General features: G+C 42.5%; 3 non-coding genes across 3 annotated transcripts; 1 reads left to right on the forward strand and 2 right to left on the reverse strand.

Moving 5' to 3' along the window:
- The first annotated feature begins 11,388 nt into the window (after positions 1 to 11,388).
- Positions 11,389 to 11,461, forward strand: trnar-ccu (transfer RNA arginine (anticodon CCU)). Its single transcript has one exon. It is a non-coding gene; the product is annotated as a tRNA-Arg (tRNA).
- A 9,431-nt stretch (positions 11,462 to 20,892) lies between these two features.
- Positions 20,893 to 20,964, reverse strand: trnam-cau (transfer RNA methionine (anticodon CAU)). Its single transcript has one exon. It is a non-coding gene; the product is annotated as a tRNA-Met (tRNA).
- A 6-nt stretch (positions 20,965 to 20,970) lies between these two features.
- On the reverse strand, positions 20,971 to 21,043 carry trnar-ccu (transfer RNA arginine (anticodon CCU)). Its single transcript has one exon. It is a non-coding gene; the product is annotated as a tRNA-Arg (tRNA).
- Positions 21,044 to 72,089: the final 51,046 nt, after the last annotated feature.

Below are 72,089 nucleotides of genomic sequence, written 5' to 3' on the forward strand. Positions count from 1 at the left end.
AGTCCCGTAACCGTTGTTGCTGTGGTATTTAATGAAGTGTACCAAACATTAATGGACATTCTGACTAGCTCCGGAGTAGTAAAATGAAAATCATAGGAGGAGAGAACAAGAATGAAGATGGCAAGCAGTTAACAGTTATTGTGTCCTCGTGCATTGTTATATAACTGTAAAATGGCAAAAGTAAAAAGAAAAAAATGGAGCAAACTGTAGCTGATATACTGACCTGCTTCAGTGGAGTAATATGTGCTATAAGGCGACATGCTTGTCCTTCCAGCACCTTGAAAAAAATTCTCTGTCGTACTTACTTGGATGGAGAATCAAAAACACAACCAAAAAGTAACCCATGAAAGTAAAAATGTGGCACGTCTTTGAGAAAGGTTTTCTTTTTTTGCATGCAAAGCTTTACTTTTACAATTGACCTCTTTCAAAGCGCACACAGTGGACTTTATTCAGAAACCGTTGTCTCCCAGAAAACAGCTGTAAGTTGTCAATATGACTTACAATTTGGATTTAAGTTAGGCAACTTTTGCAATAGCATGCAAAATGTGCACGGCTGTCAGCGCCTCTATGGTTAACTTTGTAGTGTCTCTGCTTAAATCTAGCACACCAGTGAGTTAGCAAACTTAAAAGTGGTCCCAGACAACCCTCACACTCAATCTTTTTTTGTTGAGTTTTGGGTCAGGTTGCTCAACTTCCATTCTCCTTCTTCATAACATAGACTTTGTCTCTCCCTTTGTAGATGGAAATGCTCCTGCTAATCTATCTTGAGGACCTGACCTATCCAGAAGGTAAAGAAGCCATAGCTTAGCTTTACTTGGGTAGGCTAAGTACTTCACCCCCCATATCTTACTATTTGCTTCTTTATTTGAATACATTTTTGTTCTTTTTACTACCAGAATAGCACACTTCCTGCTAACTTTAACAAGCAGTTTATTTTACTAAAGAGCAGGGCCATGTTTTAGCTTGATTTAAGCTAATTCAACTATTAAATTTGCTATGTAGCTAAAGCTATAATAAAAGTTAATACTTGATATTTAAAACTAAAATTAGAGCCACCGTTTTTATTGCTGGCCATTACTTAATTCAAAAGACTAATACTGAGCAATTTTGTGAAGAAATACTAATATTTGAGGGGGTTTTGGGGTCCATTTTTATAACAAAAGTGTTATTTCTTGCTAATGTGATGCACAGCATACACTAAACAAACTGTGAGACATTAGCATCCTGTTTTTGCTGGATTGTCACTAGTTAACTAGCTAATGCACTTACGTGGAAGCTGAGACACACTCCAGGTGTCATACATTAATAGTATAGGGCTTGCTTTTGTTAGTCATGATGATCATTACTTAAAGATCAATTAAAACACAAGTAGGGCCTATTCAGATTCAACTTTTCTGAAAAAAATGAATATTCATTTTTGTGGCTACTGTTTAGATATCTAAACAAACAAAAAAAGACAGTGAGAGGCCACTCACTTCATATGCATCCTTAAGTTACTTATCTAGAAAGAAAATGAATATCTCAGCCAGATGTTTCAAGTTTAGACTTTACACATTGCTGTGATGTTTCATGAACACACAAGACGAGACGGTGTAGGAGAGACGCAAAACCAAAAGAGACCGTTAACGGAAAGGAAAACAATGAAAGGGAATCTATGTTTAAGGCCAAAGAATCAAAGCTCTTTTATTTGCATAACCTGCATGCAAGCATTTACCATACACACACACACCCCACACACATACATCCCATCACTGTAGTATCTCATCACGTCTATCTCCGCCTCTTTCCAATCTTCCTCGCCTTCTTTACATCAACTCTTTTTCTCATCCTTTTCTTGTATTTCTCCTCTCTCCCCTTGCTCTCTGCCTATGCAAGTTGTCATTCTCTCACCATAATAGCGCTTCTGCGCCTTCATGTTGCTGGTTGTTTGCTTGAAACGTAATCTGTAGATGTAACAGAGGAAGAAATTGAGTCTAACAAATGGCTTGAAAGGCTCACGCGGCATATCAAGCCCAAACCAACAAAGGCAGACAAAACGCCCGTCTTTTTTCCTCCCCTCAACATCTGAAGTTGATATTTTCAACAGAATAGCGCGCGGCTGACGTTCCCTGAATAAAGAACGCTGCGTTCGCTGCTGTTGTGTTGTGTTACGCTGTCATTCTGACTTGAATGGGAAAGTTGAGGCCCGTTTGTTTGGTTTAGCTGTTGAGGAGAAATGGGTTTGTTTGATTAACATTTTGCTTGCACATGTCAGTTTCAACTGCATCATTTCTTTGGGGAAATGAAAAGAATTGAGACTGAGGCAGAGTAAAATGTAGAATCTATCTATCTATCTATCTATCTATCTATCTATCTATCTATCTATCTATCTATCTATCTATCTATCTATCTGCAGCCTGCAAAAACATCTCTTCCACATTTCTTCTGACAGACAGAATACGGTGATTTTCAAAGAACTATTATCTGACAACATAAATAATTTGAGTAAACTGGACAAGTGATGGACAAAAGAAGTATCTGTCAAGAAGCCATTCATAAGGAAGGGAAACAGGGAGAAAAGGCTCAGGTATGGAAATTACACAAGAACTAGACATAAAGCAAGTCATATGAAATAATAATAATATTATATATTATTATAATATAATATAATAATAATAACTTTGTTCAAATCACTGTCAGTGTATACAGAGGAGGTCAAGAGAGAGAGGTACAACAGTGAGCATTTACAGCCATCTATAAAACACGGTGGAGGCTCTGTCATGGTTTGAGCTGACTTTCAGTCAGTGGTGTTTGAGATCTTGTGAAAATAGATGAATTATACAGAAAAGTACCATCAGATTTTGATCCACCACCTGCAAAGGTTTTGATAAACAACAGCTTCATCTTTCATCATGACAACGATCCCAAACACGCTGCCAATGCCAGAAAATCATACCTGGATAGAAAAACACAGTGGAGCACTATCAGTCATGGATTGGCCTCCCCAGAGCCCGGACCTCAACATTACTGAAGCAGTGTGGGGTCATGTTGACAGAGAACAGAGCAAAAGGCAGAAACATCCAAAGAAGAGCTTTGAATGTCCTTCAAGAAGCCTGGAGAACTATTCCTGAAGACGACTTAAAGACATGACAAGAAAGCTGCCTAAGAGAGTTCAGACTGTGCTGAAGAATAAAGGTGGTCACACCAAATATTTACTTTCAAATTATACAAACTCTGTTTTTTCCCTGCGTGTTTGCATGTTTCAGTAAATCATTGGAAATATTTCCTTTCTTCCCAGCAAAATGTAAAGAAATTACAATGATTCAAAACTTTTGCACAGTATTGGATATATAAAATGAAATTGCTCATGGGCTTCAACAGGCTCATGTGAAACGAGCTTAACTGTAACTGTGATTATGGCTATTACTGCACACCATGACCCACACATTACTACACATTACCTCAATATGTGTGTGCCTTTACGTGTGTGTCTAAACTAGACCGTCAGCTCTGCCGCAGCAGGTGTAATCTCTTGGTTTCACTAATGCGCAGTGATGACATTGTTTTTGAAATCTCAAAATTGCCTCCCAGTTCACAAAAATCACATTACCCATCCACGGAGTAATGTCCCATTTGGAGAGCAATGCTTCTAGCTTACAGATCAGGCAGGTGCTGCCTCAAATCTCCTATAATGCACTGTGATGTAGAACGCCATAAAAGGGCTGTTTTGCTGCACACAAAACAAAATGCTCACTGTTGAAGAATGAACCTCCTACGACTGCATAAAAGCAGAGTGTAAATGGTAAAATGAAACCAGTTTTCTTTCTTTTGTTAAAAATATTCTTCTTTCCTTACATTACAGCTTGCTTCTCACTGTCACTTCCATAGATTAAATGCCAGCTGTTGCTTTTACGGAGCCAAAATACCACTTATTTCTTCTTCACACAAGCTTTTTAACTGCCATTATCTATACATAAACCCAGTCCCTCGTCTGTCACATCTCTAATGGCAAATTCACGCACACCTCTTCCCTTCTTTCTTACACCCGTTTAATTAGCTGTTAATCACGGGCAAACTCACATGCTGTATTCTGTGTTGTGAGCAATCTGGCACTTTGGTGGGTTTTCTGGGTGTTGATAACAAGTTGGTTTTAGTATTTGTTGGTTTATTATTTTAAATTCCTTTAAAATGGATTTTTGGGGTCTGAAAATGTTGATGATAAAGACAAACAACTAAACCTGTATCTTCAATCCAAGGCAAAGTGGTGGGAAACTTCTTAGACAATTCATCTCATTAAGTCTCCCTTAGGGGAACTACAAAACAGACATCCAATACAGTACAGGTGATATCCCTAATTTCAAATGTATATTCTTCGTCTTTGAATTGGGATGATTTTTTTTTACATTATCATGAAAACAGAGATTGCACAGGCAGGTAAATACTGAGTTAAGATGTCAGTGTGTTCTTGTGTCAACAATATACATAAGGTGCTAATTGTTATGATAAATGATAAATGGCAAAACAGAGAAAATTGCTCCACAAAGGTAAGAGCAGGAATGAACAAGTTAAAGTACTAATATTACAAGTAATCCATTATATTAAAGAATAGCCTTAATAAAAGTAGTTCTAATATTTAGATTTCTTGATATATTATCCAAAATTGAAATATAAAACATAAAAAACTTTAGTTTAAGTGCCCCTCTTATCATGCAGACAATTAGCTTTCTCTGTAAAGGTTGTGTAGATATTAGGGTGTGCAGCCTTTGCAGTGTGTGATTCCCTGTGTTGTTCATTTGTGCATTTGGATATTCTCAGTCTCCCGTGAAAGGTAGGTGAAAGGCATTGCCCAACATCGTCCTTATCTTCGACAACATTCGTCTTTGCTCTCATTGGTATTTACTGAGGTTGAGGAAAGTTCAGCATTTGAACGGCACAGTTGACATTGTCCCCAATTATGTTATCTGTCCCTTCTTGAACTCGTTTTCCACTGACTTTCTGCACTCTCTCGTCACCACATGGCTGCACATTACTTCCTTAACTCTTCAAGTTTCACTGTTAGCCATTTGTCTTTGGGTTACTTCCTGTTTTAGTTATTTTGCCTCGTTTTTCATGTTCTGCCCAGCCATTTCTACTGTCACAAGGGTTGATGGTTCCCCCTGTGTCTTTGTACATTCATGCTCCGTTCCAGATACCTCAGGAGTCAGGAGTAATTACGTCAGTCCCTTGTTGAAATCTGAAATCCTTGAAGTCTGAATTGAGGAGGAATTTTAGATGAAAATTCTAACTGGGAATTCGGAAATTCTGGTTTTTGAATGAGTCTAGAATGCACTATCAAACCTGTTTGTTTAAATAGTCTTGTCTTTCCCTTTATTCTTGAAAATGATCACACATTTTCTTGGTGGGTAAAAGGTTACTGGTTCAATTCCAGCCAGGGATATAAATCTCCTTTGGGGTTGCATCTGGAAGGGGATCTGGTGTAACAAAAAAAACCTCTGAACTAAAATACCAAAAGTAGTACTCATTAGTCACCATGCAGCATGATCCAAATGGTCCATGTAATTACATATTGTATACTGTATTACAAGTTGAAATTAATGAGCCTCGGTGTGAAAACATCCCTTTTGTGTTGTTACAGCTAATAAAGTGGCAGTCTCAGAGGTTTCCATTAAAATATGCATTGCCATATGAGTACTTTGGAGTATTATGAAAGTATGGCAGTATTTATATATTTACATTCCCAGATTAAAATGATTTATTTCCATTAATCAGAAACAGTGACAGCCAAGCCATTTAGTTAGGCTTAGGCAGCAGAACTAGTCAGGTAATATTATGCACTTGCCTGATGGTACCTACCCGAAATAGCGATTGACACTGTGATCGGTGTGTCCCTCCGAGATGTCACCAGCTTAGTGTAGATGACACTTCGGTGCTAAAAACACTGAACAGGAAAAGGCGGATACAGTGAACTGTTAGAAGCGCCCCAGGTGAGAGACTTCTCTGAGAACTTTCACTTTCACATTGCTTTTTGCAGACCCATGGCTCACTTATTTCTTAAATCTAACTTCACAGACAGAGTTAAATCTGATATTTTTTTTATACTACAGCTCCATGGTGTAAATAAGCCTTTATACGTGTAGTGCTTCGTATCTGCTTTAAGCTATTTCAGATTTTTCCACCTAACATAATGCATCATCATATAATTTTCCTGATTATATTTTGTATTAGTGATCAGAATCCATAAGGCGTGTGTGCTAACTATAATAGCAGTACTGATATAATAAATTTAGTAGAAGGAGGAAGCCAGTTGTTTTTAACAATCGTCCTGCGGTGATGTTATTATGACATCATGTTGTGTATGATTGCATTTTTGGACTGTGATTTTACATCTTTGTAACCACATTAGAAGAAAGAAATGTGTGTCTGACCAGCCATTAGCCAAGACCCAAGAATTTGAAGAGACAGCAGGGTGAAGCCATTAATGACTCTTCTCCCTCACTCATTTCTACGTCGAGTAGGTGGGAGGCATACCTTGCATCTGGTCATTAACTGACTCACCTCTGTCATTTCTTTCTTGAAATGATGCACTAAAAAAGAAGGAAAAGCTTTGCGTATGTTGCATATAAATGACAAGGATGGATGATAGTGAAACAATTTGATAAACTGATGCTAGCCTCATATCCATACAGCCTCCTGTGAGTTTACATGTTAGGTACAGTGCAGCTGGAACAGATTTTTTCCCCACAAAGAAGCTTTATTCTAAGCTGTGACGCTCGTATTTTTTTTTTTTTTTAAATGAACAGAGTGAAGCCAAACATCACAAAAAGCTCCGGCTTTTAGAAACTGACCGGTGTGCAATATTTTTAGAGACTCAAAGAAACAAAAAAAGAGAGAAAAGTCCAATGAGATGTGAGAGGATTGCTGCAGCTTTTAAAGAAAAAACAAGTGACTAATATTTGCTCTTGAAGAGCATTCACCATGAATCACCCTGCAAAATGTATTGTAAGCTATTACAAATAATTGCTTTTCCGCTGTCTTCACTTGCACTCATTTCCCTCAATATCTAATTCTTCTGTAATATTTGTGAAACCGTATTAGAATCACAGTGAATGTAATGCAATGTGTTATCAACCCATTACCTCCCTACAGGAATCAATAATTCAATCATACAGCGATTTAGATGGAGTTTACACTCTCGCCGCGGCCCACACAGTGCACTGTACATTGCGTCCTTTCCAAGGGGACGCTCTTCTCGTGCCCCCAAGACCCCTTGACCACCCCCACCCCGCCTGTGACTCAGACTGCACGGTGGGGATCAACCGTGGCCCTCCTCTCCTCATTAACCTCATCTAATTAGATGGCAGGGAAGTCCATTGTTCGCCCTAATGAAGCCTCAATGGAAAGACAGGGCCTCGGCTGGCTCTTCTGACACTGCTGTGAAATTACAATCCCTGATCCTCGTCCTCCCTCCCACCTTCCTACCCCTGGCCTCTTTCAGTCTGCGTTGGGGTTTCTTGGAGAGCTTCACCAACGTTGGTTGTCTAGCAGATAGATTGAGAGACAGATGCAGCAAGCTGTCTTTTTTCTCATTCCTCTACTGCTAATTTTGCTCCAGCAGCAAAGCCCAGGGTGGCATTAGCTCTGCTTAACCCTCCAGTATGGATCCCATCCACTAATTACTTAGCTGCAGTGGTTCGCTGAGATTTAAGTACCACCTCAATCCCATTATCTTCCATCCTTACAGCTAGCCCCTGTTGCCCGGGCTCTTTGTAGTGCAGGAGCGGAGGCTGCGGGGTTATTGATATGGGCCTCCCTCGCAGATAAGATCCACGGCGGTGCGAAGGAGGAGGAGAATGGCGGCCTTGGATGGAGAAACAACACAAAAGGGGAAGGGGGGCCTGCACCTATGTAGGTAAACCGAAGGTGGCAACAGGAACACCAGGTTGTGACTCGGGGAGGGGGGTTAAAATTGGATGGGGTGTTTGGAAAGATTATTTGCCCTCCAGTGTTTTCACTCTCTCTCTCTCTTTTTTTTTTAAAGAGGTGGGGGTTTCGCTCTCTGCTCACCCCAGAGCAACTAATTACAATTCACATGTCACACACTCCACACATAATAAGAGTTAGGAAACAGAATTAAAATATTCCAAAGGCCTGCAGGGGGTGTCATCTCGGGAGAACGAGGGGAAAGTGTGCCTCTTTTTTTTTTTTACGATGGGGCGGGGAACTGCGCATGTGTTTGTGAGCCAGTGCATGCGGCATGTGCGTGCGTTTGTCAGGGAGAGGTGGGTGGATCGGGGGTGGTGTCGGGGGGGGATTGGCGGGAGCGCGAAAAATCTACAGCACTCCCCGCTCTGTGCGTTCCCGCCTGCTGCTGTCCCGTCGGTGGGCCCGCCGCTCCACATTCTCTTAACACGTCGCCTGCTTGGCACGCCGGCACGGCTGCCTGTTAGGGTGGCGGCAGCTCCTGGTGGTGGTGGTGGTGGTGGTGGAGTTTTCGAGGGGGTGAGGTGGAGGGCAATTGAGTGACATCTGCTCTGCTGAGACGAGGGGGCAGGCGGGCTCCTGGCATCAGCGGCTGTGGTGTCAGAGGCGTTGGCACGAGGCTGGCTGGGTACAGCAGGGGTGGTGGCGCCGGCAGCAGGCGGTGGATGGCCTTAACGGAGAACCGTTTGCTCAAACAGCATGACATCTCCTGGAATGAGAGCACACACGCACAAACACCCACTTTTTTGGCAAAGCTTGTGCGCTTCCATGCACACAAACTGGCTCTCCATCCTTCTCCTCGTTCTGTCACGTCCCCCTCTACTCGCCTGTCTTCCACCTCACACTTCAGGTTTCCTCAAAGCCTTCCCATGTCCAGCGCACACTCGTCGCTCAGTGTCTGTTTTCTTTTTTTTAACCCATGTTTTCATCTGAAGTCTGCAAACGTGGACGGCGTCGGCGGCGTGTTTCATTTACGTCGCCAATTACTTTCTAACTCTCTTCCATCTCTGTCTGCCTTTTATCCTCCATCTCTTCAGGTCCCCCCCAAACCAAACACCCTTAATGAACCGTGAAGCTGACACCTGCGAGAAAGCAACAACTACATTAAAAATGAGCGGCAACGTCCCCCAAAACCTCCACCTCGTCACCTGCCACCTCCTGAACGGGACAGGGAAGTGAAAGCACCACGAAGGATTGGGTAGTTGATGCTTTGGTTGCTATTAAAGTTTTGAGTTATTAGCAAATAGTAATTTTGAGTAGAGGACAAAGCATTCATGTAACCTAGAACGTGGTAGTGGTGGGGTGATAGAGGAGAAAAAAGACAAAGAAGAAGAAGATGAGTGACGTTTATTAGGTTGTATCTAAACGAATCCACCACTCTCCTCTGTCTCTCTCTTAGAAGTTGTTTCCCTCCACTCTCACATCACCGCTGTTGTCGAGGCAACTGTGACGCTGATGCGCTGTAAATTGATTTCCCCGAAAGATGTGATGGATGAATAGAGAATGAACATCTTCATCGCTGACCCCGGCGCCGATTGCTTCTCCACCCTGCCTGCGCCAAAGATGATTGACAAGGCTGCTAACGAGTGCCGTCGCCGGTCGTGTTATAATTTTTTCTTCTTCTTTTTTTTTTTGCTGCGTTGAAAACAGCCGAGATCTCGCTCGGTCCCGAGGTAATGAGCTTCTGGAGGAAGGAGAGGGAGGAAGAGGAAGGGGAGAGGCTCACCCTGGGAGAGGTGAAATAAAAGAGTGGGAGTAAATAAAAAAGAGGAAAAAAAGGGGAGACAAAGCACATGAAAGTAGATTAGAAAGAAGTTGAGGTTATCATCGACTTGAGAGGGGCCATTTCATTGTTTATCTGCTGTCTTGATGGATGTCTTTCAAGCTGGGGCTTTCTTAGCTGCGGTGCATTTGTTTCCCAATCGCTGAGAGGCAAGAATTTTCAAAAGGCCCCCATAAAATGTGGTATTTGCATTAAAAGTATTTGATGTAAAACAACAACAAAAAAAAGTGCAGCGCGCTGCAGATTGCATATCAGGACGCGCACGCGTGCGCACGCTCGGCCCCGTGTGCCTGTGTGTGGGCAATGCATGCATTTATTGTGTTTGCATATGCATGTAGGCATGTGTAAGGCTCTGGCATGTGTGTGTTTGCGTGTAATTTATTCCTCCACGTGGGGGCTGAGGGCAGGTCTCCCTCTTTCCCTCTCTCTCTGTTTATTTGGATGATTAGGAGGTGACAATATGTTGCTGATGATCAGGTTTATAATCAGCTACCATCACAGATTATTCTAACCTTGATTAAAGACCTGCGGTCTCCCTATCATCTCCCAGCTCAGCCTAACAAGATAGGACGACGCTCTGATTAATGCCAGAGAGCGACTAGTCATGACACAAAAGGACAGGCCTGCATCACCGCGGGAGGACTGTCACGCACCACACTTTGTCTTTCTGATTTGTCTGCTTGATGCAGGACCTTTGTCTTAATTATTTGCCTTTAACAAATGAATCCGTGTGAGACTGATTCACTTTTCATTACCGCAGTAATAAGGATGGCGTTGTTGACGCCTGCCATGATTACATGGCTCCAGAATCTCGCCGCAGCACATCCACAAGCCCCCCCCTTTTACAGAATAAGTCATGAACTCGTCATCAAACTTTTCTTTTGTCTTCGCTGACAATCATTACTGCGGCATGTGCACGTGTCTGTGTGTGTGTGTGTTTATGCGGGGGTTTGTGTTTTCCTGGCAGAGAGTTTGATTCATTATGCTGCGAGGTGTTGTTGAGGTCCCGGAGGTGTGTAGGAGAGGATTGAATGAATGAGTCGCTCTCACAGGTTGTCAGATGATGGAGGCGCTGATCCAGCGTCTCTGGCAATCAACCGGACGGAGGCAAACACAGAAGCCGCTGGCCTTTGATTCACTTCAGCCACTCTCTCCCTCTTCCTGTGGGAGTGGGATCATCACATACGGATACTGCTGGCGAAAACAAACCTCTAGTTTAACGGCGGTGTCACACCAAAGAGGAGGCTCGGTGATCCACCATTAGGCACAATTTGTTTCCTGTTTTCTTTCCTGAATCACAGTAAAAGTCAGATCTCGCATCTGTGCGTTTGACACTGGATACGTGTAACCTTGGCAACTCCACATTAAGATGGTAAATGGTAGCCTGCCTGATGATCTTATGAGAACACGATTATTTTTACTAAGAGGCTAAAGCTACTCACTGGCTCCAAAAACCTTCATTGACCACCTATTTACTTCAGTGTGATTTTTCTTTTTACAGCCAGTGTTAGCTTCAAAGTCCCAAACAACCAACAAGATCCTTCGTCTAAGGCAGGCGTTGGTAAAATTTTTGTTCGGACGGCCAGCCTCACTTTGGTATGATAAGCAAAGGGCAGTAACCACATAGAGGTGTGACACACAAGGTGGCCCCAGTGGCCTAATGGATAAGGCACTGGCCTCCTAAGCCAGGGATTGTGGGTTCAAGTCCCATCTGGGGTGATTTCCAGCAGAGTGGCGCAGTGAAACTATTGCGGGTCGTTAACCCAGGGGTCGATGGATTGAGGCCTTTTCTGCTTGAACTTTTAGACAGCGAGCTTTCTGTCATTAAGGTCACTGTTTAACGTGTCCATTAATGGACACTGTTTATATATGCACTTACTGGCCAAGTCATTCCTAGTATCTGTTTGGACCCTGCCTTAGCTCTTAATGGCACAGGGTGCTGGAACCATTCATCATAGATTTTGGTCCATGTTGACATGATGTGAATCTCCCGTTCCACCACATCCTAAAGATGCTCTATTGTTAGTTATTTGATTTAAAACACGCTGTGATAGTCTAAAGTAAAAACGTCCACAAACTTATGGACCTGATTGTATCTAACAGTATAGATGACCTTCTCACTTATTTACAGCCCTGTCATATGTAAATTATCAGTCCCATTGCCAAGTTTAACTTGGGTCACCAAGGGTTATTTAGCCTGTCGTTGCTAGTCTTTGAATTTCAGTCTTCAGTCTGATTAAATATACAACAACTGTGGGATACAAAGCTAAGGTCAACAAAACAGGATTAATCATTACTGCAGCCTACAAATGTATTCTTTTACCTTTTTATTATTCATATTGAACTGTAAAATTACTTTTGTAAACATCAGCATTATAACATCAAGTACATAAAAAAACACATTAAAACATACAAACCTAAATTTTTTTTATGGGCAGTTCAAGTATTTAGGTTTTCTCTGTTAAAATATACATTTCATATTCAAACCACATCTTTATTTTTCATCATAAAACACAATGCAGTTTGTAATCCCAATTTCATCAAACAAAGGTCAACCAATTACCAAAATTCAAAGCGCAAAAACAAACTCATTAATTTTATCTAATGAAGTTAATATTAAAAACGAATTTTCAATTATTACACGTCGAGAAACTAAAATGTTTATTCTCTGTGTGCAGATTAAACAAACTTTTCTTGTGCCTTTCGGTGACCGTAGCAACGCCATAGTTCCCCAGATGGGCAAAAATAAATAAAATTAAAAAAAAATCAGCATTTCAGCTTGTTTACTCGAGGACAGAAACCGAGTGCGCTCTATTCGCCCGAATTGTTCTCGCGTCCAGGTGCTCTTTGGACAAGGTGCCTTGCATGGAGCCACGCTGTGCTGTGGGACGGTCTAAATGGAGGAGGTCCAGCCACTGATTGTCCCTCTCCTCTTTGATATTAAAAGCATTCTAGTGAGAATAATTTGTGTTTAGTGCCCCGCTGCGGATCGAGCCGTCCTGTTTGACCAACCGAGCTGACCTAATTCATCCTCTCCAAGAGCGCACAAGTGTTTGTGTGCTAAATGCAGAATAGCTGTTGTGACTAGCCGGGCGCACACAGAGCCTTGTTGTTGTTGCCGGGCGAGCCTGTGTGTGCGTTTGAGGGCCACTGAGTACGTGACCTCTCATCCAGCATCTCCAAAGCGCCGGCTCAGCAGGCGGGTAATTCATGCCAAAGCTTTGGCCGCCCCGCTGCTCGGAGCACACGCCCTCCCCTTCCCCCCGCCCCGAGCAGCCCCTCCCACCGAATGCCCCCTGACCCATGTCTCCGTGGCGATGGGGTGTCCCGTCACAGTGAGCACCTGGCACCTGGCCACCCCGTCTTCTTCGTCTTCTCCTCTTTCTTTTCTCTGTTTTCCCTCCCTCACAGGCCTCATCGGGGGGTTCTATAATGAAGTTTCACATCTTCATTCAGGGAGCGACAGGAAGTGGTCCAAGCCTGGAGCGCTGTCAACATGTTGAAGGATGTTTCAATTCTTGGGAAAATGCTTTTCGTCTTCCTGCAGGACTGTTCTGTTTTTGTGCCCTTCAAACTTCACGGACACAAACGCGGGTCTGTCTTCACATCTACCTTTGCGGAATTTCTTGGAGCTAGCATGACTATAACAACACCAAACTGTAAACACTGAAGCAAAGCTTTAGCCCAGAGATGTCGAACTCTTTTTACATCGAGGGTCGCATACATGCAGCCTACTTTGGGCAACTTAGTTTTTCTGTCTGATAAAGAAACATTGCTAAATAAATCTGTCAGCAGGACTCTTTAGATTTCAATTGTAAGAAACCCTCGGCTCACATGGTGCTTGTGCTGCCTGGGTGGGTCCAGGATGAGTTGTCCGGCCTCTGCAGGGCTCTGGTGGAGGCCTTCTTACATGTTTTCTGCTTTTATGTTCTGGTGTGCACGCTGGCTGAATCTTGATCTTCGCTCTGGGCTTCTGTCAAAATTTAGTTGTTTTTAATCAGGTCAGTCCAAAGACCAACATTGACGTTGTCTCTGTTTAACCTTTGACCTCTGCTCTAACCTTTCCTACTGTAGCGGCAAGAAATCTGTAACCCTGCACAGATTAGCCCTGATCGTTCCCTTCTACTTCTTTTATTCTTCTCTCTTTCCTGCTTTACCTTCCGCCTCCAGACATGACATCACGTGGCCGCTGTCTCGACGAATCGCTGGGCTCCTGTCTCATCTCTCTCCTTATTACATGCCGATTAGCCCTACAAAGTGGTATAAAAAGGTGTCTAATGCAATTACCCTAGTTAGGACATTTTAATAGTGTGCTGTGCCTCAGAGATGTATGTGCCGTCCAGGCGCTGACATTAAATCAATAATCAGCCTGTCACGCCTGCTTGTTAATTCACAGCTTTGCATTTTATACACCAACATGGTGAGATTGATTATTGGTAGCGGGGGTTTTGAAGTGGGGCAAAGGGGTTTATAATGATATGTGTAATGGAGTATGGGCCACGTTGCTTTAATTTGCATGGTAGATACTAACTGAGATTTCATCTGTGGGATGCTCGCAGCCTCTAATTTGTTCGGATAAATTGCGATATGGAAGAACAGTAGTTTTATTGAGTGTGCAAATGACTCTTTGTACATGAATGTGTGTGTGTGCTGGAGGAAGGGAATGACTGAGTGAGAGCACTTCCTTTGTTTCTGTGTCCCCACCACAATCATAACGTCATTACTCAGCACTCATTTCTAAATTATCTTACTTATTAGTGGATAAATGCGAGTATTCATAGCTCATTATATCACTGTCACATTTCCTCCCCTCAAACTGGCCACTGCAACTTCTTTAATTTAAAAAAAAATGGAAGATAGGACCAGTGTTGGCCAAGTTACTTGAAAAAAGTAATCAGTAACTAATTACTAATTACGTCCCCAAAAAAGTAATCCCGTTACTTTACTGATGACTTATTTTCAAAAGTAATTAATTACTTAGTTACAACCTGAATAGGTGATAAAGCGATAGATCTTTCAGCCCAATTCTTCTACATAATCCATCATACAAAATGTAATCAAATGGAAAAGTCCCTTTTTAAAACTTGTTTTATTAGTTTCAATCTTTTAACTTTATGCATCAAGCAAAAATTTAATTATATGCAACATTCTCTGACTGGAAGAAATTTGTTTAACATTTAAACCTATTTTCTGCACATTCCAGCACATAAAATATTTTTTGTGTTTCCACTCAGTCTTTCAAATAGATGCCAGTAAGTCAAAGACTAGCAGTCCTTTTGCTCTATTTTCACCTGTAAAGCAGGAGTAGGGTAGGCGGAGGTTTGCCCTGGTGCAGGTGTGCCGCAGCGGTCAGTGGAAGAATCCGCGAGTTTCTCTGTGAATTTCCCATTACGTCGTTGCGCACTCGGTGCTTGCTTGGAAGTTTAGGGGTTTTTTTCGCTGTAAAAAGAAGTTTTCTTCCCACGCACAACGGACACTAATGTTTTTGTCACTTTTTATGGAATCAAACTCAAAGTAAGGTCAGTACTTCCACGCTTTAAATGCTGCACGCTCATACTCTCTCCCGCATTCGATATATTATCCACTGTTGATCTGCACACAGCTGTTGTCACGAACGTCGCACTCGCTTACGTCACTGTCATGATACATTCTCACAAAAAAATCACGGTTTTAGTAACGCAGTAACGCAGCGTTCCTACCGGAAAGTAACGGTAATCTAATTACCGTTTTTGCGATAGTAATCCCTTACTTTACTCGTTACTTTAAAAAGTAATCAGATTACAGTAACGCGTTATTTGTAACGCGTTACTGCCCATCTCTGGATGGGACAGAAGAAATGTGACAGGAGTGGGTGTGACGGGGATCATAACAGCAGAAATCAGCTTACAGGCAAGTCGAAGGTTTAAAGAGATTAATAGAGTACAAACTCAATAGAATGTGTGTGATCTACATTTTTTCCCCATTTTGATTTGTGCTGTGATAGTATTTTATACTATATTATTCAATATTTTATACTGTGCACTATACTTTTCTAGTAAAGGGTCAGACCCCCTTTTTCCTTCAGAGCTGTCTTTGTTCTTTGTGGTATAAATTCTGAAAGATCCTTTAAAGACTCTTTAAAGACTCAATGTTTAATGTAACCAGAGCCAGTGATCCAGATCTTAGTTACTCTCTGGTCCTCGTCTGGTTTCATGAATCTCCACGAACAACAGAAACACCACCCAAACAAAGTGGAGCCCAGAGCAAAGCTCAGGAGCTGAATAGACATTTTCCTCATTTCACTGCAGGTCACAATGGATCAGCTGTAGACTGAATAATATGCAGCACATTAAGTGCAGCCCCAGTGGCCTAATGGATAAGGCACTAGCCTCCTAACCCAGGGATTCTGGGTTCGAGTCCCATCCGGCGTGAATTTTTGCAGCGTGGCGCATCAGAAGTGTGCTGAGCCATCTCCTGTTAGCACTTTTAGACAGTCAGCTTTCTGTTATTATTGCAAAGGAAACTGTTTATAAATGCACTCACTGCTAGAACATGGCTGTATCCTGATGAGACAGAGTGTCTTCCCTGTCCTCATGCTCTGTTTAAACTTCAGCAGGCTCTCTTCATCATGCTTAAATGCACCGAGTTGCTGCAAGATGATAGGCTGATTGGATATCTGTGTTAACCAGAACCTGGACATTCGTAAACTTATAAAGTGAACAGTTAGTGATTGCTACCTAAATCTGTAAAGATGTCCATCAAATCACAGAGCTGGATATATGCACAGTCAAAGATTGAACACAGTCTTAGTGGAATGTTTCTCCTTTTCATTTTGTTTTTATTTTTCACATTTTTATCAAAAAACAACAAAATCATCCGAGTTCCCCAGTGAGCTGCACTCAGTTGAACTTTATTCACAGTGTTGATATTCTGCTTTCTACCAAATATGTGCAATCTGATCCTCGCTCACTTTGCTACTGAATAAATGTTTCAACAGCGGCCCAGTGAGAGGAAGACTAAATCAACAATGCACCTTTAAAGCCATCCAACGAGTAATGAGGACTATTTATCAAATTCATTTTACATCGTGGGCCACAAATAACTCGCTCTAGTGAAAGTTCCCCTTCCTCTCAATAAAGAGAAATAAAACTGAACATTTAATCCCAGAGGGATTTTTAACAATGCAATCTCAACAGCGTGTCTCAGTTTTTCCACATGATAAAGACACGTTGGTGTAGTAGATTAGCATGACTGTTTGGGCTTAAACTGTAAGAAATAAACGTGTAAAATTACAGAAAAAGTTATAAAACATAAAGAAAATGAACTTTTTTTTTGTTCAGACTCACTGTAAAAAAAAAACCCAATAAAAAAAGCCGTCTGACCCACCGTGCTCCTTCACATTTTCCAGTCATCCAGTCGGCTGGATAGGAATCGTTGTCAGGCAGATTCTGGGCTCCAGGCCTTATGTATGTTTTCCCAGAACAACATAAAGAAATGCAGGATGGCTCAACACTTTTGCACAGCACCATGCATCTTACTACTCAGCAACAAGCAAGAATTGGTGACAGGTAAATATCTTCCTCACTGGGCTTCTGTGATATGGCACAACACTTTCACGCTGTGTACAAGTGTACCCCGAAGAAAGCCAAGTAACACCCACAGGAGGTGTGAGTGTCACGGCTCCCCGAGCAGACCTCCATCATCGTCTTCTATTAGTCTTAATTAGACCTTCATCGAGGAGAGTCACTCACTATGCCAGCGCGTATTAGCGGCCCCTGAGAAAACACGATCCCGTGACTTCACGTTGGAAATGACCAGCTCCTGCTCTTCCTGCCACCTCGAGCTCTGCAAACTCCATTTGGGCTCCATTCATGCAAAAGCACACCTCAGCACTCCCCAAAGGGAGAAAGAAAGCCTCTCTCTAACGTTTAAAATCTACAGCATTTGTTTCTCGGTGCGTCCCGACGTCTTAGCAGATGAAAGGTATGAGAAATGTGCGCTAATTTATCATTTATCATTTTAGAACTTGGAACAGGAAGGAGGTGGGGGGAGGGGGACGACAACAACCTGCTCAACCTTGGAGGAGCGGCATGGAAATCAAGATGAGGCTTTCATGAATGTGACAAAGTCTCAACACTTTCCTCCTCCCTGATGCATAAAGTATGTTTCGCCCTTGCAATTCAAGGTTGTGAATAATGTGTTTTTCTCTAAACATTTTAATTAAAAAACATCCATATACGGCAATTCAAAGAACTATGATGCAGCTACCCCTCTGCCCCACCACCACCACACCTCCCTTCTAAGCCGAAGTAATTCTGCAGCGACGCAATGACGCCTCAGTTTCCTTCAAGGAGATCGCTGAAAGCCGTATTAATCATTGTCTGGTGCTGGCCCACCTTCCCCGGGTGTTTTGCATCCCGCGACATCACTTTCAAAGTCTACCTCCTAAACTCGGGAGAGTGACAAAGTGGTTCTAAAAGACTAACGGCGTTGAGCATATGGCAGAGGGTGGTGGTGGTGGTGGTGGAGTGTGGGGGGGCAGCCAGGCTCCCTAACCAATCCAAAGAAGATGAAGGAAGGTGTTGGGGGAAGGAGGGAAGAGAAAGGATGCAGAAATGACGATTCTCATATAGAGCAAGCACCTCATGTTTCCGACTCTACTTTCTACCCTTTGCTTAACTCCATGCTAAGCTGCGTCTGTGTGGATGAAAATGTCCCTCCTCAGAGCGGGAGGCGATATTTTCCAGGGAGCAACCTGTACACATGCATTAATAAACACAGATTCTTAGTATCTTGGCGAGTGTTTGCCTCACAAACAAATGAATGCCTCTCCATGTTCCTATTTCCTGGCGGCCTCTGATTGGTTCTGACAGATATTCGGGGTTTTTGGTGAAGTAATTAGTGAGCCTCCGGGCGTGAGCTGAGGAGAGGCCTTCAGCGCTGGGTTACTTCACAGTCTTTCCTCTCTCCTTCTCAGGTAATTGCTAGCAGCTGCACAGCCTGGGAACTGAGTTTAAAAGGAGCTTTCCATCGATTCCCTTTATACCCCCTCCTTTCCCACTTTCCTTCTCCCGTTTCCTCATCCGTGCCAGCACAGCCTCCCCAGTGATGCCTCAGATCCTGCAGACCGCTCAGATGTACCCGATGCTGCAACAAGCTGGAGCCACTGCCGACACAAGTACCCGGGTGACTGCAGCCGAGTAAATATTACAAATTTTGTTTACCTACGGTATCCTAAAGGGGCAAAACAGAGAGCAGTTTTATGTTTTTGTATGAAAGAAAAATGCACTCCAACCTCTTTCCCTCCAGAGGAAAACAAACAGAGTGTGTCTAAGTAATTGTTCATCACCACCTACAGGTTTGCACAGGCCTGCGGAGCCCTGGACCGCTTAGGATGCACTTATGATTCTCTTCTTTCTGCATCCGTCTTGTTGCACAAGTACAAGTACACAGTGGGAGGACACCCATGAGCGATCCGAGCAGCAAAAGTTTGGAAAACGAAATGTGGTCAAGGTTAGACCAGAACTTTGGCTGAGATTTGGCAAGTCTGTTATTCAGAGAATTGAAATATTTTCAGTAAAAATTAAAAATTAACTCAAAGACTTTCCCCCCCGCTCACACAATCAACCGAGGTCGCTGCATTGGATGATCCCTCCGCCCTTTCCACTCTTTCCAACTCCCACACCTCGCTTTCCTCCACAGCTGAGATGTCAAACTCATTTTACATTGTGGCGCACACCAGTAAAACTTCCCTTTTTGTCAGTGTAAATAACTTTAAATACCCTTTTAATTCATGAAATATTTCAATATAAGAAAAAGAAGAGAAATGCAAGTCAGTTTTTACTGTAAAGCCACCATTAAAAAGAAACAACATACATTTTTTATGGAAACAGTATAAAAAAAAGGGAACTTTCTGTAATTTAATTGTTTATCTGTTTATTAAATGTGGTTTGTCGCTTGTGGGGATAGGTTAATTGATTAATCCAAATTGCCACTAGGTGTGAATGTGAGTGCACAGGGACAGACAACAATGTGAGTTGTCTGTCCCTGTGTGTTGGCCCTGCGACAGACTGGCGACCTGTCCAGGGTGTACCCTGCCTCTCGCCCTACGACAGCTGGGATTGGCTCCAGCGCCCCCCGCGCCCCTGAAAAGGATAAGCGGAAGCGAATGGATGGATGGATGTTTATTAAATGTATGAAAATATGGTTAAATGTCCCATAGTCATCACCTCATCCACAATTTTATAAGATTTCTAGTTTGTTTATTTTATGGCGACTGTTTCAGGGGTTGTTGAGGCTGAAACAAGCTGCTCGTTTTCTTACAGCGAGTTAGAGAGACAGCCAGCAGACTGGGCACTGAAAGGAAGAAAGGTTAGAGTTCAGACTAATTACTTATGAACACACTGTTAATATTTTGCTCGCCGTATAAGTGAACAACTGCTTCCGTGCGCGCTAAAACGAATGGCACCAATCATTTGCTATATAAATTGGCCTAGTTCTGCTGTCAGAGTATGAGCTCCTTTCTGTTTCTTGTCATTTCAAGCCATCATTGTATTTGCATCGCTGACATATCAAAGAATCCATACAGTCTTTGTACTGCGAGACAAAACCGCAATAATAAAGCGCCACAAAGGGAACAGAGTGAAAAGTTGTGACAATATGAAACGCCACAGAAATGTGAATCCAAAGTCACCAAGAGTGACTGATGGAAACTTAATCCTCAAGAAAAAAGAACAACAAAAAAACAAGTTGTCTTGTGGAGGTTGAGATGTTTCATCTGAAAAGTGAAAATCTTTTAAATGATAGAGGAAAAATGTTGTTAATCACAATATCGGCATCTAATCAGAATTATTAATCACTGTGATTCTTCCGGTGGGGCCAGTCCACCTAATTGATAAAAAAAATTTCATTGATGTTAAAGGTGTAAAAGTGCCTACATCTATCAAACAGGTAAGGGGCGGAGAATAAGCATGGTCAGCTAGAGAGATGCACACTTTATTAGGTACAACTGTTCAGGTACTCGGTTAAAACAGTGGACATTTAAACAGATTGGCTACAACAGGAGGTGGCATAGAAAGCATGAATCCATTGTGCTGTTTATGTTGGTGTGATGATTTTCTCGGCACACTTGAGGCCCATTACTCAGGGTTCAACCAGCTGTCTAAAAGTGTTAGCAGAGGATGGTTTCGATCCATCGACCTCTGGGTTATGGGCCCAGCACGCTTCCGCTGCGCCACTCTGCTGGACAGCACCCCAGATGGGACTCGAACCCACAATCCCTGGCTTAGGAGGCCAGTGCCTTATCCATTAGGCCACTGGGGCGGCACGCACTGAACCCAAAAATACTGCATATTGTTCAGTTGGTTCAGCTCCTGAGCTGTGCTCTGAGCTCCACTTTGTTTGAATGTTCCTGTTGTTTGTGGACAGGAAACCACCCAAAGGCCTACAGAGTAACTAAGATCTGGATCACTGGCTCTATTACATATTAAACATTAAGCCTTTAAAGAGTCTTTGGAGCATCTTGCTGATTTCATGTGACGATTAATTAAAACAGCTCTGATTGTAAAAGGGATTCTTAGCACACTTTGGGCCGCTTAGTACCAACGGAGCATTAGTTAAACACCAATGAACAGTGTTGTTGCTGACGATGTCCATTCCTATATGACCACAGTGTACCATCTTCTGATAACACGCTGTGTCACAAAGCTAAGATCATCTCAAACTAATTTCTTAAACGTGACAATGAGAATGACTTCACAGTCACCAGATCTCAATCCAATACAACACCATTGGTATGTGGTGGAATGAGAGATTTACATGATGGATCTGCAGCTGTTGTTTCTAAGAATTGCAACCTGGCTATCTATAGTCGGCTTTGATCCTCATAACCGGAGGTTGCATTGGGGTCGCTGGGCAGTCTGTGAAGGATACCTTAGATATTCTTCACTATGTCAAGGCAGTTCATAACTTTAGTTATTTTTCTCAAATGTTTTTTGCAGCAACAAAAATCCAGGACTCGAGACGCCTTTTATGTGCTTTTGTGTGAATTCAGTGTAGCTTTACACTATTTCATTTGGACCAAAGTGGTAGTCCTCTTGACCTAAATTGTCTCCCTGCTGCCATTCTAAGAAAGTCATATATGCCTGCAGCAGATTGTTGTAACAGTTAAATGTGCAGCCTGGTCTTTAAATGTATCGTAGCAATCTTGTGGGAGTCATAAGCCCAGTAATTCCTCCACATGGTGAAATAATAAGGAGTAAGAGGCCATTTCCTTAGGTACACCCCGTGGTGCAAGAGCTTTTCATTCATGAAATTTTCATATTTCAAAATAATGCCCCCACTCACGCTGGCAAGTGGACTCATGAACAGCATGAGCGAGTGAAATACCTTTCATGTCCCTCTGAATCACCACATCTGAACATTACCGAGCCTGCGGAAACAGATTTCCACCCCCTGGAAGCTTTCCCAAAAAAGGTCGAACAATGCCAAGAAGTTCGAGACTTGATGACTTGATGTGTTTATGGGCTGATGAGCTTTTCGGTGTATTTTTTGTACCTCCACACGTCTCAAAGAGAGGAATCTGATGAAAGTAGCGTACAGAAGTCGTCTTAATGCATTCATCCTGCCTCTGACAACAAGATAGAAACTGACAGAATGCACGCCTGACATCCACCAGCATCCGAACGCTTGATTGGCTTATAGTATTTACATGCTCAGTGATACAGTACATCAAAAATATAAATTTTCTTGACATGAAATAAAACAAACCCTAAGGGCCTTTATATTTAAAAAACAAAAGATCCCTCTTCATCTCCTTCAAAAAAGATGACAAGCAAAGACAAAGCTGAATTGGATAACGGAGACCTAAATGACAAGAAAACATAGAGCGGTGTGATATACAGTACCAATAACAAAATGCTTAAGTGACAAGCAAAGGAAATAAAATGAAACACAGCGTTAACGCTTCACCTCACATAAACACGTCACTGCGTGAGCCTGAATCCTTGCAGAGATGGCAGGAGAGTGACATTTCATTGTACAGCTTGCTGGGTTTAATGTAAACCTCTTACAGGGTTGGTATAGATCACATTTCTCTTTAACACAAAAGGTTATTGTTCAGGGATCGGTAAAACGCTGCTGAATGGACTCATTCTCCTCTTTTAATTAACATCACGGGCACATCATAATGTCACCACTTTCTCCTTTTGTCTCCCAACTGGCACTTCTTCTTCTGTTTTCTATAAAAAATACAAAAATATTCGCTCATGGACCCGTGGCAGGAGGAGGAGGGGGGAGTGTGTGAAAGGCAGAGAGGCAGGGGATTGCCAGGAAGGAAATATTGTAGCGGAACAACAGCCGAGGCAGGTGTTTTTGTTTGAGCGGTCCTCTTTGGCATTTCTCGGCTGCTGAAGAACATCACTGCAATTATAGGCGACAATAGCTGCACACGCACGGTGTAGGTTCATTACCTATAACAACCTCGGGCTTTTTAATCTGGATCCTATCAGTTCTTTCTGTTTACTCACGCTTTTTCCTTTTCATGTCCCGCTAACAAAACACAGGGATAAAAATCTACTGCAAATGCTATAGATGCGCTCCCATAAATTCACTTGCTAACTCCTGTGCAGCCAGATGTTCACATCTGCTAAGCGACTATAAATCCAGAAGAGACAGGAAGTCATTTCCAGTGGCAGGAAGACACCGCTGACATGTGGCAACAAGTTGAAACTGAGTGAAGACGTCGGGAAACATTTATCTTTATGCCGTGTGCCGTGATGCATGGACGCACCGGCTCATGGGAGCAATCGCATCGTATTTGCTTACCTACTGTTGTGTGTCAGGGCTCAGAAACATCAGTGACGACAAATCTGGAGCTTCTTTCTACAGTCCTGTGAAAAAACGTTTTTCCAGTCCTTTGGAAGCTAAAAGCAGCTTGTATAAACACTTTTAGGAGCAATAACTTGAAATAATCTTTTTCTGTGTGACTTTATCGGTTTCTTGTTTTGTTGTGGAGGAATTTTGGCCCATTCTGATTTATAAATCTGCTTCAGTTCAGTGAGGTTTGTGAGAATTTGTTCATGCACAGCTCTCTTACCGTGCCACATCTGGACTTTGACTGGACCATAATAACACTTTGATTCTTTTCTTTTTTTTTGTTCTTCTGTTGTAGATTTGCTGTTGTGCTTGGGATCATTGTCCTGTTGCATGACCCAGTTTGGTGAAAGCTTTATCTGTTGGACAGATGTCTCACATTTGACTCTAGAGTAATTTGGCACACAGATGGCTGACTCAGTGACTGCAAGGTGCCGAAATAATCACCCCTCCACCACCGTGCTCGTGCTGACAGCTAGTATGAGGTGTTTGCGCTGATATGCCCCATCTAAAGTCTCAGTGCAGATTTTATATGCACTTATTCACATGAAGCTAAAGTTGGTTCCACTTTAAATCATCATAACTACCGCAGTAAAAAGAAAAAGAACCACAAACGTTAAGACAGGGAAAAAATGGTATGAATTTCTCCTCTTGCTGGATCAGAGCCAGTGTTGCCAACTGTTTCCAAGGTGGGTAGAGTTAACCAAGAATAATCTACAGCCACTCTAGCAAGCATGTGGGGCTGTACTGCTCATCGCTGAGACAAGCAGACTGTTACATTTTATGGGAAAATCTGTTTTTTGTTTTTTTGTTAGAAGAAAAGAATAAAAATAGGGCAGCACTTCCTTTCAGCTAGGAAAAATATCATTTTGGTGACCACTGTTAGCCTTTTGCCAAATGCTGTAATGTACTTGTTACTTAAGTAACAATTGTCTGACTGCAATTACTCAGACATATTGGTGAAGGTTAAATAATTACCGCCTCATTTATAAATGGAAGCAGAATTCATGTCTTTGCAGTTGATTGGCAGCTGCTTGCCAGTTGGTTGTATTCTTGCTATAAATATTAAAGCAAGGTTGCTGAGCACCTATGTCATTTTAAATCATCGACCTGCAGCAAACACGTCACTGATTTTGGATGAAATCCTGTTAGACCTACAAGATTCTGACTGGACGTTGAATCTAAGTCATTAATGTGAATTTCTGTGTATGTAGATTTGCAAAGATGGCATCAGATTTGTAATTTTTGCCTATTTTTCACAGTCAATGTCTGTATTATCACAAACAGACAGCATGCGATTGCCAGCTTGACCCAAACTGATTGCAGACGGACTTCATCTTATTGACTTTTTATTAACACTTGATGCGCAAAAGCCAAAGTTGTAGATGGCAGCTAACTGCGAGTGGTTGCACACCCGCTCCTTGTGTTCAAAGCGACCATTTCAAAGGCAACAAGATTGCAAGTTTGTTGCATCTGGTCAACTATAGTCTCAAATCACTGTTTTTCCAAGTGTAATTGCAAAAAAAAAAAAAAATGTGGTCACTTTAATGTAAGTATGCATGATAATCATGTTGTGAAGTGCACTGGTCAAACTGATTCCAGTTTCCAAGAGACTCTGACACAAATGTACTTTTAATTTTGGCGTGCCCTCATTATGAATAAAATCCTGGGTTAGAGCCTTTAAATGTATCTCAAGTGACCTCTGAGCAGTCTTTGTGATGCTGAAAACCGACGAGCTGCAGACCATAAGCAGTCACCAGATAGCTGTTATCACATCCAACCTCACTTCTCGTTGCCTCCTGGCTACCCAGGGGCACGCTGAAAGGTTAAACGAGTTACGACAAAATTAATTTCCTCTCCTGGATTTCTTTAACCTAAACACCAGAGGGTGACTTTCATAGTCTGGGAAAGTGGGGTCGTCACATTGTGATCCACAGAGAGGGTGCGAGTGGACAAAGCTTTGTTCAGGCCTCCCCCCTTGTCCCTCTCATTGAGCCGTTCACTCCATCACTCCCTTACACCGAATAGGAAATCTCAGTCTTATCCATGGAGATGTCAGATGAGAAACGCTTTCTCCGGAGAGCAGGAGCATCCGACAGTACAGAGAACAGCTGATTCTATTCTGAGAACAAGTTTTTCTCTTTATCTCTGCTTGTTGACAGGCTGACAGACAGCTGGTTTGATTGGCAGATGCACAGGCAGGTTGATAAACTGTAACACCCCCCCTCCCACATTAACATGGCTCTATATATGTCTGAACTCCAGCAGCTCATACCATCTTACAAGTGTGTTATTGTACATTATTTTGTTGCTATATTTGGTGAAAATTTGGTGGCGGAGGAGGAAAGTGGTGTAGATTTCTGAAAATAAGAAATGAGAGTACTTACGCTGCTGCAGCTCTTTAGTACTTGGATTTTGTCGGTGCTATTTGTTTGTACTTTTCATTTGTTCTCACCCACTTACTTATATTTCATTTAGCATCAGACACATTGAACTGTGAAATATATTCCCCCATATTTGTTTTCATGTGTTTAAACATTTTTTTTATGTTCTTCTACTTTTTATTTCCTTTTCCTTTCACTGCAGCAATAATCGCCAGAAAAACTGAGCCGTAAACAATTTCTTCTTTGGCTACATGTTAAAAGTACAGCAGTGAAAACTAGAAAAAGGACACATCCCCCTAAATTCTACTCTTACCGTGTGTCAGCTTGGCTATAGATGAAGTTACTATCCTTTTAGCAACTAATAGGTTGTTGCTGACTAATTTAGGGTTGTGGTTAATATAACATCCACCTGTCTATATGGCTCTGACACGTTGACCACAAAACAAGCTGCCTAATAAACAGCTGGCCAAAATGGGCGGCAGTCTTCTAGTTTCTGGGAATGTATTTGACCTGAACCCCAATTATGTTGCAAGTAACTGGTGGATGTCAGGAGGTTAAATAGGATCTGTTTGTTTATGTTTGGAGAAAGAAGGAAGATGCGTATGACCCAAAGATCCTGGTATTTTTTCTTTAAGTTTTTGTGAAATTATTTTATTTCTGTGCGCAAAGTAAAATAATGAAAGCATCCAAAATAAAGCTAGGATAGTAAATAGGCTATAGGGTGGGTCAATAAATAACTATCTATTTGTAAATAGTGGTGCAGTCTTCTGTCGCTGTGTACAGTATAAAATACTATCAAAAGTGTATGTAATACAAAATACCGAATATAATATATATGACAGCAATATACCTGTAGAGGTTCTCAGTTATTCAAGCTGCTTGAGTTGAAGACTGCTTAACTTCTTTTTGCAGGTTCTTGAAGATTGTCACCTCTCATTAAAAAGGCTTCTTCAGCAAATGGGGAGTCCCAGATATTTAATAAATACCGAACTCTCACTGAAGCGAAGCAGTGACACCAACTATCAGTCAGCTGTGACAGTCAAAAGTCATTCACACCTTGGCCCACGCGACCTTCAGTAGACTGGTATTCATATATATTTCAATTTTCTTACTAAAAGACTCAGTTACACAATATTTTCTATGCCTGAACACTTTTAACCACAAACTCACAAACTCACACTCCAGCGGATACGTCGAGGGGTAACTTGGGGTTTAATATCTTGCTTAAGGATACTTTGACATGCAGGCTGGAGTGGATCAAACCACTGACCTTCCAGTTACTAGACCCTTAATAACTCACATGATGACAAGGTGGGCCAGCAACCCTCAGGAACACCTCCAAGATGGCATCCATCCATCTTCTTGCTGCATATCCAGGTCCAAGTTGTGAGTCGCTTTCCCCGCCCACCTCCTCTAGCTCTTCCGGACACTAAAACATTCCCAAGCCAACCAAGAGACATGATCACTCTAATGTGTCTTTGTCCTCCCAGCTGGACAAAACACCTCACCTAGGAGGTGTCCAGGAGTTATCCTGGTCAACTCCCCAAAAAAATACCTAAACTGACTACTGAGAGCTCTGACACCCTTTAGAGGAAGCTCATTTTAGCCACACGAAACCGCAATCACTTCCTTTCTCACCTCACTTAGGAAGTAACAACAATTTTTAAAAGTAAACAAGCCATTTGGATGAGAAGAGAAATGCCTTCAGAAGGAACCCCCCCAAAAAGAGGTCCGGTTGCATTCATTGTCTTATGGCACATAAATTTATCCTTCACAATAGCTAGATATTTAATTTGCTGCTGCGACTGCGAGACACTTTGCAACCCACTGCAACCCACACTCCCTGACAGCTGCTCTCTTCCACACAGCAGTCTGCTGCTGCTGAACACAAACACCAGATATAAGCTATGTCAAATATAAACTTGGTTAAATGGCTTTTTGATTTTTTTTAAAATTATTTCTATTGTTTTATTTAAACCTAAAGTGGTCCTGACCAAAATTTTGTAACAAAAATTGACGAAAAACAAAAAACTGCATGGAAACAAACGACAACACATCAGTAAGCTGGTCATCAGTCAGATACGTAGACACAGAGACAGACCATTAGGTTCACAGACAGGCTGTCTTCTGTCTCTGTTTACCCTTTGAAAAGCAACAAGACAATTGGAAGGTCAGAGGTCAAAAGGTTGTCTGGGCAGCAGCATTAATTTTAACGCTGTGTGGTGGCTTAAGAGAAAAATGATATCTGCTGAGAGTGTTAAACTGCCCCTGGGGCCTTTTGGGCATTTGTGTGACAGGTAATTATTTTGAAGTTAACTGAAAAATCTGAGCCAGACCATCTGCAGAAAAGCCGAGCAGCCGACACGTCTCTGCAAGACAATCAGCCACCGCAGAGAGTCGTACTCTTAAATGTGCATAATAATTTGCAGTTAAATCTTGTATTTATACCACAGCTGTAAATTATACTTTTGTATCCAAGCTATAGCATAATGATTGCGATCATTTCCTCCACCCTCCATCTTCGAAAACCTCTGACAATGTGCACAATAGCATATTGTAATTATGGACATGGAAATGTTCTTCATCTCTTTTCTCCCCCACTTCCCTCCTGCTGTGATGATAGCAGCGTTATGTTACCATGATAGATTAGGGAGATTTACTCGGAAACAACAAATTATGGACAACATCCTAGTCTTTGATCTGCTTAGATTTCAATTTTACTTTATACCTTTTGGCAAAGGTTAAAATCCTCCCAGCTATCGTTTGATCACCCATCTTTACAGCAATTTAAAAGCTCCAGAAACAAGTTTTATTGGAGAAAATTAGAGTGAAAGCACAAGACTTAGTGCCCTGATGGTGTTCCTGTGACCCTGAAATGATCATGTATGTAATAAGGGAGGGTCTACACGTGTGAAACGTGTGAACTTGACAAGTACAGTAGTAGGTGAGCCATCAGAGCTCAGACCTGGAGATCATGAGGTCAGTGAGGGTGCCAAGGAGCCAGCTGGTGGTTGTCAGAGGGGGCGTACATCTCCAGGACACTGGTAACCTTACTGTAGCTCCTTTAGTTTAGTTTTTTTTTTCATTCAAAGCTGCTCTGAACAGTAAGTTCAGTAACGTTTGCAATTTTTATTCAACTGTGTCCTCTTTTCCTTTCTTGTCCAGTTGTGCTAATTGAATCTATAATTTCTGGCTTTATGCAGCACAAAAGCCAGTGAATGCTGAAATTAAGCTTAAAAACCTACATCTGCCGGAAGGTGAATTTGTCTTTAAAGCCTCCATCAGATGTCGATTTTCGAAGTGTATGACCTGTAAAGAAAGACCCCGTGGGCGAGTACACTGGAAAGAAAAACAAAATTATCCATCAATAGGTCAAATAGAAAGCTGAGAGTCATGTTTTCTGAAGCAGTGGTCAGTAATGCTGATGACTGGTGGGAAAATGGTGAGTTTAACTTGGAAGTTTCAAAGTGGTACGGCATTTTTCTACTGTCAGTAAAAATGCACCCGTCAAAGATCAAGTGGTGGAAACCTTGGAGAAAATGTTAGCGTGTGTTTTAACCCTCAGATCTTTACCACAACAGTCAAACAGGAAACAAAGTGAAGCTTAGATGCATCACCACCACGATGAAGACAGCAAGCGTGGATCTGATTGAAAATCTAAGGAGAAACCGATTAACAGTCTAAACAATCTAACCCCTGACTATGACAGTCAGGGGTAAGTGTGGCTCTGTGTTTTTATTCAATTATTAATTTTTTTTGCCACAACACTGGAAGGATTGCTGGTGTCTGTAAGTTGTGTTGGCGGTACTTTAGCATCTAGCTAGCCCCACTGAAGAGGAGCAAGCATAAAAGGAGGAACATGTTCTGGCAGGTAATTTCAACATTTTAATCAGCTCAACAAACATCAGCAAACACACAAACTGTTTGTGTGAAGTTTGTCTTACGGTGTGTTACTAGCTTAAGGTCCGGCTGCTGTTTTTCACAGGGAGAGAAAAGAAAGAGCTAACGCCACTTAGAGATGAAGAAAGATAAAGACAGGAGAGGAAGAGGAGAGGTTAGACTTAAAGGTAAGGACTGCTTATTTAAAGCTTACATGTAAGTCCTCATTTTTAAAATCAGATATTGGGTCTGTACATGTGACATTATGTTTTTTTATTTTATGAAACATGCTGCAAAAGAAACTGAGGTAGAATAACTGTGTTATTTAAAGGTTGCATGAAAATCCTCTGCAGGTTAATGCAGGATAAACAGGTTAGATTGCTGTACTGTGATGGGTATGAAGTAAAGAACAGTGTGTGACTGGTGCAAGGTGGCTGTGGTTTCATGAGTTCAAGTGTAGCAGAAATTCATTTTAATTTTAGCTGATGATGCTGAGATCTATTCCACCTTCATACTAACTGTATAGTGTCTGATATATAGACAGCATAAACAGTGTACTTTCAGTGTAGGGCAGCGATCTCCAACCTTTTTTGTGGCACGGACCGATTTATGTCTAACAATATTTTCATGGACAGGTCTTTAAGGTGTCACAGAAAAATACAACAAAATAAAACCAGTACCGGTAGCAAAAAAAAAAAAGATTTATCCATAACACATGGGGAAAGACCCGGGGAAGCCGAGTTAACGAGAAAAACGATTAAAAGAAAATAACGATAAAAAACGATAAAAATCCTGAAAACCATAAATTTCACACCCGTGCCTCAGCTCTCGCAGCCCAGTACCAAACGACTCCCGGGCGGGCCAGGGGACTGCTGGTGTAGGGGATGGAAATCAGCCATGACCACTCACAAAACATCTGGTTCAATTAAGTTGTGTACATCCACAAAGAGCAGCAGGTCAGCTCACAGCCTGTACACTGTGAAAATGTACTTCAGCTTTCAATAGAAATGATCGATTTGGCGCTTGGAGTACAACGGCTTGTGCCCTTCCTCCCCTGTAGCTGGGTCACAAACTGGAGAATTTTCTTTTTGGTTCATTACTTACCAGACAGTAGATTTTTGGCATTTTCCTTGCTGATGGAATTAACAACACAATACCAATTCAACTGAGAGCTTAGCCAGGTGTTGCAGGCTCATCTTTGCAGATGTTGCAGATCTTTTGACTTCATTAGGTGGCGACCTCCAGCTTTCACTGGACCAGTTCTCAGTTGGACAAGGGTGTTGTGCCCACTCTGAGTCTGGGACGAGTTCCTGCCTCAAGTGGAGCAGTTTAAATGTGTTGGGGTGTTGTTAGTGTGTGGGTACAGTGGAACGGGTGACTGTTGGACAAACTTGGGCCATGTGGTAAACAGAGAAGTCCCTACCTCAAGTATCCTTACGAGCGCTGGATAGTGATTGAAAGAATGAGATCACAGATAGAAACGGTGGAAATAAACTTCCTTTAAAATTTAGAGAAACGTTGAGGGCTTAGAAAACAGCAGCTGCTCCTCCATAATGAAAGGAGCCAGTTAAGACGGTTCAGACATCTGACTGGGATGACCTCTGAGGTGAGGTGTTGGAGTTATGACCCAGACTCAGGACACGCTGGAAAAACCTTGATGTTTCCCCAGGTGAGCGTAAGAAGGTGGCTGGGGAGGGTGAGGTCTGTTTAAGCTGCTTCCCCCATGAGCTGAACCCAGATAAGCACCTGAATATGAATAGATGGATGGATTGCTATGTTTCTTCAGACTTGAAACTAGTGGCATTTCCCATTTACTAAGGCAATACATTAAGTAGGAAGTGGAGACATTTTCACATAGACTTTTATACAATGTGATTTTTTTTTTGGAGTCGCCCTCTGTTGGTCAATAGAAAGACTGCAATGCAAATCAATGTGCACAAACCATGAATGCCTTAATTGCTGGGACTGTACTTTTCTGTATAAAGTTGGCAAATGTTGATTCTCGTTTAGAATAAGCCATTGTGAGGGTGGTAGAGGTCACTTCTTTACTTAGAAATTGTAGTTTTGTTAATGATTAAATATAATTATTAATATTTTTGCAGTCTTACAGCTTTTTTGATGAAACCACATCCCCTAGAACTCATATATATAGTACAGTACACACTGCAGTACTGTAGTCTACAGTACTGGAGTGTGCATGGGGTGGAATTAAGTGTCAGTCGGTGTTTTCTGTGTCCTTGCTACAGCTCAGCATGATGGGAAAAACACTCTCTGTGACCGCTAACTGCACTAAAAAAAAGGCTTTGCTGACGTTATTTGTTCCTCGCCGTGACTCCCACTGAATGTAGCACCGGCAGTGCAAACAGCCCCGCTTGTTATCCAATTGTGCTTCTGCCAGGTATGGCAGGCAGGGTAGTGTTTGCGGAGTTGACTTGAAGTCCCGAAAAGCAGTCTCCGTGTGACAGCCTGTCAGTCATTACCTATGGCGGCTTGCCTGGCATGACTCTCTCGCACACTGCCAGCACCGACGCTTCAAACTGTTGTGCGCCGCTTGTTTGTCCTTGCGGGGATGTCTGTCATTTCGCAACCTGCTCCTTTCGAACTTTTATTTTCAGCTTGTCCTTGTGTTTATTAGCCCCCGTTGCACTGTAAATCTCTGTCTGTGCCTCTCGCACAGTGTTCGGCCCGACTTCAACCGAACACCTTCTCAGACTAGCAACTCTGCAGCACATCGTGAGCGTTTCCTGTCTGGTACAATCAATCTTCACCGGCCAATTAGAAACCAATGATACCATTATCACTTCAAAAGAAGACAAAAAGAGGAGGGAAAGGGAAGGGACGGGATGGAGGGATGCAGAGAGGGAGGAAGAGGGGAGAGATCCAGCCTGTAATTAGTGGCCCTAACTGGAAGAGAGAACAGGGGGCCACATGGTTAGGGCATCTGTGGCCAAGCGCACACACACACACACACACACACACACACACACGGTCCCGCTGGCGTCTGGGGGTCCGGCGGTGTCAGCCCTACTCTGGGCCAGTGGCCAGCGCCTCTGTCCCTGTCATGTGGGCCCGTTAATGAGGAAGTCACATATGGACTAGGGACCCTCGTTAGGCAGGCGAACAGGGAAGCAGACACACACACACACATACATGCCATAATGTGGTAGCAAACACACACACATATAAACAGGTGCAGGTGAGGGCACACGCACAGATTGATGGACACCACGCATTGCAAGCAAGCCGGGGGCAGAGAAAGAACATCCTGTCATGGACGACATGAGGGCAGCACCAGACGGGGCCACACACACACACACACACACACACACACACACGTCTCTAAGTCCATCAGTGGTGCTCACTCAAACACACACGGTACTGCAGGCCTCAGAGCAACACAAGCTCCCCCTTGTTAATGAACTGAACTGACTAGAGAGCCGTGCTGAGAGCAGCCCAGCTACTGTACTTTAGGGAGGGCAGTTGGATCAAGTAGCTGGATGCTGTGGAGCCTCGTTGAAACCCACCAAGCAAGTTAAAATTGTTCCAGGTGACTGTGAATGATGGTTAAAGTCGTAACCCTTGACATTTTTCACAGAAATAAATGTTTTTTTCTGTGCTCCCTGCGACTTGACCTGGACACCTTGTTGTTTGAAGCCTCTGCATTTGCTTCAAAAACACATTCAAATGGATTTTAAACCCTGACTGTCATTTCCTTTGCTGCAAGGCTCTTTGTTTTATTTCGTATTTCATGTAGTGAAATACCCAGGGCATTTTTGTTAGAGGATTAAACGGTTTAAAGTCTATTTTACCTGGAGTTTGTGTGCTTCTTGTGGCAAGATCACCATTGCCACACACTCTTAATAAGGCCCTCTTAAAACAGGCACTTTTTTTTTTAAATGATGAAGGCACAGAAAGTAAAGATGCCATCAAAATGAATTAATTACGTTGGATTTTATTGTTGTGAAAAGATGATCCCAGTTTTTATCTCGAGTTGGATCTTACTCATATTTAGACGTCTAGCTTTGTTTGTTGACGTTTTGCTTCTGTGTGCCATTTTTGCCTTTTAGGACTTTTGAAGATGCTTTACAATAAAACCATCTGCGCAGAAAAGTGCTCAGTCTTATTTTAACTGACTTACATAGGTTATGACAAAAGGTATAAACCAAGCTCATTGCAATAGAAGCTTACTGAAGGGGAGTTGGGTCACTAAAGAAAAAGAATGAATTTGGGTGATGACCTCAGAATTCAGTAGGAAAAATAAAATAATTCTCCAATAACAGAATTCTGAGGGAAAAAAATCTGAACTCAGTGTTTGAGGAAACAGAAATCAGGATTCTGAGAAAAAAACGTTAGAATTTTGAGGAAAAAAACGTCTGAAATCGGACAGATCAGAAATCTGATATTAAAATTTAAAAATATTTTAAAAATAAAATATTAAAACAGATTTGTGAGGGAAAAAAATACTTATATATTTACTTTACTTTAAACTTTAATGTCTGAAACAAACACAAGTGCAAAGATAAAAATCAAAAGCTTTTAAATGTTGCATTTAATAGATCCAGTTGCAGCTTTAGTGATAATAGTTTGGAGGAAAAAAAAAGTCATGATTTCAAGCTAAAGATAAATTCTAAAACACAACACGGGGCATCGCCTGTTCTTTCCCTCTCATTAGGATTTGCGCTCCAGACCTCTCACTCCTGAAAGTTAAAAAATAAATACCTCGGCTCATCTCCTAAATTTGAGGAGAAAGCATACTATACATCTTTTGTTTACTATGCTAGACTCCACTTTTCTGTAAAGGCTCTCCACAAGATTGAGCTCTATAGAAGATTTTGTCCAGTCATCCAGAAGAACATCTGTAAGGTCAGAGAGGGACAATGGACTCTGTTTTAGTTCCTCCAAAAGGTCTTTGATGGGATTGAGATGAGTGATCTGCGTGGGCCAGTAAAGCTCTTCCACACCAGACTCATCCAAACATGGATCTTGCAGACAAGGGAATGTAACAGGAAATTTCAGAGATTGTTAAACTGCAGCTTTGCTAACATTAGCCATCAAAAGTGATCGGTTATAAACAGTCAGAGGGGTCGTTTCAGTAAACCTCCTGTCTTTTGCTCAGCTGAAACTCTTCTGTCCATGTGGGTTGACTGGCAGGTGACGTTTGGGTAAAAACGCTACAATCGGACTCCAGCTACCTGTTTTTCCTGCGCAGGTGCTTCTCTCGGACTGACCGGTGAGACAAAAAAAAGGGGGGGCAGGACACAACGGGGGCGATGGCTCAGCTGCTGCCCAGACCTTCAGTTCTGCCTTAGCCATGTGTGTGTGTGTTTGTGTGTGTGTGGACGGCAAGAGGAGGGTGGCGGAGGCATCATGGGGGCAACGCTCTTTCACACGGGCCTCTCACCAGCTGTCACCCCCAGCACACCGCTGAATGGGGCCTGTCACTCCGCCGGCCCCGTCGGGATTTAACTGGTCAAGATAGAGCAGGGAGAGAGAGCAGAAAGGACGATGTGGGGTGGGGATGGGAGAGGAGAGGAGGAAAGAAAATGAAATACAAAAGCGGCTCAGAGAAAGCTGGAGAGCAGGGATTAGGGCGCACATGTGTAGAAGACACTAATGCATCTTACACTAACTTCAACCTCAGCACCCACCCTCCTCCTCGTCCTCCTACCCTCCCCTTCCCCCTCAAAGCCCAGGATTAGAGATCCCGGGTGGGCAAAGGAGAAGCATATAGGCCCAGGTCTCCACATCTCCTACTCGGGGCTTATTATCCACGTAGCCCCCTTTAGCTTATTACAGGCCTCATCCTGCTATTTATCATCCCTTTGTGTCATATTATTTTTCCTGCTTTTGGAATACATTATATTTTCCTTAAGTTAAGATGCGGATCAGACGGGCTTAGAAGACTTGAAGTTGGAGGGGGCTGGGGTTTGGGTTAAGGGTGTCGTGTTTGCCACATCTGCTCGCCGCCCGTTTGCCACGACGAAGGCTGAGAAGGAAAACACAGGGGTCGCTCGAAAATCTGAACCTGCCGGGTTAAACCTCTCCCCTCGGTTTACTCCGTCCCTCCCTCCTCAGCTCATCCCTCTCCTCTCCGTCGCTCTTCCCCTTCGCTTCTTTCCGTGCCTCTGTCTCTCGCCTGGCTGCTTTTTTGTTTGTCGAGGATGATAGCGTGAGAGCGGCAGGTTTCGGCTCAGGCAAAGTCCTCTTTTCTGAAGACCTGAGGGAGGTGAGGCAGGAGGGGAGGGGAGCGGAGGTGGGTGCTGTTCACCGCTGATACTGCTGCTGTCACAATCCTTCCTCTCTCACACTCACGCACACATTGGCCCATTCAAATTCAAATGAGGTTTACTGGCATAACCATAAGTGATTACAGTACTGGCAAAGAAAGGAGGTCGTGCAAGGGTTAAAATGGGACTGTGACATCAGATGGTTTCAACACATTTGGAATAAAAGCGTGCAGGCTGAAGGACTCAGTAGGTTCAAACAGATTAGAGACAATAAAAGCAATTATGAAGAAACTTTGTGCACTTCCGGGTTTCAAACTAAAGAATTTAATTTTTGTTTTGTTTTGAAAAAATAAAAACCTGTTGTATTCTTTGAGTTTTATTTTGTTAAGTTTTTTCAGTGCAGCAGCAAACATTTGTCATTGGACGTGTTGGTTTCTCTAGGTTGTAGGTTTTAGGCACAGCAACCTCACAAAGCTGGCTGTGACATTTGTCTGTATATGCTAATAATCAGCCCCTTATAGAAAGACGATCACTGTGCATTTTGTAATTGATTCGTTTTTTTACAAAGTAAAAATTAATTGCTGTTAAAATAAAGAAAACTTTGCACAGTAATGTACCATTTTCTTTTGAAGGAATCTACTGTACTTTGTCTGTTAAGTCAGGCTTGAGTTTCAGAAGTATTAGAAATAACCAAGTTACTGAGACTTCACTGTTGAGCACAAACACTCATGGGAATGTAGCTATTTAAGTTCAAAACACCAGCTCAGTAGTGCTGTGATGGTTATTTTAATTATTTAATAATTATTAATTATGCTGCATTTAGACTCGGACTGTTGAGGACACATGATGTGTTTTCTGGTGTTTGTGTGGCTGAGAATGGTGTTAAGATTTAGCTTGCAATGAACTGCGATGACAGAGACTGCTGAAACATTTTGTCACGTCTGGCCATTTTGGGGTGTTGAAATGTTAAAAGCAACACAATTCCTGCATCAGAAGCTAACATCTTATCATGAAAGACAAGAAAATGAATTTAGGAAACAGATCCAAGGGCATCAAAACTACTTTAGCATGAAGAATGCTGGTTTTGTAGATGTTATTTACAGCAATTAGCTGATTTATGTAAAACAGGACCACTAAAATTACAGTATTTTACTGTAAAAATGTAAATTATGTGTCACACTGTAACATTTTACAGTACTAAACTGTTTTACGTACAATAGGGCCACTAAAAGTACACATATTTACTGTAAAAACTTAAAGATTGGTGCAACATTGTAACATTTTACAGTAATAAACTACTTTATGTACCATTGACCCACTAAAATTACAGTATTTTACTGTAAAAATGTAAATTATGTGTCGCACTGTCAAATTTTACAGTGATAACCTGCTGTCTGTATAACAGGGCCGCTAAAATGACAGCATCATAGTGTAAAAATTAAAATGATATGCGGCACTGTAACATTTTACAGCACTGTTTTGGATTCAAGCAGGTTCACTGTAAAATAACAGTTTCATGCTCATAATCTGAGCTGCCGCTGTCGTTGAACAGGGACAGTTACAGTTGTACAGTGTGCCTCATTGTTATACACTGTATGGTCTTTAAACCTTTTCCCCCCACATAGTCTTGTATCATCCTTTTGGCACTAATCCCCTGGAAATGTTCACATCACCTACAGTAAAACTTTAATAGGTGAGGAAATAAAAACAGGAGTACAGTATTTTCAACCCTTACTACTAGTCAGAAATATTTTACATGGCATGTGCATGTGGTTTTTTTTTCTCCACCAGGTTAGAGAAAATTCAACCATGCACATCATGAATAGCCAAAAATCACAGCATCTTGCCCATAGGGGTCACTAGCACTTCACCAAATGACTGAGGATTTGCAATGGAAAAGAGTTGCCGGTGGATTGTCAGGGAGCGAGCGCACATGTGTGCTTGTTGCCTTTCCACGCACACACATACATACACCCGATACCTTCCCATATGCTGAGCTCCTAGCTCGTCCACCGGCAGCTCTCACCCCCCTACGTGTATGTAGCATTTTCCCAGCATGCCTCTTTCTTGCAGCAGTGTGCCCCATTATCTGCATTTCTTCACATGGTGTGGAAGGGAAGCGTGGCCTCGGCAAGTTGGCCGTGGCTCAAGCCGGCGCTGATTAGCGGGGGCTACATGGATGTGACACGTCCTCTCTGCCAGAGCGTGATCCCCCCCCCCCCCCAATTCATGCTGCCACACACACACACACACACCCACACACACACACACACACACACACACACACACACACACACACACACACACCAGTCTACTGCCTGGAAGAGTAGACAGGCCTCAAGCAAAATCCAACACCCCACCGCACACACACACACACACACACACACACACACACCACTAATGCAAATGAGCTCTCTGGTCAGCCATGCTGAAAAGGCAAGAGAAGGCAGGAGCGTATGGCCAAACAGCGGGGCTACCACCCAAACCCACCACCACCACCACCTCCTCCTCACCCCTCTCCATCACTCACCCCATGAGCACACACATGCACGAACCAACAGGAGCAGCACAAACCAAATACACTATAGCTTCCTTGCCAACACCCTCACAGCGCTCTGTCCTCTCCTCTCGCTCGCACTCCCACCTCTCGTCCTCCAGACACACACACACACACCTATACGCAAACACCTAAATCTGCCCCTGTGCTGCCTCATGTGTTTATCATGCGCAGTGTTGCCCTGAGATTCTGTCTAAGAGGGCAAAAACGCACCTCAGCAGGACGGACTTTTGAGATGAGGAGAAAGTTAAGTTTTAATGAGTGCCCCGAGAAATCAATGAGTCGTGGGTATGCGGTTGAACACTGATGCTGGAACTCGTCGGGAAAATAATAAAGCAGAAAAAGAGAAAGGAAAACAAATTGTGCAGTTTTTACATTTTTCCACACTGAAAACAGGGACACCATCACCACTGTGATCGGTGGAGTTCAACACATTCAGATTAGACTTCTTTCACTTTAGTTATATGTGAACATGCGTATAAAAAGTGTGTATTCAATTGCATGAATGAATTTGGGTTTCATGACACAATTAAAAACAGTTTCTTCTCAACATCTAAAGAGAAGACGTTTACACATTTCATTTTGTGCTCTATGTTCTGCAGAGGAGCTACAGGTGGCTTTTTCTAAGGAAGCAAGGAGTGATTTGCACCGAGTGTGTAAGGTTCAGAAAGACTCTCAGACCCATTCGGGACTTTAAAGGGATTACAGAGAAGGCTGTGAAGGAGGCATGTGGCTGTTTCTCTTGAGAGACCACTGCTGTAAATCTTTACGTATTACACTGCACGAGTCGCACCTTTATGCATCATAACATGCCGTGAATTTGCATGGCTGCTACCTCGGCCAGCTCTCGGGACTTCCTGGTAAAATGAATAAATAAAGAGAGGAAAGTTGCCAAGTCTGTAACGGCCAGAAATAACTTTCCCTTAGAGGACTTGTAAAACTATCGCACACGTGAAGAAATAATATAAGAGTTGGAGTTTGGGCGCGTGTACCATTGCGGCTGTAGGTTTAATTTATTGGCAGATGAAACACATTAAACATTAAATATTACTGTTTAAAATAATTTAAAAAATACATTTATTATCATTTATTATTAGACAAGTTTCAATTTAAAACTGTTATTAATGAGCACAGAGGAAGATTAGTTTAGTGTTGGAGTTCTGCAAAGTTGACTTAAATTGTGTGATTTTTTTTTTCCATTCGTCAAATAAAATTAATTATAATAAAACTTAAAAATCATATTAAAAATAAATAAATGAAGGCAGACTTAATTATTTTTAAGGCAGTGGTTGTTAGCCATAATATATTTACATGAAAGGCAGGCAGTGGTAGTGGATGGCCTACTTCTTATTCTGCACATTGCCTGCCTCTTCTCTCTGCTCACCTTTCCTGGAGATGCTTTTCTTTTTTTCTCGTTTTTTTTCCCACCTTTATTATTTTACCACTTAAACTACAATCCCCTTTCTCAGGCTGTAAATTATAACTTAATGTACGTTCACTTATTTAAAGACTTGTAGGTTTAACACAAGCGTTGCTGTTTGATTTCTCTTATTAATTTGTGCTTTATTATTGTTGTTATCGATACAAAACAGGTCGCAACGCGGCGGAGACGCACGGGTCGCTGAGGTCCAACTAACCACCGCGCACGTCTCCCTTTGAGGCCCTAACAGAGCATTTTAGCTGACGCACAAGCACGCCATTAAAGCAAGTGGCCTCATTTTCGCTCTCCCTCGCTCTTTAGATTCACTTGCAGCATCAATTTCTGCCTCTAATTCTGAATCCCAGCAGAGCGACTTCCATTCTTTCATCACACCAGCATTGTCTTCAGCTCTCATTAGGCAGCCTCTCTCTCCCTCTCCATCTCCATCTCCCTCCCTCTCTCCTTCTGCTAGGAAACACCCATTTTGTTGACTACACAGTCAGGTCAGACATCAATCAACGCTCAGCAGAGGGAGCGAGCAGAGACAGAAAGTTGAAGTCCAGGGAGATGAAGACGATGCCGTATGCTTTGGTTCTTTGTGGTTAGTCCTTCCTAACTGCATATCCGTAAAGCATAATATTTGTGTTCCGTCTTTTCTTTTTAATTTATTTTTTCAAATCTTGAGCATATTTTTCTTCAAAAATACACTCAATACTTATTTAAAAAAAACTTGCAGAGGTTAGAAAAAGTAAAAAAAATTAAAAAATTAAATAATCCAAAAATAAAAATAATAATATTAATAATAAATTATATTAAAAAAGATTCTGGGAATACATTTTAATCAATGTTTATCAATGTTTATTAATCAATTTATTTCGAAATAATAATAACACAGTAATTATGCAGTAATTACACAGTAATTACATTTTTATTGACTGTGGCAAGAAAAATCCGTTAATTAAACGTCCGATATCTGTTAAAAAATTAAAAAGTATGCCAGTTATTGTTTTTGCAATTTCAAAAAGCGACACTGGATTGTTAAGTATTTAAATTTGGGGGAAAAAACAGTGTTTATGTTCATACATGCAAAAAAAAACAAAACTGTGTAAATTAATAGTTATTTTCACTCTTATTGTACAAAGCAATATCAAAGTCAAGATTAAAGCTACAAGCATGCAAATGACAGTAAACACAAAGCCTGTCACACCTACTGCACCAGCATTTCAATATTGTGACAAAGCAATAGATCAAAACAAGAGCACATGCTGTTTATTGCTCCTCTGTCGCTCATCGGAGGCGAGTGTGTACACAATTTCCACCCGGGTCGGGGTCAACAATTCACATCTTAGCAAGGGCACGAACTTGACCCCGAAGCAGCGAACCCCCGAGGTTCCTGAGGAATACCTGGAACATTGTTCTTACTCTTTATCTCCCCCCGCCTCCTCCACAATCCCCCCTCGCCTTGTCCCACGAGCTACAGCACATGCGCCGTCCTGCACGTTCTCCTAGGTGCGCAGCCGCCCAGTGATAAAAATGTTACAGCAACATCAGGGCCTGTCAGGGAAGGAGACGGCAGTTGTGCGGAGGGGGAGGCGGCGGTGGTAACGGCGGTGGTTGGTTAGGGTCGGAGGGGGCGGGCTGGGGAGGCTACGGGAGGTTTTCACTCAGAGGACGAAAGAAAAGGGGGCAGAGGAGAGTGGGAGAAAAAAATCACAATAACCGATGAAAGGATGAGATGTGAAGAGGGAAAAATGTTACTTCTGGAGGCATTTTTCTCAAACCAATGAGAACAGAGCTTTTCACCTTTGTGGTGCAAAGGTCAGGTTTCGCCGCAGGGCGAGTCAGCCCAGACTTGGAGAAGCAACTTTCCCTTTTTTTTCCCCTCCATGGAGGGATAAAAGTGAGTCAGTGTGTGTGTGTGTGTGTGTGTGTGGGCGAGACTCTGTACATGTGTGCATGAAAGCACAAACCTGCCCTCATAGAAAACAAGTCGCTGTGTATTATTATGCTGCTAATGAAGCTGTTTAATGGCAGGTGTCTGTTTGCACGTCACCAGGGTGTTAAACATGGCAGACCCCTGTTTTAGCCTCACACTCCTTCTCCTTCTTGTCTTTGTTTTTAACCAGCAGGTTTCTGCTTGTAAAGATTTACAGTAAAAGTAAAAATCAGGATGAAAAGACGATCACGTGTCCATGAAAGCTAAAAGCAATAAAGTGACTGCAGATCTGATGAGGCACAGGCTGGTGACGAGCTGAGGGATCAAATCAGTTTGAAATCGACCACACCAGCTATTTCCTACTGTTATCTTTATATATAACAAAAACAAATTAAAAACTCACACTTTCACAATGTAGAATAATATAAATATAAATAGCTGTAGCACCAGCTATGGTCAGGTAACCTCTCCAAGTGACAAAAATATAATTTACATAACAATATGACAAATTTTTGGATAAATTAAAGAACGTTGGTATTTAAGTTGACTTCATAAACACAGAAATAGGTTTGTTAACATCGTTTTTTAAAACAAAGATAATTATATGTCTGTTTTGTATTTATTTTCCAAGCTTTTTGAAAAATATTCTCGTAGACATTCATTTTAAAATTCAAAACCCTCACAGTTGTGGATATGAGCCTCTCAGTAGCTAATGCAGACCTTTTTTTTTTATTTTGGAGCTTAGGTGTGTTATGAGCACACGGTGTAATCAGTCATTAGCTGATTTACTGACTTGAGTGCAGTGTGACGCTATTATTGCTACGACTAAAGAAATAAACATAAATTAAAGCACTGATAGAAAGAAACTGATGGCTGATGACAACATTATGAACATTGACACAGTGATCAGTCTTACACATCAAGTTAAAGCCCAGCATTAAAACTCGTAAAGTAATCGAACAAAACAAACCCAAACTGCTTGTTACACAAGAGCGCTCCTCTGCTGTGTAATAACACTGCTGCATTCATTCATGAGCGTCAGTTTTTTAAATGTACACAGCAAATCTTCATGTCTTGGTGCTCCCCCACACTGTAACGCGGGACACTGAAGGCATCGGGCAGAATAAAATGTAGGCCACTCAAACACTAAAGGACATGCAGAGCTGAGCCGGGGACAAGACATGTGCAGCTCCGCTATACGTTCGTGTGGTGGAAGACCCTGACTGTGTGTTTTTTTTTTTTTTTATATATTACTCTGCATGTAAAAAGCCCACTGGTGGGGGGGAAAGTAAAGGCAGAGACAAAGAGGGGAGCAGTTAGACTAACAGATGAATGGAGTAAAAGAGGGAGTGAGTGAAAAGAGAGAGAGCTGTGGAGTGAAAAAAAGAGAGCGAGAAGTCTGATTAATAATTGCAAGGCTGCTAGGTGCCGATCTTCTGGCTTCTCACTTCAGTGGGCCGGTGCGGGGATCTCGCCTTCGGCCGTGTCGGTGGGGCTCATTAGGGAACCTCTAGGGACCTGACAGAAATTGTTAGCGGGATGTGATGGCCGAATCAGACGCCCCCTCCCTCCTCCTCTTAGCTACCACCACCACTATTCCCTCCACCCATGCTTCCTCTCCTAATTCCCTCCACCCGCCCACCAATGTGCCCCCTATACCCGGACAGGAAAAGAAGGGGGGGGGGGGGAAGAAGGGGACCACCAGTCCTCCCAAACAGCCCCCTGGTCTATAACAAGGCCGCCTGTACTACACCTGTAATCAAACTGGCTCCTGCCGAAGAAGAAGACGGTAAAAAAAAAATAAAAAAATAGCACTGGGGGGAGTGCGACCATGCTACAGGCCCCGCTCTGATTGGAGCCGGCGGAGGACGAGGCGAGGAGTACCAGAGCCGCGATCCATAATTGATGTGTGCGCACAATTACAGGCCTCCAGACATCAGCAAAGTGTTGCACAAGCGCGCCTCAAGGATAGTTGAATTTTGAACAGGCGTTGCATAAAAATCAAGGATCACTCGGTTCCTCTGACTGCCCACCTCCACCTCCACCTCCTCCTCCACCCCTCACTACATCTCTCTTTCCTGAATTTTGATACTACTGTCTGTCCAGCGTGTGTGTGTCTAAAATGTGCCAAGCTAGTATAATGGATGAGTGACTGTGGGCTCACTTCACTGGATATGCATACGATTTCTCCGTCTAGTGCATATTTTTGACTTTAAGGGCATTCATTTGCACTTGTCCACTCCCATGAGCTACACGCGGTTGATCTATTTATTTTCTGCAGACAAGCGGCAGCATGATCACGATCCATGTTTACCTTGAAGAAAGAAAAAAGGGGAAAAAAAGAAAGAAGTGAATTAAAGTTGTTTGTTTGAAGTCTCGAGCCACCTATGGAGTTGTAAAGGCCTAGATCAGGGGTGTCAAACACAAGGCCTGGAGGACCAGAATTGGCCTGGCAAACACTTTGGAAAATGCTTTTTTACACATTTTTAATATTAGTTTTAGAAGCTGATAAAGACCTCCCACACAGCCAATAATACTACACCAAAGTAATTATGTAAAAGATAAACAATTAAATGATAGAAAAGTTGCCGTTTATCATTATCTACTATAGAAATGTCAGTTAAAAAACCCCAAAACAACAACAAAAACTTAATTTTTTGCATACAGGACAATCTGGGCAATGAGCTATGATCACTTTTCTGTAATTTTACACATTTATCATATAAAAAATGGAGACCTTCATTTAAAATTGCCATAATTTATCTTATATTAAAATATCTCAGGGGTTAAATGTGTAGTTAAACATCTTCACACTGACAGAAAGGGCAGTTTCACTAACTCAATTAAGATCGATCCCTGCTCTAAATGTTCCCACTAAATAGAACGAGTTTATTGAGTTATGAAGGTTTTAAAATTTTGTTTAAATTAGATCAATGACCAAACCTACCAGAACACCCTAAATTAATTAACCACAGCACAAAGAAGTCATATTGTGCTCAATAAAAGAAAGCAACAGTGCTCGCTTGAACTACTTAAATGGACCAAATCATAAAAATAGTCCACTTAGAGATTCACAGGTATCCAAAGGCATCCATTCTTATGCATCTAAATTATTATTTTTTATTAATATTTATTATATTATTAGTCCCTCTAGAAAAGCTGTGTTTTGAAGCTAGAGTCACAATAGTTTCCTCAACGCTCAGAAGTTGCACCATAAAAATGTTTTCTTGTGTGCAAGTGCAGAGTCAGAGCACAGTCACCCAAAAGGCCCCACTGAATAATCTCCCTCGGAAATGAAAAGATTATTGATGATTAAGTCTCCGTACGCATGGGCGCTCCAGCACTAATTTGTCAGTTCAGGGAGGTTGGAATATAAAAAAAAAAGAAAAAAAAATCTGCAAAGTTTTTAAGAAATTTACATAAACCCTCATTTTTCAAGGAGGTGTGAACATGAGTGGACTGAAGTGTGTGCGAGTGTGTTTAAGTGAAAGCTTTAAATGGAAAGAGATTATGTCGTACAGTGCATCGCTCAAACTCTGGAGGTTATTCACCTCACCGAAACGCACTGCAACACAAAATATCTGCACACATTTAGATCTACTGATTGCATTTTCAGCAAAGGAGCGAATCTCCTCTGACTTTTAATGCAGCAGCTGTCATAGTGAGGTCACTCTCAGACACTTTATCGATGAGCTAATGAAAACTGTGATATGATGACACATAATGATAAGTGAGTTTTAAATATTTTTAAGGATGACAAAAGATGGCAAACGTGTTTAAGTAAGGTTTCCTTGGAAAAACCTGTGAGAGCTCCCATCTTAAAGCAATTTAAAACATCTTTTCTTTATAATTCAAGACTTTCAAAAGCCTAACATCAAAGTTATTGCATGTCCATGAGCATCATTGCCAATAAAATATTGGGTTGATCCAAAACAGTAAAATAATGCACATTGAAACCAGCTGACACTCTAACAGTGAGCACATGTGGGGTAATTTGTACATCATCATAGATAATTAATGACACATGTATGCAAAATGTGTGAACACAATGTTATGGGGTTATGGCATTCCAGCTGTGGATGTGGCTCAGGAAGTAGAGTGGATCGTCTACCAATTGGCATGTCAGTGTTTTGTTCCTTGGTTCCTCCAAACTGGGGGATAGTGATCCCTGAATCTCCCTGTGTAAATATCAGGTTAGAAGTTGTGAACGAATGAGGCTTGTAGTAAGAAAGCACTTTGAATGCTCAGATTGAATAGAAATGCACCATACAAGTATCAGTCCATTAACCAAGAGCTGCCTGTCTTACTACTTGACTGTAACAACCCACTGTAAATACATCAATATCCATCTGATGTGCTCATTATAGAGCTTATTTTTAGCAAAGCAGATGAGGCTTTCCACAGGACAGTAAGCCATTATAAAGGAAAAATAAACATCTCAAGCTGCTTACACACTGTGATTCACAGTAACGCGGTGATCAGCAACCAAACTAGCCCAGTGACATTCACCAACTACAAGCAGTGGACCAAAAAAATGCTGACGAAGCAAGTTGGCCGATCCCAAAATAAGATCGAAATTTGAGGCAAGCGAGTGAAGTGATTGCCAGTGATAGCACTGGATATCCTCACCTGGTAGCAAATACATTAGGGGGTTACCAAGGCAACTGGAGTCAGAAATGACCGCCAACGGCCGAGTGTCAGCTCAAAAGCGATACACGATCAGCAGTTGAGCACACAAACCGGACACACTGGTACTCCGTAGGCCGCCGAAGATTCTTATCTAGATCAGATATTTTGATGTCGTCATGTTGCCTAGTAACCACCTGACAATAGGCTTCAATGACCCACTTGTAGCATTCATGCACCTTTCTGACTTAAAGGGCATCACATGATTTTTATTTCACAACAATTAATTTATATCTGATAAACCTGAATTATGCATTATGGAGGTGGCTTGCTACCACCTAAAGCAGTCTAAAATCACAAATCAAGCAATGCAGTAGCGTGGGCATGTAGTAGTAACTTCACTATACTTCACAACAAGAGTCACCTGAAGGCGCTTTATAATGTAAGATAAAGACTCTACAAGACCCCAACAGTCAAATGACCCCCTTTGAGCAAGCACTTGACAACAGTCGGAGGAAAAACCTCCAGCAGAACCAGGCTCAGGGTTGGGCAGCCATCTGCCACGAAGGGAAACACTTGTTGCCATATTTGGGATGATTATTTCGTACAGGGCTTGAAAACATTGATGGATAATCCCCTTAAAATCCTTGTGAAACAACATGAAATCCAGCACTGGGTTCTTTTATGGAATTTTAGAACATCTGCTTCACTGCTGATGGAGACTTACCTGTTTAAATAAAGGTTATAATAAAAATCTGTATTTTCATTTTTGTGTGTTGTTTGTTAAATACAGTTTAATGTCAATAAAAAAATAAAAAAAATAGTAAAAAGTATACACACAGGCTGATTTAATAATTGTGTCTCATGAATAAATTAAATGTTTTTTCAACTTTTCTTTTTTATTTGCATAAATAAACAAAGAATAAAAAAATTACCAAAAATTTCAGGGAAATTTTACAGGTTTTCACTTGAGCTTTGCACGAAAACCTGATAAACCCTGACTGCATGGCGGCGGGGAATGCATTACAGCTTTTTGCTGGATCGTTAAAGAATATAGTTGTGCAGAATTAATAAGTTAAACTCTCACATTGGTGTTGAAATTCAGAAGGTGAACTTGTTCAGTAATCAGAAGATGACCTTAAGAGTTTTTTCTTCTTCTCATTTTTTTTCAGCCGTTTACATGTATGTTCTCTCGGCTCAAATGTGCCTCTGTGTGGGAGTCGGGTGGGGGAGAAGAATATTCTAATGATCCAAACGCTCGTACTCGTGCGCGCAGGCTGACCCTGGAGTTCAGGTGGAAAAGCTGCAGCGTTTCTCTTTGGAAATAAACCAGATGACTTCAGATGCGAGCAGCCGAATCAACCCCGGTGCGAACTGGTGCAAACAAAACCAATCTGCATCTTCCTCAGTGGAGATGTTTATACAGGAAGGAAGACGAAGGGAACGCGTTGGCCTCGCAGCTCACGGTGCCGAATCTAGTGTCTTCACCCTTGAGTGTCAACAGGTGAAAGTGGGCGATAACGCCGTTTGATGTTGCCAGACAGAATTTCTACCACCCAACTTCACTTCTTCTTCTTCTCCTAGACCTCTCAGCAGACTTCAAAGCCCCCCTCCTCCCTCCTCTATCTCTCTCTTCTCACTTTAATCCACTGCAGCAGAGCCCTTCAGTTCAAAGCGCTCAGGAACCCACCCCACCTCACCCCTCACCTCCACCCCTCTGCGCTCAAAAAAAAAGAAAGAAAAAAACTGCAACCCAAACTTTTTCTTCACCCACCTCCCCATCCGCCTCCTCTCCTTCCTCCCTCTGCTGAGTAGCAATTACAGTTCTGCTAGCGCGCTGACCAGCTCCCGCTATTAATTAATCCCACAAAGAGCGTTCATTTCCTGGCTTTCTCAGATTGACAAGAGATGAAGGAGCAAGGGGTATGTGCGAGTGAGGAAAGGAGGGGTGGGCCAGAGATGCCTGATTCAAAGGCAATTCAGTCTGACCAAGAGAAGAAGAGAGAGTAAAAAGGGAGACGAGAAGAAAGACCTGCACTCCTAAAGTAGGTGGAGGTGGAGGGCGCATTTGATACAGGGCGCTACTTGAATGTGATTGAATGCTTTGTTGCCGCGGGCTCTTTGCTAATCTTTACCTGCACAAAAATTCACAGCGCTGGAAAATGCCCGCTTGAAGGGGCTTGTGAGTTGAGAGGCTTTGGCCTGGGTGGCCGAGACGGTTGGGAAGAGGTTTCATGTCCTGCCTGCGCGCTCTCACTTCCTTTTTGCCCACTGGACTTTCTTCTCTGAAAGAAAGGGAACTGCTTGTCTTCTAATGAACAGCTTGGTTGGATGGATGGGTGGGTGGCAGGGTGGTGGTTGGAGGGGCATGAAACCCCAAGTGAATGAAAAGAAAAGGAGGCTGAGAGAGTAGAAGGGGCGGAGCTGGAGAGGAGCGTCGCCAAAAAAAAAGAGGAGCAAATGATGGTGAAGGGATTGAGAAGGTTCATTCATGGCCTGCATGCTGTTATGTTTGAAAGGTGTGACACAATCTAATGGGTGGACTTTTCTTATTATGTGTAGAGAGCTGTTATTTCCTGGGTGGCCATTGCATCTGGCTGCAGAATGAAGAAACTACCTGGAGGCGAAAGTTCGGGCCAAATGTATCCTACTGTCATTAACTCCAGCCTAACTCGAAATTTAAATAGCAACATATCAGCATGCTCTGAGGCAACATTCATTTCCTGGCAGGCCAGCTTTTTGCTTGGAAGAACTATAAACACCTTTATAAGTGACACTTGTGCTTAAATTAGGTAGAAAAGCACTATGAAAGTTAGCTGTTACCAATATTGCTATTTAATTTATTTCAATTTATTTATATAGCACCAAATCACAGCAAATGTTGCCTCAGAGCGCTTTATATTACAAGGTAAAAACCCTGAAATGATACAGAGGAAACCCCAACAATCAAATGACCCCTATGAGCATGCATTTGGCGAGAGTGGAAAGGAAGAACTCCTTTTTAACAGGAAGGAACCTTTGATAGGACCAGGCTCAGGCAGGAGGTGGGACACAGGACAAAAAAGAAAACACATATTATAGGACAGCGTTGTATCCTTCATTCAGAACTACTATTTAAAAAACCCACAATATTTAAACTTAAAAATGATAGATAGACTGGGAACCTGTACGGGGTGTATACTTGCCCTGTGACCCTGAATTGGGCAAGAGGTTAAGAAAATCAATTAGGTCTGCTTTATAATCTAAAAAAAAGGTTCCATGAAAGGTAGCTGGCCACTTTAGCCCAACTGTTAGCCTTACTGGCTTCAATTGAACAAATACAGTTTTGGAAAGTCAGTTCAAATAGTCACTTTATTGTGTCTGATTGATGAAGGTGAAGGATGAAGGAATTAAAGAAACAGCCAAACATGCTTTTCTTAATAATTAGTCAGTGAATTTTAAATGGCTCTTAGAAAACATAAAACTCACCTTAGCCTTACACAGCATCAATAAACCTTCACTCACTTGATGAAGCATCCATATTTCACATAATCAATTTCTTTGAGGTGGCTGATTGAGGGCCTGAAATTCATTTTGAGTTGTTGCAGTCGATACAGTTTCAAATATTAATGTAAAGTCGGCTCCTCTCTGCACATTGCCTTCACGAGAGTTACAGTAAAAATAATTTCTAGAGATCCTAGTTTTTATTTTGGCATCAACACTTAACCTAAAAAACAACAAATACTGAATTTCCTAATGACCTGTGTTGGTGACTATAGTAGCACTCCTGCAGGTGACATTTTTCCACCTGAAATTCTGTTTAACTTGGAAAATTGGGGGATTTTTGGTTTCATGTGTTTTTGACTTGACTTTAGTTTGAGTTAAAAACTTGGAGGATTTTTAAATTGATGCCATGGGTGTATCTGCTAAAAATCTTGGACGACTTCCAACCCTGGTGACCTTGTTCTCAAGGGTCAGAGGTTGGAGAGCTCTGACCTTAGATACACCAATGGCATTGATACGATAGGTGTACCTAATAGGAGGCTAAGGGGAAGCATTTTTTATGCAGTGCCATCATGAGGTCAAATAACCTGCAAAACTATTGCAATTTTACTTCAGCAATATCTACGAGTGCACTTGTTACCAAATGCAGTAGTCTGATTGGTCAGATCTGTTTGTTCACATTTTAAAAAGTGGAAAAAAGAAATATAGATGCTGCAAATTCATTAAGAATAGATGAGTCAGAAAAATCTTTATATTTAGAAAAATTTTACACGTCCTACATGTAAAGGCCTTAAATATTTCCCTCAGGTGGAGCTCTGTGCACTTGGAGAGCTTCTCTGTATTATATGGGAGTAGTACAATATTTCTCATCATCTCATATAAATATTATCCTACCAAACAGTGATCACAAAAGAGGAAATTAGAAACAGACATCAATTAAACAAAATTACACTGAACTAAAACAGCATGAAGTTAAAGCTAAACCTTCTTTACAGAAGCAAATTTTACACATGAGCTGAGTGTTTGTGACTTTCCAAAAAAAGCGCAGCAAAGTGGCTGATCATGTTTCCTCATTCGAAGGGAAAGCACTGGCAGGTGTGAAAGAAAAGAAAAAAAACTCAAACAGAGGAAGTGAAAATGTAAATATTGAGCCAGAGGATGGAGAGGAGGGGTCAGGAATAGAGGCCATTTTCACTGACCCCAAATGTCTGCAGGTCCAGTCCTGGCTGTCTCTTCAGGCTACGCCAGATGTTCCCACACACATGTTACGATCTCGCACCAACACACGCTTTTCAGAAACAAAAAAAAGCAGTTTTTCTTGTTTTTCTATCATTCATCACCCTTATGTCAAAAGTCATTAATCCACAGTTGTTTTCATAGATGAAAATTAATGGTTCCACCTGATTGGATGTGATCCCCGTTTCCTGTTTTATGTGTGGCCAGAGCTCAGAGTTTGTTTTTCTTTTATTGGGGTTAAGTCATTTTCTAACTTTGACCGGGATTTCTGAACCTCAGATAAATTTCTACTCTTGGATCGGCTGTCAGTTTTACAAGACGCGTCTGCGGGCGTTCAAAATATGAGCCGGCACTCCACAAACAGAGAGCTTCCTTCAGGATAATTTGGTCCTCCGGGATGAACTTGGGAGCCATTAACAAACTTCCCTCTGCTGTTCCAGCGGGCCACGATCGTGAGAAAAGCTAACACTTAAAAAAAAAAAAAACAACTCAATTTTCCCTCCTTGTTTGGTCGACCTGATTAGCAGACTGCTAATTCTCCTCCCCGGTGTAATTAATCACATTGACACCTGTACTCCGGGCTTCATTCTCACTCTCTGCCAATCGGGTTGCGACGGCTGTGCTGCAGGCACATCTGAAAGTGTTATTTTTGTCATCTCATTAAGAAGGCTCAGAAAGCTGCAAAACAGAGTCCAGGATGCCAGGTCTTTAATATGTGCAATTTTATATTTCCACTTTTTCTTGAAGAAACATGAACCAGAGGGATTTTTTTTCCTACCGTCAACTATCAAATGACGGATCTTGGTGCTGTTTGAGTGATTGAGAAGTAAAAAGATCACATAAGCCTACTCAAAGCTGTCTTGCTGTATATGAATATGCCCATTATAATAAAATAAAGATTTGGGATTTTTCAGAGCTTGTCTGCTGTAATAACTGCTCTTGACTGTCAGGGTGGTCTCGCTTACCTCATTAAGTTGCGTGAAACTGAATAAAAGTCATGTTAAATCATTATTAGCAGCCAAAATCTGTATTTTCTGTGTGTTGTTAGTTTAATCCCTTTTTTGCGTATTTACCTGCATTTGCCTCCATGGTGGTATCAATTTTGGGTAATCGGTGCAGAGGGTGTGGTTTTGCATTACTTGTCGATGCCGGTGTGGCATGCAGACCTCATGTGAAGATTTAATGGAATCTAACAGAAATCCAAGTAAGGGGCTTCCAGGCTGACACACCTCAACTTCGCATGGAGATCTGAAGTGGTAACTCTGGACTGGCAGACTAAGGTGGTGGGTCACATCTTTGAGCAGAATGCTAGAACAGCTCTTTATCCTATTGAGGATATTTAAGGCTTGCGTGGAAGTTTGTTGAGTCTAACTTTGCTTTGTGGACTTGGAGAAGGCATTCGACCTCGTCCGGGTATCATGTGAGGGGTGCTTCGGGACTATAGCATGTTTAGCACGTTGCCACGAGCCATTTGGTGACTGTAAAGTTGTTGCAAGAGCATGCTGGTAGCACGTCAGACTTCTTCCCGGTATGCGTTGGACTCTGCCAGGAGTGCCCTTTGTCAGTGATTCTGTTCATAACTGTTATGGGCAGAATATTTAGCTGTAGCAGTTGGTGGAGGTTTTCCTCTTTTGTGGCCTCGGGATAATGTGGTTCTGTTGACTCCATCAGGTGGTGGTCTTCAGCTCACACTGGAGTGGTTCACAGCCGAAGGTGAAGTGGCAGGAATGAGAATCAGTACCTCCAAGTCTGAGAGTGGAGGGACACGTTGGAGTTCCCACTCCATCCTGAAATGAGTATCTCAGGGTCTTTTTACAAGTAAGGGGAGCAGCAGGAAATTCATAGATGTGTTGAGGACACAACTGCAGTGGTGTGGAAGCTGTACCGGTTGGTCTTGGTGAAGAGAGATGTGAGCATGACAGTCAAGCTCTCGATTTACTGCTTTATCTATGTTCCTGACCGCACCTACAATCACAAAATTTTGGTAATGACTGAATGAATGAGATTATGGATATGAGTGGCGCAAATAAGCTTTCTCCGAAGGACGGCTGGACTCTCCCTTAGAGATAGGGTGAGTTCAGCCATTCAAGAGCAGCTCAGAGTAGAGCTTCTACTCTTCCACATCAAAAGGAAACAGTTCAGGTGGTTTGGGCATCTGACAAGGATGAGGCACCCCCCTCATCCTTGGGGTTAAGATTACATCTCTCAGCTGGCCTGGGAATGGCTTGATGTCCCCCTGGATAAACTGAAGGAGGTGGGTAAGGGGAGCTAGGTCTGGATGGGCTGCCACCATCACAGTGGATGGATTGATGGCAAAATCAATACCAGCAAAATATTGTTTATTTGGTGGCTTTAAATAAAGGAAAAGTACAGGTGTATTCCCCAAACCCAACATACCAGTAATGATTTGTGTTTAATGTAAGTGTAAAGAGCTCTGGAAGAAGTATAGGCATGCGGGGCGACAGGAATGAATTGTAATTTGCTGCTAATCAAACAGCAGCTGTGCCTACAGAGAAGAGTGATCTGTTTTGTTTGCGCCGTGCTGCTGAAGTTGTGGCATTTAGTTTTCTTTCCCCCACCCACAACAAGCCACTGATTCAGGTCAGGACTCAAAGGAAATTTAAAACATTTTCTTTCTAAATCTGTTTGTTTTGTTGTAATCCCTGTGGAGGTTCTGAGAGGCAAAATTAAAGGTCCAACACACAGGCTGTAAAAAAAGAGGAACATAACCACAATTCCATTACCCACTGTCCCGTTTTAAAAACCTGAGTTAAGCATTTTGCATTTTCTGTCTGATATTCACACACCAGGGGCAAATCTGACCCTTTAACGGCAGTTCTCCTCTAATGTATAATATGCATGGCATGCATTACTGAGTAAGACTTGAAAATAGTGACAGAGACCATAAACTTATGAGGAAGTTTATGATGTCCTTCCTAATGTAACCCCAAGAGATTTGTGCAATCAAACTTCAAGGAGACACAAATGTGTAAACCACATGACTAAATTCTAAAAACAACTAAAACTGAAGTCAGAACTGATAAAACAAACTCCCGTGATTTAAGTCTCATGTTATTCTTCTTTCATCTGCCTTCATTTTATTCACCAAACATGAGACAGTGGTAACAAGAAAGCTGCTAATGGACAATTAACCTCGGCATGAGATATATAAGCATTATACAAGTGCCAGTCCATTTACCATAGAGAAAGGAAAAAGTTCACCATAGTCTGTTTATCAGAGTTGGAGATTTTCAGATTTCAAACTGGGACACAGCTAAACAAGCAGATGGCTGTTCTATGAAATCATTGTAATGACCCTCTGCTAGCCATTATGGTGCATTCACACCAAACCCAAACAAAGCCCAGCTTTACTCAGTTGCACTTGAAGCCCACGGATATCCGTCAACAAGAGCACGCTTCCTTTTCTTTCACCTGTCTCTATCTAAAGAGAAAGTTTAACAAAGCATTTCCCCTTCAACGCTGTTGGTGTCAGGAGAATCCCAGCTGATGGTTTCCATTCACGGATTCACGTCATTTTGCTTTACATTTGGGTTTCAAAGAGTTCAGGTTTAAGCCACTTCCGCTCTGCCTCTCTTTCCAACCACAGTTAACTTCTTTCTTTGTTCTATAGACAGTCTAAAGTCTCTGTTTTTAGGGTTTTGCATTAGGTGGTAGCAACTGGTGCTTTTTTTTTAGTACCAAACTAACTGAGTTGAGCTGATAATGTGATGTCAACAGACTGCATTGATGTCACTGGACAAGCAGAGGGACTTCATCATAACAAGCAAACACACCTTTATTGAAGGGAAGTGGCTGCACACAAACCAACACCATGGTGATGAGGTGAGGACTTTTGCCATCGCTTTGATGTCCTCCATTGTTGTGTTGCGTTTGTGTCGCGTACAAATGATGTTACAGCACTTTCGGGCCACCTTGCTATAACAACCCCAATCGCATTGAGGTGGTACTCAGTTGTAATGGAAAATGACTCATGGCAAATCTTACAACTAGTTCTGTCATTACTTCATCTCACTAAAACTCCAGTCTTGTTTCTCCTGGATAGCGCCCTGTGACCCGGTTGCTGCTTAATCATGATAAATTCTCTGATAAATCTCATTCTTACAAGGTGTCAGTCAAGGCCTGTGTCTAAACCCCCACACCGCCCAGAGAAAGGACTGTCCCGACTTTGACTGAAAACACCTGTGGAAGCGATCCACAGCTGGGTCTGCTCTCAAACATCTCTCTGCATTATGAATCGCCATCATTAATAAGCCGATCCATTCCAATGTACATTAGATTATTCCCGAGGAGAAAGCGATGAGGCTTTGTGCCAACCCATGGGAGTGCTGAGTTTTATGTCTACATAACTGGCTCCTTCATGCTTCACCTGCTCTGCTAAGTATCTTTAAAAATCAATTGTCCAAAAATGAAAAGCATGGGCAATTACTTTATTGTCACAGCCATCATCGTCATCATGTCTGCTTTCCAAAAAAGCAGGCAGTGTGGAAGGTTTTAATGCCACGTAATGACAGATATTAGTGCAGCTCTGAAAATGGGCACCAACTTTCAAAGAGTTCAGAGAAGTTTCACTGCAAAAACCCGCATCGCATCGAATGGTACAGTCATCACTGAAGTTTGTGTGAACTGCCGAAAGTACATTCATGCTTGTAGAAAGTTATCTTGTTACAAATGTCACTTTCTTGGTTGCACTCTTGATGCTACCCACAATGCTAATCTAGTCACTGTGGGGACAAGCAGACCAGTGATAGCAGAGTCGTCATTTGGTATTGCAACATGTCTAAAAGTTGCAGCAGGCAGACAAAATCTGATTTTCCCAGATTTGTTTTGGGGGCTTTTTTTTTTTAATTCTCACTGAGATTTTTCTTCCTTTCTTTTCCCTTTTTAAAAAAAAAAAATGAAAAAAATTCTCAGTGAAATGCGTCACCCTCTGGGACTCGACATGGCGGGCCTGCTGTTGTTTCAGGGGGTCAGGGGCCAATCTGGGCATCAGAATGTCCTGGAAGCCAAACGTGGCAGCGCACCTGCCTTGCATTTCAATCCTCGCACCCCAAACCTCGCACCAGACCTTCCCATCAAAGAGCTCGGCCCGCGCTGACTCACACGAGGCAACAGCCAGGACATCTGTGGAGTTTTGGCAGCCCGAACGTGTGTGTGTGTGTGTGTGTGAGTGTGTGTGTGTGTGTGTGTGTGAGTGTGTGCGCCTTCGCGTCCAGACAGTGTGTGAGACCTCACGTTCCAGCCAACACCGACTCTTACTCAGGCTGTGTTTGGCCGCTGAACCACTGGGAGCTGCGCCGCGTGTTACAAGCGGTGGCCATGTCAGCAGCAGAGGCCTGTGGCTGCATCCTGGGAGTCTGCCGGGGAATCACTTTTATGAGGAAGTGGAACCAAAAAAACACCTCACAAATATACAGTGCTCTCTCTCTCTCTCTGTCACACACACGTTCTCACTCTTCTTTTTCTGCACTAAAAACAGGCGCACACGTAAATACTTTACACACAGACGCCCTCTACTGCATGAATATTCATCTGCAACTGTGATGAGCTGTGACATGCTTTTCTGGCAAGGCCTCGGGACCACATGGTCGGGGTGTTAGAGGAAGAGAAAGGCCGTGTCGGAGCGTGTTACTCAGGCCTGCCTCATTCAATTGGATCCAACCAACGATGGTTGGATTTCTCAATCTCAGATGGATTCCAGACTTTTTCCTTAAAGCTGCTCCTCCCCCGTTCCTTTGCTCTTTGATTTCAAAAGTGGGGCTGCGGGGATATCCGTGGTTGTGAGCACATGTGGATGCGAAAATGGAAACCATGTCGATGAAGAGCTGCGCCTTGCTCTGCGTCTAATGCAGACCGGTATGCGTTGGACTCTTTTTACCCCTCCTGGGGTAAAAATTTCATCTGAGGTAGCCCAATTTAACGAGTTGTTGCTTTTGTGTCGCCGTCGGCACGGGGGAAGCTGGCATGGCTGATGATGGTGGAACAATGCCGCCTTTCCGCGGCCGCCCATTGTGCACAGATCTTTGCATTGTTCGCTCCCTCCTAGCCCCCTTTCGCCGCTCACACCCGGCCAGCTGGCACGGAGATGGCAGAGCCGTTGACAAGGTTCACAATACCCCCTCTAGTCCACACCACAATAGAGGGACATGGACACAGGCACCTCTATGGCACACAAGAGGTTGAGGAGGGGATACTGGGGCCTCACAGGCAGGTGGTGCTGCCAACGTCTCGGCGACGTGTTGGTAGCTTTCATTGCTGACAAGGGGCTGGCAGAGAGGTTTCTTCTTTTAAAATCCACATTGTTCAAGGGGGACTCTAGAGGATGAGTGTTTGTGTGCTGTTTTTCTCTCTGAGAGATGGGGAGCTTAGTCTCCTCTCATTCTCACACACACACACAAATTCAGGAAAGAGAGGTAAGAGCAAGAGAGTGAGGGAGAGAGGTGCACGCACACACATCCTCGAAATCCAGCTCTTCCCCCTCTCTGTCTTCCTGCTCTCTGTTTGCCTCAGCTTATTGCATTATTGCACTGACTTTAGACTTTTGTCAAAGCTTATCAATAAGAAAGAAGTGGCAGATTCACATGTTTTGGCAAACTGCAGGGGAAGAAATAGGGGGCTTTAGTTTCTGAATGCTGAGGAATTTCAAGTCTGACTGACAGCTGGATGCCAGCGTGCCATTTCTCAAGTCATGATACGGTGTTTGCAGAGGGATGTCGTATTTGTCTGGGTGCTCTTGCTGCTGCCTGAGCTGCCGGTTTGTCATTTTGCAAGGAGCTTTAGTGTCTCCTGGAAGCTCTGACTTGGTTACACAAAGATGAAGCGTGTGTGACAGCACCATCAAGGTCGCTGGAGGTCATGTTAGAAGCAGTTTCTGAAAATAGACTGTAGAGCTGCAACATTAGGGTTAAGAAAAGGCAGAAAAGGCCGCTGCTATTTACCTTTTTTCCTCCCCAAGTTTCACTTTTTTTCCATTTATTGCAAAAGTTCCTTTAAGTCTGCATTCTCACTTATGACAAGCAGGGGGAAACAAAAAGAAGTCCTATCATATAGAAGTCTATTAGGAAAGGAACACACTCCTCACTTTGTTTGTCACCTCAATAAACCTTTTCTCAATGTGTTTATGGTCCTGAGCACTAGTTTGCAGTTTTATTCAGTGCTACACAATGATTGTTTTTATAAATGACGGTCTAACTAAGAGTAAAATAGACAATAAAAAGGTGGATGCCTTGTAACTCACAAGTCTGCTTCTTGGTCAAATCCACGAGTAGATTATCAGATCACTTAAAGATGGTGATGTACAAAATGTTCCAGTGAAAGCTACCAAACCAGGGCTTGACATCATGGTGGCTATATACATTGTTTATATGATGAGATGAGATGACATGAAAAATACTTTATTTATTCCACATTTGGGAAAATTATGTGGTAGATCCCTCTCTGCTTGACAGATATATTGAATTGATAGCATGCTGTACGAAAGGTTTCTCATATGTGTCCTTGTGGTAGCTTAGCTGAATCAATCTGTTAGAGAAGGTGCACCATGCACTAAGCAACAGACATGTCTGAAAAGTATCTCAACAGACTGGCTGACCTTTTTTTTGCTTTGCATTGCTTTGCTTTTCAGTTTACTGAAACACAATAGGGAGTGTGCACCACCCTCCTGCTATTCAGCTTATAATTGTGCTTATATAATATAAGTTACATTCTCAAGAAGGCAAACCACTAAATAGGAAAAATAAAAGTTAAAAATTCAAGCTTCCCTCAGAGATGAAGCTATCAGTATCTAAAAGTGCTCAATACTCATCAAATTGCCCAGTCCTGGTCTCAGTGCACAGAATCTTTAGAAACATTTTAGCCATAGCAGCCTGTGATGGTACATTTTGTTGGTTCATCACTATTAGATTCTGCACAGAGGTCAGTGGAAGTCTGATTATGACTCCCCCTGACTTTGATGATCCACTGACATTTTTGCTCTAGCGCTATTATCAGGTCAATTTTTCTGGTTTGAGTGAAATGTCTCAAATTATTGCATGAATTATTCACTTTCCTGTGCTATAAGGTTGTCAAATTCTCCAAAACAGTCTTTGCTTATAGCACAAAGAGTGCAGAGGGAAACGAGAGGATCGCTAACGTGTTAGCTCTTCCAAATACCTCCTAAACAATGGTTGCCTTGGTCTGGTCCACTTTCAAGTTCTGCTTCAGGTTCAATTTATTTTCTAATCAGTCCATCCCTGTGGACCTTCCACCCAGCCCACGTCTCGCCCTCCTCCTTCCTCCCCTGTTCCCTTTCAACCGTTCCTGCCCCACCCAAAAGGTTCTCCCCTCCTTTCCGCTGTCAGTACAGCACTTTTAAGGGAATTGGTGCTCTTTGAAATGCATATTCTGCAAGGCCCAACACTGGCATGTGTACACTGCTGAGTAATTGTGTAGGCCAAATGTTTAATTACACATGGCAGGCCAAGCAGCGGGAGGCCACACCGCAGCGGGGCTCAAAAACAACGGACTAGCTTCTCTTCTCTCGGTCAGACGCGCCAATAACAACCAGCCCCTCCACACCCCTCTCAAAAAAACATACTGAGAGTACAGACGGTGGGCTTAGGGGAGGTGAAGGGAAGGGAGGGAGGGAAATTTGTTTTCATGTTTATGTGCAACAGCAGATTTAACTATTAAAGTCCTGCACAGTTGATGTTTGATCAGTTGCAAAGCGCAGATATCCTTTGCAGTTGCAGGCAGACGCTTTATGCAACAGCACAGCTCACTGAGCTGTGCATACCTACAGCCACAAGGTGTGCAAACACTTAGCCTAAATGTGCTCTTCTGCTGAATGTGCTTAAGCTTTGCATTAGCCCCGCGGTGGTCTTTGGTCTTCTCAGCAGGCCTGGGCTTTGTCCTGGTTCTGCTAATGGATCCAGACTGGTCCTGGGGTGCAGCACGGGGGAGACGGGGAGACTGGGGCCCAATGTCTGTGACCTCTGGATGGCGGGGTCGGTGGTAGGAAGTGCAGAGCAGCGGGGGAAGTGGGAGCACCTGTGCAGGTCAGTGGCAGCCCGTCAAGCTTAACTAATTTTGAAATTGACCTTCAACCTCCATTCCCACGGTGCACTGGGGTGAAGGCTGAGAATGGTCTGCTTCGGTCTCCCCTTCCAGCTTGACTCCTGTTTCTAATTACCGGCTAGAACAAAGTTGTTATCTGATTAAGCCTCCTTATAAAACCATATCATTGATTGTATCCTTTGCTCAGTGTCGGTACAAATTAGCCCATTAACACACAACAGGGACGTGGTGAGTGATTTAATAAAATGAAGCTAAAGCCGATAATGGCTGCAGTTCTTTGAGTGGTTGACCTACTGTGAGGGATTAAGGAGGCCCACTTTCAGCCTTACACCAATACTGACGTTGTCTACACACACATGTACAGGCCAGACTAACTTTACACTGAAGATATATGTTTGAAAAACTTGGTTCGCACAAACCAATAAAAGGTCTGCGTGTATTTTTGTATCTCTACCACATGGCTACTGTTGATGGTTTTACAGCTTGCTGATCGGTTAATCCTGCATGTCAAAATCAATGACGCGGTGAATCACTCTAATATGCCTGCAAGGCCTGTTAAAACTTTCTCCCCCCGTGCAGCCACACTCGTGTACAGTATGTCGCACCTGTGAGCATCCATGCATGCGTGTTTGCATGTGTACATTAGACCCGTGTGAGTGCGTTTCGGTCCGCCGGTGTGGTCTGCAACCATGTGCCTACAAGCTGGAACATGCTCAAACAATCACATAACAGTTAAACTGCTGTGGCCCCTCAATTTTCAGCCACACTCGGTGTCACGGGGAAAGCCGTCTGGCAGAAGGAGCGCTGCCAGATGTCTGGATGCTGGAGTCTGTACATAAGAAAGGGATGTTGGGGGAAAAAGCATTTATTCGTGTAATTATCTGATTGTATGATCCTATGATGTAAAGTAACTTAAGTGCAACAAAAAATTATTTCTATACAACAATAATTATGTGCTTACTGTTTCATTTAAAGTACATATAGCAGAAATAATGTAATCATCTATAGTTACCTAGCAGCAGGATCCATCATGATCAGTTAAACCTTGAGTTTGAGAAATTTGAGAGCAGAATTTTTTTAGTGTATCTCAGAAAGGAAATGCACTGAGCAGATGACACATTTCACTCATTCATATGAGTGCTTTCAGGCTCCTGTTAGATTTTATATTAATACATTTTTAGTTTTTAGATGGGCTTATTCATTTTATGTAAGTCATATAATTTATCAAAGCAGACAGAATCCCAACATGGTGCAATTAGCTGAGTGTTGTCTGCCTTGTGTTTCTGTGCAATATGGAACTTGACCCAACTGGTTGCCAATTGGTTGTATTTTGGGTGTATTTGTATATACATGAGAGGATATATATATGCTATAACTTGAGTCTCAGTGGCTACACTGACACCCAACAAGTGAAAGATCCATGATTGGATGCTGGGAGAAGACACAAATAAGATCTGTCTGAATCTCATTGGCCAATAGTTTTTTTCAATGACCTTGTTTTGGACAAAAATAAGACAATAACCAAATACAAACTATTGCACAAGGACAAAAACTGTTATGAAATGCGTTGGTGCTTTTGTCACTGATTAAAAATGACAAACGAGATCCAATCAGAACTAATTAAGTTGCGTAGAAAGGTTGTACTAGTTTTGAAATGATCCTATCAGGAGTAATCTCCTCCCATAGTAAGGCTAGACGTGCACATTTGATCACCCCCCAGGAAGCCGTACAACAAGCTCCCATGCTCCCTGTTTCTCATGAAAACACGGCACAATGTCCACACTTAGGAGGAAGAGAAGAGCAGACATGTGCTCACATTGAGACGACAAACATTTACGTTTTAGCGTTAGTCTACTTTTATCTCATCATATGTAGTTGACTAAAACTAAAATTTGATGTCAAAGGAAGCACTCAAGAGCAGCTAGTCTCTAAGTTGAATCTGAAGCCAGTGATAAAGAATTGCAAAACAACACATTTCTGTGTAAATCTGCCAAAATCTTAACTACGAAGGTTAATCAACCAGCCAATGACACTCACTCCTCTGCTGCGGAAAAGACAAGGATTCAGTTCAAGATGTGTTTTAAGGTGGGCTGAGAGGAGAGTTCTGGTGGAGGGTATGTGAAGGATGACAACCAACAGACAACAACATCCGACAGCGGGCTTATTTTTCACCCTAATTGCCAGCGCCCTTTGTCAGGTTGGGTGGGGGGCAGCCAGAACGCTTGGCATTCTTGACTTCCTGCCAACTCTCTCTCTTTCTCTCTCTCAGTATCCATCTTGCTCACTCGTTTTGTGCCGCGCTAATGGATTTTTTCCTTGTTTGTCGTTGCCATGGTGAAGGGATCATTGCCAAATGTGTTGTGTGTGTTTACACATCTTCTGCTATGTGATTTAAACGTCATGAAGAAGGTGGTGGTGAAGGGGGGGGGGGGGGGGGGTTGGCTCTGGCAGATGGGTAGTGACAACCTCTTTAAGGAGGATGGGGAACGCCATGTGCTGATGACTTCTGAACTCTTAAGTGCACGTGCAGAAACAAAACACTGCCATAGAGCAACTTTTAGGACACCTGAAGTTAGATAATTGAAAATATAACAAATTAAAAAGGATAAAAATCAAACTTGTTTCTTTTTTATCATTTGACATTATAGAGATTTGAGCTTTTCCTCAAAAAAACAAACAAAAACGAAACAAAAACCAGACCCTCATCTTCTCTGTTTCCCACAAGCATAAACCCTGAATCCCAGCATTCTCCTGGCATTGTTCCTGCACTGCTAGTCATTACCATCATAAAAGCTGTGAGGATATGCATGGCTTCATTCACAAAATCATCTCCCAGCGTATGGGTGATGAAATCTCTGGGAGGAGTAGGAAGAGAGACAAAACTGCCCCGGGAGCAACAACTAAATGAAAACAGCAGTCTCAGCCCAAAGCGTGTTCACTCAAGCAGGAACCCCCCAGAACAAAGGGGCTGTTGTGTGTTTTCAGCAACCCTGGTGTTGTACGGGGGCCTTGACCTTAGCCGGTCTTGACCTCAACCTGCAAGAGAAGCGGCTGTTTGTTTGGAAATGACACATTACACCTCATGTGTTGGACAACAAAGCTGCTGTCAGTCACAGCGGTGTGACTCCAGGCGTGATCGATTCTTGTAAGCTGGTAAATTCAAGCTAGACACTACGTCAGGATGTTTTACTTTCAGGCAGAATTTTATAAAGACCTTATTCATTCGTGTAGATGATTTTATTCTTTTTTTGTTATGTAGTCACCTCACAACCTATTTTTTCCTGTTTATATAGAGCTGGAAAACTATTCTCTTATTACAAAGCCACTGACATCAATCAGTCTGGAAAGGGTTACACAGCCATCTCTGAGTCTGTGGGACTCCAGTGAACCACAGTGAGAAACATTATCCACACACGGAAGAAACCTGGAACAGTGGTGAAGATTCCCAGGAGTGACCAGCCTGAAAACATTTCTCCAAGAGCTTTGATGGCTCATCCAGGAGGTCACACAAGAACCCAGAGTAACATCTAAAGAACTGCAGGCCTCATTTGACTCATGATTCAACAGTAAAACAGAGACTGGGCAAAAATGGCATCCACATGAGAGTTCAAGGAGAAAACCAATTCTGACCAACAAGATCACAAAGGCTCGTCTCACATTTACCAAAAACATCTTGATGATCCCCAAGAAAATATTCTCTGCACTGAAGAGACAAAAATTTAACTTTGTGGAAGGTTTGAGTCTCGTTACATCTGACATAAAACTAACAGCATTTCATAAAAAACTACATAACAGCAACAGTGTGATGGTCTGGGTCTGCTTTGTTGCTTCAGGATGACTTGCTGTAATTGATGGAACCATGAATTCTGCTCTCTACCAAAAAATCCTGAAGTAGGATGCTTTGCATGGGCCATTCATGCTGGAAGATATAACTGAATTAAGACGATTCTGCAAAGAAACGTGGACTCCATCACAATTCCTCCACAGCAACGTGAAAGACTCTGACCTAACTTTGCTTTCTTAATTAAACAGTACTGGCAACTTTTTACAGAATAGATAAGACCATTCTCTTTAAACCATAGAGATAGTTGTGTGGGAAAATTCCAGCAGATGAGCAGTTTCTGACCAGGCATCAAATATATGGCACAAAATATCTCCCACACCATTACATCAGCAGCCTAAATTCTTCATATAAGACAGAATGGATGGATGTTTTTTTAATGTTGTTTACACCAAATCCAGAATTACCAAACCAGGCAACATTTTTACAGCCTGCTATTGTAAGATGTCTCAGAGTCTTTGTGAACTGTGCCCTCAGCTTTCTGCTCTATCACCTACCTGATAGGAGTGGCATCTGGTGTGGTCTTCTGCTGCTGTTAAGATGCTCTTCTGCATACCTTGGTTGTAACAGGAGATTATTTGATTTGCAGTTTCCTTTTATTAGCTCAAAGAAGCATTCTCCTCTGACATCAATGGGGCATTTTAACCCAGAGAACTGCTGCTCACTTGATATTTTCTGTCTTGAGACCAATTTATGTACCTCATAGGTGGTTGTGTAAGAAAATCTCAGCAGATCAGCAGTTTCTGAAATGGCAACAACAACCATGCCACATTCAAAGTCACTCAAATCACCTTTCTTTCCCATTCTGATGATCAGTCCGATCTTCAGCCGACTGTCTTGACCATGTACATGTGTAAATACAATAATTTGTCCTGATTGGCTGGTTAGATAATTGTGTTAATGAAAAGTTCAGCAGGTGCACCTAACAAGGTGGCTGGTGAGTGTTAACTGCTGTTGTATATGCCAGTTGCTAGACTGAAATGGCATCTAGCATCTAGCAATTCAAAAGCAGCCATTACTTCACTGTAATTTAGCAGGAAAAGTTTTTACAGTGTCGTTTTTAGTAAATGCTGCTCATACCTGAAGAAATATACGCATTACATCCCAGTGGTGTTCTAGCAGGTATTTACACCATGTGTGTGTGTGTGTGTGTGGCATTGAAATAAACCACAATGTGTTTTTGTGGTAATTAATGAACACTGATATCTGTCAGGTTTATCTATCATCTATCAAAAGCAGTCCAATTTTGTGAGTAGACTCAATAGATTGCCATTTTTAGTCTTTATTACCACCTTTACCTTGCAAAAACTCTAACCTCACCTCTGTGACTGACATCCCGGCTGAACTGTAAATACATTGTGAGTGTTTTTTAGCCATTGCTCTGCTCTATGCCGGTAAGCAAAGCTCCCCCACTGTCCTGAAAGACCTGAACATGAGGCGGCACTCAATGCATGCTGGGTCTTCCGATCTGCTGGGAAACATGGTAAATTCTTCACCCCAGAGAGGAGGCAGGCACACAAAAGGCCTGACCTTCTCACTTTAGGAGGGGAATAAAAGTGCAAACAGCTAAAGGTGGAGAAACAAAAAATATAACCAACAAAAAAAAAGGTGGGAAATCAAGTCCATAATGAGAGAACAGCTGTGAAAAAGGCTGTACTTACAAAAACGATTCCCCCTGATTGTTCAACTTCCACCTTAAGACATTTCCACTTCTATTCGTCACATGGACCGGCTCCTGCAAGCACTTAGACAAATGCAATTTCACTTTATCAGCTAGAACATACTTTAGCAATCATCTCATTTTCCACTCGGTCTCCCTCTCACGCTACTAATCTATATTATTTTCACATGCCGATATGGTGATCATACAGCTCATCCACAGGCAGGGGGGGGATTTGCATCCAGGATGTCGTGGTGAATGATGAGACTGTACTGTAATCAGTGCAGGGGGTGAAAACACAATGCAGGGACATAATGTGTATTCAGTGTTTGTTTTTTCAACTGTTTTATGATGATACATATGCAAGCATACATATACAGTTTGCTTGCACAGGCATAAACAAAACATACTGCTTATGCAGATGCAAGAAATAAGTAACACCGTATACTGAAATGTAGAAATCTAGCTCTCATCAGATTTAACACAAACACAAATGTTTGCAGTTTAACCATTTTCATTTTAAATTAAAGGTACATTCCAACGATTTTAAATTTAGATGTCAGAGATGTCATCAGGTTTATCTAGGATTGGGTCCTAGATATTCATAATGTTAAGTCATAATAGCAGGCAGTGCAGTCAGTGCAGAGGTCATTTACACAAGTGGGACACTGAAAACCAACATATCAGATTATTGACATGTTATAATATAAAAAAAAGCACACCAACCCTCTTCATGTCCTTCTTCCATTCATCCATGAATATATCTACCTTCCTTTTCGTCCTCAAATCAGGGAGTTCCCTCCCTTTAACGCTCATACCACCTCCATTTAAAGTTCCTGCTCTCACATCTACACTCCTACCTTTCCTTTTCTCTTGTTTGCTTCCAAATAGCAACAGCTTCCACCAGCACCCTGCCGGTCAAAAATGGAGGCGGTCATTGTTAACCTCAAATTAACCTTAATTGTTGCATTGCAGCTTCCTTCAATATGGAAGTCAGATTTTTGATGATCCACATGACTGATTTGCTAAGATTTTATGCCACAGACCCTTTCTTGCACAACCCTCTTTATTTATCCAGGCTGTTGACCGGCACTAGGAGTATGCTGGCTTATAAGGTCACTTGTAGCACCAAAAATCCAACATGGCAGCAAACAAATTGTTAATGGCAAAACTTTAAAATGCCTCAAAAATCAATGGGAGGTGTCACGTCTTTCTTTTACAGTGTGAATGGTAACATGAATTAGAATGTATCCAGCTTTATTATGAACTCATGCAGAATATAGATGTCACTTACTAACTAAGACCTCACAGAGGCCAGTTGGTGGCTTTTGGCTACCAACGGTTGTTATTCCCTAAACAGTGGCTAGCAGTTGCTGTGAAATCTGTTTGTACGCCCCATCTACACAGACCATAAGACTGTGAGCACCGATTACAAGGGAAAAAAATTGTATTCCCCAAACAGGTGGTCAGTGGTTGCTAGAGGCTGCTGGCATTAGATTTTTTGCGAAGACGTATATGATGCTGCATTGTGATTAGGGATGGGTATCGAAAACCGGTTCTTGTTGAGAACCGGTTCCCACTGTTTCAATTCCTTGGAATTGTTTGCCAGTTTTGCAAATGATTCCCTTATCGATTCCAGTCGCCCCGAATGACGTCACCACGTTGCGGAGCGTCATTTACCTGGCAGGAAACATGGCGGCTAAGCGGCTCAAACGCTCAAAAGTTTGGTTATACTTTACGAGAACGGATGACAACAAGCCAACTTGCAATACTTGCAAAGTAGATATTTAGTTTAAGGGAGGAAACACTACGAATATGCAAAAGCATTTGCTCAGAAAACACCCGATGACCTTAAATAAATGTCGTGTTTTTAATTCCACTCCGGAGTCGTGAATCTCAACCCAGCAGCAGCGGTAACGTTTGCACGTCCTCTCCCGTTAATGCAGCAGGTAAATAATCAACTAACAGTGCATATTATGTTAGCGCGATCTGCCTTATTACAAAACCTGCCATTACTGTGCATTTAGGTGACCATGATGAGACAGACAGACAGAGTCCGGCTGGCTCAGATGCTGGCAGTTCTCGCTGCAGTCTACCGTTAGCGTCTCCTTTCAGGCCAGGATAGACGAATGTCACCGAGCAGTGACTAAGTTTGAGGTAAAAGGCTTGCACCCATTTGCCACAGCAGATGGTAAGTGAATGTGTTTAATTGTAGGCAGGGACATTACTGGATATTCTTGTGTAATTGCTACAGAATAATTTATGTTATACTTTGTTATTGCTACAGAATAATATTTATTTTATTATTTTACATTTACAATTTTTTTTCCTGGGGACCCTGTGACACCCCATTGAAGAGCTGTAGGCTGTGGATCTCTTAAGATCTCACTGTTGGGTTTGTAAGGCCATGTTACTCCTAAATTTCTATCTTGTTCAAAGAGAAGATATAAAACAAAGTTCTAAGCTAATCGACCTTAGTCTTTCCTTTTAAAAAAAAGAATCGATAAGAGAATCGAATCGTTAAACAGAATCGAAAATGGAATCGGAATTGTGGAAATCTTATCAATACCCATCCCTAATTGTGATGGTGACTTTGTGACTCTGGTCAGAAACAAGTTGCCACTGTCAGTTTGCATAGTGGATGCTGACTTGTTTGCAAACACTCGCCAACTACTTGCTAAGTGGTCGCAAAGCTATAACACAAACTGGAATCAGACACTCATTAGCTTCAAAGTAAAAGCTGGACCTTTTGAAACCTGTCTTACCAAACATGCAACATTTTACCTTTTTATTTCCAGATCAGTCACACTTTTTTAAGTTTCACTATCTGTTAGCAAGTCGTTGGCAAGTGTTTGCAAACAAGTCGGCATCCTTGAATCTTGTTGGTAACTGTAGCAATCTGTTTTCCAACCAGAGCAATCATAAGGAGAATTTTTACAATGGAATGTTAGGAGCACGTTAAGAAAAAAATACATAGTTGATCATTTTGAGAAAAAAGCTGAAATGTTGAGATTACCGTTGTTGTTTCAAGACAAACGGTCACAGTTGCTGTACCCTCTACAATATGTCTTGTTTAGATTTAATGAGGTAGTGAAACAGATTGGTCAGCTGTCTTATGAGACAACATAATCCTCTTTATTGCGCGAGGGTGTAACCATTGATAACCTCACATCTGTCCATTACCAGCCAGTTCCTTTTGTACAAATCCACGGTCTGTGTCTTTGTCGATGTTTATGTGCTAAAATAGAAATCATTTCCTTTGCAGATTTTAGTCCAGTAGACTCTTCATGATTTCACCTGCAACCAGCCAGAAATCTCAGTATCTGCTTGGCCAGTCAGAGATATTTTCCCCTATCCAAGAGATCAAGGGGGTTGCCAATGGGTCTGTAGCCTTAGCTAACATACATGCATTGCTCCTTACTCCCCCAAAAATCAAGGTGGCTGCGACTAAAATGCTAAACATGCTCTGCATCCACTTTTTATATGGCCTTTAGGGGAAGACAGGGAAGCTAGGGGAGGATGGGGGCTGGAGGGCTCGGTACTTTATGACACAGGTGAAGGAGTGAAGCAGAAAATCGAGCTCGAAAAGTGAAAGCCTTACGTTGCACACACTGACACAACAACATTTGGCCTGTTCCCAATTAAATATCCATATATGTTAACACCAGCTTGCTAATACAAATGATAACTCATGCTGCATGTGCTCACTTGTATATTTTACATTGACAGAACATTAAAAGTTTCATCTCATATTTAATGGAAAAATGCAGATAATTGCCCTCTTCTTCTTCTTCTTCTTCTTCTCTCCCAGCAGAGCTACTCTCCACTATCAAAGCAGGATGATCGTTTCAATATGTATACGTTTAAATTTTTCACTTGCGATATGTAATATGTGGGGGAGGGGGGTGTAGAGCAGTGAAACAGCCCTCAGATAGTGAGCTTGATAATCAGAGGCTGTAGTTTCCTTTCCCCTCTCCTCTCTTGGTTTTGCACACCTTGCAGACCTGCGTTTACCGCTGACTTCTGAGTGCCTTTGTTAAACAGCCATTTGCACCCGCGTCCCGTGAATACATTTCCTCGGGGTGAATTCCATAATTTTTCATGTGCCAACGTGATGGATCGTCCCCGATTTTAGATCCCAACTTTGACAAGCATCCGAGGAGGGACCACACCGCCGCTGTGGAGTGGCCTTTGTTTTGCATTGCAGCCCATTTAGTGATAGACAATAAATCTTCCCCATGCAAATTTTTATCTCCCCCTAAGTGCATGATGCTTCCTGAAGGTTAACATGGATTGCGATGGGATTCAGCATTTTTGTGGCCGCAAAACGGCGTCCGCGCTCGTCCTCGTGAGGAAATAAGCCGTGCAGATAAACCGGCAATCCAGGCGGGGATTAGTGACGATGAGTGATTTTATGTTGGTTGTTACAATTTGATGGCTCTTCTGCTGTAAACGCTTGAAATAAAACCCATTAAAGTTTTTTCTTTTTTTTGTTGTTGTGTAGCCTGTCCCCCTATTCTCCCGCACTTTTACCAAACCATCTAAAATTGCCCCCTTCAGGATTTCTGTCAGCCAATACTCGAGGTGTGCACTACGTGCGTGCTCGCGTGATTAAAATGAACCCGCCGGCTTGAGTACCTGCAACTGGCGAATCTGTGCGCAGAAGGAGGCACAACAAAAGCGGGCGGGCCATTCTCCCTCTGATAAACAGACATAATTCAAATGTCAGCATTTGAATGTCATCCTCAAAGAGCCCTCTCCATCAACGCGCGAGTCATTACAGACGATAGGGAGAGGGAAGAAAGGAGGGGGACATTGTTTCATCTGTTTGAGCTTTCTACCCCTCTAATTATTAAAGCAGCTTTCTTCCCCCCCCCCCCCCCCCCCCCTCCTTCTCCCCTCTATCTTTTGAAAATGCACAGAGGGAGAAAGAGATTAGAAGTATTGTTGCCTTTTGACAATTCTATCCCATCACCAGCCCCACCTCTCCTCCTCCTCTGCCTCATCCTCTTCATACAGGTTTGAGTTTTAATTTGTGGCCGTTGAAGAAACAGAGCCCAGATGGCGAGGCACACAACACGTCATCCCTCTGTCTGTCTTCTTCCTCTCTCTCTACCTTTTCTCTCCCTCAGAACCAGCACCGGATAACAAAGATATGCAGATGAGGCCGAGGCAGCGAGCTCTGGATCGGCGCCAGGAAGATCGTCTCTCACAATAGCGGGGGACAAATTGATGTGTCCTGCAAACTGTGCCACAGTAGCAGCGGGGTTACTCCGCCGGCCCTGCCAAAACCGTCACTCCACTGGTGCCAGGCAGGCGTGCCCCCGGTGGCAAAGTGAGGACATCAGCTGCTGAGCGATTGCCAGAGGCCCGTGACACAATATGTAGCATCAGTGTCAATGATGTCATTAGACAGAGAGCGACGCTGCCAGCAAACTCATTAGCCCGAGTGGAAGTGCCCCAACTCTTCATATAGCCACAATACGAGCAACAAATGCACTTCTAGAGGATGCGTTGATAGTTTTCGAGTGCTGTGATTCCTCTCAGGTTGGGGGTTATTGGGTCAGATTGATAAGATGAAGCATGCATTACAGGACTACAGTGAGCTGCATATTATGCCAAGTGGTAGCCTGCCATTCGGCGTGGAAAGGTTCAGAAAAAGCACGACAATACAGATGGTGCGCCGCGCAGAAGATCCAATGAAGTGGGGCTTTTTATAGGGATAATCATCAGTAGTTTCTGGCTTTTGTCAAACTGAAACATCAAGATGTTGGAAACTTTGTGCATTTGCAAGCCATGCCTGCCAACACAACACTCCCATTGTTCCATCTACCCATGTTCTCCTGTTTTGATGTTTCCTCCATACTTTGCACAAATTTACATTTGCATGAATTCCGTGCTTTGCAAAAGTCTTCAGCCGCCCCTCACACCTTTAGATTTTGCTTCCAAGGAGCCTGACTTTGTTGTCATTTTTAAAGTGCTCATGAACAATAGTTCCCCAGACTTTCTGAAGGTCTTTCAAATGGTTTCTTTGGACACTGGCTGCTTTTTCACCCATTTTCCTGTCCTTGTACCTGACCATTTTCAGAGGAATGTTGTTGTTTGTTAACCCACTTAACTCTGACCTATGAATGAACCCACTGAAGCATAAAAAAAGTCTCTTAACTCAAAGGAT

The sequence above is a fragment of the Neolamprologus brichardi genome, chromosome 23, assembly GCF_056152115.1.
Source record: "Neolamprologus brichardi isolate AB-2024 chromosome 23, ASM5615211v1, whole genome shotgun sequence".
Lineage (NCBI taxonomy): Eukaryota > Metazoa > Chordata > Actinopteri > Cichliformes > Cichlidae > Neolamprologus > Neolamprologus brichardi.